General features: G+C 46.3%; 4 protein-coding genes and 1 pseudogene across 5 annotated transcripts; 3 read left to right on the top strand and 2 right to left on the bottom strand.

Annotated features, from left to right (window-relative positions):
• The first annotated feature begins 23,234 nt into the window (after nucleotides 1–23,234).
• On the top strand, nucleotides 23,235–25,350 carry LOC136494270 (cysteine-rich and transmembrane domain-containing protein WIH2-like). The gene is made up of 3 exons (XM_066490443.1): nucleotides 23,235–23,436; nucleotides 23,527–23,731; nucleotides 25,044–25,350. Exons 1-3 carry the CDS (start codon nucleotides 23,385–23,387, stop codon nucleotides 25,087–25,089), a joined length of 303 nt encoding a protein of 100 aa, XP_066346540.1. The 5' UTR covers nucleotides 23,235–23,384; the 3' UTR covers nucleotides 25,090–25,350.
• Nucleotides 25,351–30,861: 5,511 nt separating this feature from the next.
• Nucleotides 30,862–49,597, bottom strand: LOC136494260 (UDP-glucosyltransferase UGT13248-like). The gene is made up of 4 exons (XM_066490434.1): nucleotides 48,884–49,597; nucleotides 31,987–33,041; nucleotides 31,474–31,867; nucleotides 30,862–31,352 (listed from the first exon to the last, which is right to left on the bottom strand). The coding sequence occupies exons 2-4, from the start codon at nucleotides 32,686–32,688 to the stop codon at nucleotides 31,105–31,107; spliced, it is 1,344 nt and encodes a 447-aa protein (XP_066346531.1). The 5' UTR covers nucleotides 32,689–33,041; nucleotides 48,884–49,597; the 3' UTR covers nucleotides 30,862–31,104.
• LOC136463680 (uncharacterized) lies at nucleotides 33,389–46,979 on the top strand (annotated as a pseudogene).
• Nucleotides 49,598–49,896: 299 nt separating the features above from the next.
• On the top strand, nucleotides 49,897–51,880 carry LOC136541863 (UDP-glucosyltransferase UGT13248-like). The gene has a single exon (XM_066534029.1). The coding sequence runs from the start codon at nucleotides 50,022–50,024 to the stop codon at nucleotides 51,435–51,437; it is 1,416 nt and encodes a 471-aa protein (XP_066390126.1). The 5' UTR covers nucleotides 49,897–50,021; the 3' UTR covers nucleotides 51,438–51,880.
• Nucleotides 51,764–61,260, bottom strand: LOC136541852 (probable amino-acid acetyltransferase NAGS2, chloroplastic). Of its 2 annotated transcripts, XM_066534017.1 has the most exons (11): nucleotides 60,706–61,260; nucleotides 58,116–58,203; nucleotides 57,274–57,482; nucleotides 56,590–56,741; nucleotides 55,726–55,905; nucleotides 55,485–55,614; nucleotides 54,689–54,786; nucleotides 53,965–54,076; nucleotides 53,693–53,852; nucleotides 52,418–52,490; nucleotides 51,764–52,073 (listed from the first exon to the last, which is right to left on the bottom strand). In XM_066534017.1, exons 1-11 carry the CDS (start codon nucleotides 61,015–61,017, stop codon nucleotides 51,917–51,919), a joined length of 1,671 nt encoding a protein of 556 aa, XP_066390114.1. In that variant the 5' UTR covers nucleotides 61,018–61,260; the 3' UTR covers nucleotides 51,764–51,916. The 2 variants fall into 2 exon arrangements, with proteins under 2 accessions (XP_066390114.1, XP_066390109.1); XM_066534012.1 differs by having other exon boundaries at nucleotides 55,485–55,905.
• Between the last annotated feature and the right edge of the window lie 10,132 nt (nucleotides 61,261–71,392).

Below are 71,392 nucleotides of genomic sequence, written 5' to 3'. Positions count from 1 at the left end.
CCGTCCCCAACTATACATACCTCAAGCTAAAAATACCGAGACCCCGTGGGGTCATCACCGTCAGCATCTCCTTCCAGCACGCCTATGAGTGCGAGGTCGAGTGTTGCGGTCACACCACAGCAATCACCGCCGTCAAGGAGGAGGTCACCAAAGAAGTACTCGATGCTAAGAAGTCGACCGGGTCTTTTAAGCCTGCAGAGGGCTCTAAAGAAGTCCTTGTATACCTTAGGAGCACCGAGGGTAAAACGATGCATGTTGGGACCACGCTTTCCTCTGAATAGGAAGGCGCGCTCATTGGATTCCTCCACGCTAACAGAGACATCTTTGCGTGGAAACCCTCGAACATGCTAGGCATCTTGAGGAAAGTTGTTGAGCATACATTGAAGATCCAACCAGGCTCCAAGCCAGTGAAACAACGCCTACGCTGCTTCAACGAGGAGAAACACAGGGCCATCGGTGAGGAGATAGCGAAGCTCTCGGTGGCTGGATTCATCAAAGAAGTATACCACCCAGAGTGGTTAGCTCACCCCATCCTTGTATGAAAGAAGAGTGGAAAATGGAGGATGTGTGTTGACTATACGGGTCTCAACAAGGCATGCCCAAAGGATCCTTTTCCTTTGCCATGCATAGACCAAATAGTCGACTCTACCTCGGGGTGTGAAACCCTCTGGTTCCTTGATGCGTACTCTAGGTACCATCAAATCATGATGAAAGAGTCCAACTAGCTCACGACATCTTTCATCACCCCCTTCAGATCATTCTGCTACATCTCAATGCTATTCGGTCTGAAGAATGTCGGGGCTACATACCAGTGCTATATGCTCAAATGCTTCGGGGACCTTATCGGGTGGACCGTTGAGGCCTAGGTTGATGACATCGTGGTCAAGTCCAAATGGGCTTACCATCTCGTAGCTAATCTAGAGCAAACCTTTACAAAACTCTGAGCCAATGGCATCAAACTCAATCCTGAGAAGTGTGCTTTCGGGGTCCTAAGGGGTATGCTACTCGGCTTCATCATCTCTATGTGTGGCATTGAAGCCAACCCGAAGAAAATCTTAGCCATCACAAGGATGGGCCCGATTCAGAACATAAAGGGGGTTCAGTGAGTCATAGGGTGCCTCACCGCACTCAGCCGATTCATCTCATGCCTCGGCAAATGAGGCCTCCCCCTTTATCGACTCTTAAAGAAAGCCAACCACTTTGAATGGACATCCGAGGCCTAAGAGGCACTTGACATGGTCAAACTACTTCTAACAAAGGCCCTTATCTCGGTCCCTCCAACCGATAGAGAATCCCTTCTGCTATACATAGCGGCCACCATGCAAGTGGTTAGCGTCGTCTGGGTAGTGGAGCAGGAAGAAGAGGGGCACGCCCTTAAGGTGCAAAGCCCTGTGTACTTCATTAGCAAGGTACTGTCTGACTCTAAGACCCGCTACTCCCAAATGGAGAAGCTCCTATACACCGTCTCATCACCAAAAGGAAGCTATGCCACTACTTTGAGTCACACCAGGTGACGGTCATGACGTCGTTCCCCTTGGTGAGGTCGTCCAAAGCTAGGACGCCACTAGAAGAACCACAAAATGGGCACTTGAGTTGATGGATTAGGGCATTACGTATACCTCCCAAACAGCGATCAAGTCCCATGTGTTGGCGGACTTCGTTGCAAAATGGACCGAGGTCCAAATGCCCTAGTGGTCATTGACCAAGAGTACTGGACAATGTATTTCGATGGGTCACTGATGAAAAGGGGCGCTGGCGTGGGGCTAGTCTTCATATCGCCCCTTGGGGTACGCATGAGGTACATGGTTCATCTCCATTTCCCCTCATCCAATAATATGGCTAAGTATGAAGCACTCATCAATGGCCTATGCATTGCCATCGAGTTGGGCATCTGATGCCTCGATGTTCGAGACGACTCTTAGCTGGTCATCGACCAAGTCATGAAGGAGTCAAGCTATCATGACGCTAAGATGGCTACATACTACCGAGAAGTCCGATGGCTAGAGGACAAATTTGATGACCTTGAACTCAATCACATCTCGAGGCGCCTCAATGAGGTGGCCGACACGCTTGCGAAGGCGGCATCCGGCTGAGAGCCAGTGCTAACAGGAGTCTTCACTAGCGACCAACATAAGCCCATGGTATGCTACGAAGGGTTAGAATAGGCCAATGATGGTCCGCACAATCTAGCCTTGGGGGCTAACCGACCGATGGCTCTATCCGGCCCCAAGGTCATGGAGCTTGAATAAGATCCAGTAATAGAGGCTAACCCTCTAGTCGACTGGAGAACACTCTACCTCAACTACCTACTCCATAACGCGTTGCTGATAGATAAGGCGGAGGCTCGACGGCTCACACGCCACACCAAGTCCTTTGTTCTTATGGATGGTGAACTCTATAGACAAAGCCACACCAGGATCCTATAGTGCTACATCCCCATTGAGCAGGGGAAGCACTTGCTGAGCGATATCCACAATGGGGTTTGTAGTCACCATGCCATGCCTAGAACCTTGGTTGGAAATGCATTCTGACAGGGCTTCTACTGGCCCACTGCAGTAGCCGATGTCGAGCAGATCATGCGCACCTACGAAGGGTGTCAGTACTATGCTCGGCAAACTCACCTCCCAACCTTAGCACTCCAGATGATTCCCATCACGTGGCCCTTCATGGTCTGGGGGCTCGATCTAGTGGGACCTCTCAAGAAGGCTTCCGGAGGATACACCCACTTGCTTGTCACCATAGACAAGTTCACAAAATGGATAGAAGCTCAGCCGATCTCCACGATCAAGTCTGAGCAAGCCATGCTATTCTTCCTCGACATCATCCATCACTTTGGAGTACTGAACTCCATCAACATGGATAATGGCACATAGTTCACCGGCAAGAAGTTCCTTTGATTCTATGATGAATACCACATCCGGGTTGATTGGGCCACCGTTGCGCACCCCCAAACGAACATGCAGGTCGAGCGCACAAACGACATGCTCCTATAGGTCCTCAAACCTAGGATCTTCAACCAGCTGAACAAATATGGTGCATGCTGGGTCTCCAAGCTTCCTTTAGTACTGTGGAGCCTAAGAACAACCCCTAGTCGAGCCACTGGCTACACACCCATCTTCATGGTCTATGGATCCGAGGTTGTCCTCCCAACCGACCTCGACTATGGAGCACCAAGGATCAAGGCATACGACAAACAGGGAGCCAAGGCATCCCATGAGGATGCCATGGACTAGCTAGATGAAGCATGTGACAATGCCCTCCTCCGCTCGGCCAAGTACCAACAGGCGTTGCGATGGTACCACAGCCGATGGGTGTAGGGCCAAGCCTTCAACGTCAGGGACCTGGTCCTTCATCTTGTACAGAGTAAGAAGGATCGCCCCAAGCTCTCCCCACCCTGGGAGGGGCCGTACATCATCACGGAAATACTCTGGCCAGGTGCCTACAAGCTGAAAACCATCGATGGTGAGGTCTTCATCAACGCCTGGAACATCGAGCAGCTACGTCGCTTTTACCCCTAAATAAACGCATACTTTCTCTTATCAGTTTTGTTATCGAAATCCCTAATCTTTCATGACATCTGACCCCTACAAATGGCAGAGGGTCAGACCTTACTCAGGGGCTGGTATGAGTACATTTTATCTTATAAACATTCTATATGCTTTCCGTTTTTTCTCATAGTAAGTCCTAAGAGCTAGGACTTTGGGAATGATTCTTGAGTATAACTAGTAGGACTATGGGAAACCCATGCCCTGATGGCTACGGTCTCTTTGCTCACTAGCGTGATCACAATTGGCTCACCTGTACTTCGAGCTTTTGCGAACTTAACTATGGGAAGGGTCGGAAGGCACTAAACCTCTTTTGCAAAAAGAGGGAGAAGAGCTGAAAAGCTATTTGCTGTAATGAAATTTGAGAACCTGTTCGTTTTTGCACAAATTCATCACTTACAAAGTGATTTCATCACAAAAAGGGACTGATGTATTCATGAATACAAAAAAACTATTCACACAAGGGCTCCCCCACAACTTAAATGGTTATATTTGTTGACCACTTCTACTCTAAATACTACTGCGGTCGCCGCACCACGCTCTCCATTGGCAACGTCATACCGCTCTATGGGATCCCTGAGGGTGCCATTGTCTACAACATTAAGAACCACATCCGTGATCATGGTGTCTTCACTAGGGCGTCCAGGAACTACGCCGTTATGATCAGCTACAACCCTAACAACGGCACCTAGACAGGGGCGCTACCCGTCAAAGTATGGCTGCCATGGTTGATGGATGTCTCTAACATCTCATCAAACTTCATGAACAGGCTGACCTGAGCAGCTGCAAGGGTGAAGCCCCCCATCGGTGCAGTCCTAGGTGGCTTCCCCACTAACAAGGCTCGCCCAGAGAAGATTCACTAGAAGAAGTCTCCGTACGGCTCCATCCCGACAAAGGCCTCGTAGACAGTGACAAAGCCAGCAACATGCAGCACCTTCTAGTGTACCTCCTCCTTCGGTGGAAGTGGCCCCTTCTTGGCGAAGGCAGCTAGCACCATCTCATCTACATTGGATGACCTCTAGCTCAACATCGTGTTGCGAATTCACGAGCAGATCTGTGAGTTCTCCTCTCCCTCGCATTACCCTCTCTCACTTAGGAACCATCGCGATGCATGAACGCATTTGGCGAAAAGGAAGAAGGAGGAGAGGTGGTAGCTTAGGAATAGGTGGAGGAATGGGACGAGAACCCTCTCCCTTCCCCTATTTAAGGAGGAGACGCAGCAGTTGGAGAAAGGTGAAGGGATGGGGCAAAAAACCTTCTCCCTTCCCCTATTCAACGCAGATGGGAATTTGAGGGGACACGTCTTGACCAACGGGATGTGCCCTGCTCGATGAGATGGCATCTAGTCAAATGGGACATGGCCTAGGAATGGCCCACCACTACCGCACACTAGGAGTGAGAAACAAGGCGCAGCCGCATGTAGGCGGCTCTGTGCTTTCCTAGGCAGAACATGGAAGGGCCCAACAACAAAACCTCTAGCAAGGGGAGCCCAACGGGCCTTCTGAGTCGATCAGACGGCCTAGGTGAACACTGAGCAATGGGGTTGAGCAACCAAATGGCCATCAAAAGATAAGCACCCTTATTTACTTACTTTACGTATCAATTTCACTATCAAGCCTCCAACCCCAGCAACGGCAAGGGCACAGACATCGCTTGGGGGCTGCCAAGAGTGTCAACTCATTTAGACATTCTCTTCACCTGACCCCTCCTTACATTTAAAACCTAGAGACATGGTGTGTGGGTGTAAACTTTGAGTAAGATTGGTCGAACCGCTAGACCCTATGCCCCAGCGGCTGTGGCATTTTTGTTCACCGGCATGATCAAATTCTTTGTCCCTACACCCCAAGCTTTAGCATCTGCTTTCTCAAGAAGGGTTCGGAGGGGTCTACTAGTGGGATCTCCTTCAAGGAGAAGTAGTTAGGTCACCCAAGTCGATCGAATGGCTCGGATCGCTACCGAGAAGTAGAAACGAAAAATTGTGATGCTTGTGCAGGTTACGTCGGCCCCGTCGCAAGCATTGGACCGAACCCTGCATGGACATGTACGGTAAGAGCTTCTCGTCACTCATGCCACCAAGGTAACATCACCGACCCCTTCTTTCATTTCCATTATATCATACATTCATTCCATATATTCAAGCATTGCATATGCGTTTGCTTCATCTCAATGCTTTACGTCGCGTCACGAAGCGGTAGTCGCCTCATTCGATATGAGCGACAACTGACCGAGGTTCAAATGCCAGCCCATGAAGGGCTTGAGGCCACCTCCTGTCAAATAGAGCTAGGGGAGAAAAACCGAGATGAACCCTAGCGGCCTTGCCTGACCGCGCTTAGAAGCGGACAGGCACATCTCGACCTTTCTCGTTCGATTCTAACCCTAGGCCAAACCCATAGAATCTCTGTCGAGGAGAGGCCAACAGGCCACCTGAGCCTATTGAATGGCTCGATCATCTATCGGGAGGTGGGTTAAGAAGTAGTGGAATACCACATGAGGGCTCTACCGACCCCATCAGCAGATGATGGACCCGGATTCCACTCAAACATGCCCATTAGCGAGCTCATTGAGTGCAACACTCGAGCCATCAAGGCAAGTGTCGTTAGCTCAGCCCCTCTAGTTATGGAAATCGAGGATGGGGTGACACGTGAAACACGGCCGACCCCAATCAGACCCCAAGAAGCTCGGGGGCTCGAGCCGCTCGATCCAAGATCGAGAGACCGAGGTTCAAAGGCCGGCCCGCAAAGGGCCCAAGGCCGTCTCATGTCTAACAAGAGCCAGGGGAGAAAACATAGATGAGCCTCAGCGGCCTTCGCCCGACCTACATAGAAGCAGATAGGGTCATCTCAACCTTCTCGTTCGATCCAGCCTCTAGCTAAGCCCATAGAATCCCCATTGAGGGGGAATCTATTGGAAGGTGGGTTAAGGAGCAACGAAATACCACCCGAGGGCTTTGCCGACCCTGTCACTTGAGATGGGACCAGATCCCATTCAAACATCCCTGTTAGTGAGCTCATCAAGCGTGTCACTTGAGCCATTGAGGCAAGTGATGTCGCCTCAACCCCTCCGGTTGCGAAAACCGTGGACGGGGCAACAGTCACAAAAATGAGCCAACCCTTGATCGAATCCCCACCATGCGCAGGGCTCGAGGAAGGTTGGACTTGCAAGGAGTGACAAATGCACGATCGTAGAACGATAGCTAAAATTCTAAGGAAGGGGTACATGCAAATACAAAAGCAGTTTTGCTATCCTCTCTTTGGTCTCCAGTGACATTTGACCCCAGCAACCGCAAGGGGTTGGATCTCACTCGAGGGCTGGTAAAGGTATAAAACCCCATTTTTCAAAATAGTCATAGCGTTGGACCTCTTCCTCACGCTAAGGCTAGTGGCAAGGTTGGTGGGAACAAATAACCAAGCGTGCCTGGTCAGACTGCAAAAAACACATGCCCCGACGGCTACGGTAACTTTGCTCATCAACATAATCGAAGTTTTCCTCTCATACACCTTGGGCCCTATGGTCTTAACAAACAAAAGGGTTCAGATTGCATAAACCTTTTCTCTCAAATGCAAAAAGGGAAGAAAGCAAGTTCAATCAAACAAAACAAAATTGTGAATTTGTTTAACGAAATGAAGTTGTGAATCTATTTTCAAAATACAAAAGTGCCAACACTTCTCCACAGATTATAGATAAATGTCCATCAGACTCGTTTGACTAACTACCCCCTCTAGGGGAGAACCATGTCTTCAACTTTGCTCACCAAGGTTTCCATAAGAGGAGTCATCGCCGCTTCTATTTCATCTAGCTCGGAGGGTTCATAGCCAGGCGCGAAACCGAGGCTCATCGCCTCCAAGTCGATGTTGTCATCCTAATGCGAGTGGGTGATGGTGAAGGCTTGGGTGATCCCTGAGCGAAGAGCTTCCTTCTCTAGCTGGCGCACGTGCGCTAAGATATCTATGGCATGGGTCACGAGCGAGCTGGTCCCCTCCGCCTGCACCACCTACAGGTTGTCATAGACGACACCAAGGGAAACCTTTAGGACATCAAGCTCGTCATTCTCCACCTGAAGAAGACTCCTCGCCTTGGTGAGATCTGTGGCTAGTCTGGCAGCGGCACCCTCAGCCTCTAGCTTTTGGTCTTTCACAGTCTCCAGCTCAGCCTAGAGGGAGCTAATCCTCTGTTGCGCCTTGTCATGCTCTCAGATGGCCTAGTCGCGCTCCCCATGGGCCATGCCACGCTCTGAGTAGATCCTCTCCACAGTATGGCATAGCTCATCTTGCTCCTTACACAGCCAGGTGACCACCTCAGCATCTAGTTTTGCCCTCTGCACCAGGGTTGTGGACCTCTCCTCGGCTCCCAGCCTAAGATCCCGCTCCTTCTTGGCCTCGGCTAGGAGGTCAATGATCCGCTGGTGGGTCTCGGCATCCCGCTAGAGCATCTCATCCTGCTCCTTCTGTACTTTGGTGGCCTCCTCCTAATCCCATTGTGCCCTCTTCGATAGTTCATCAAAAGACTTCTCGGTGTCCTCCGCATCCTAGTGGGCCTTGGCCTCCCACCGTCGAAGATTGTCCGCCTCCATGGCAAAGGGAATCAACTCGGCCACCCTCTATCAGAGTTGGGCGATCATGTCCCTATGCAGCCATGCCTCATCAATGAGGTGGTCAAAATCCTCCTTGTGTTCATGAAGGAACTGGGATTTCTCCTGGCTGCGAGAAATAAAAGACTGAAAAAAGACGGCGGTCTTAAAACAAAAATAGATGAAGAAACAAGAGATTGAGATTCAAGACCAAGTGAATACCCAACCGGTGGGAATGATGATGTCTTGAAGGGTGCCCCTGGCCTAGTTTAGAGCTTCTAGGGTGGCCGTGATCCCCTTGTTGAGATTCTCCCACTCCATGCCCTTGGCGGCATCGTCGAGGGTGAAGGGTTCCAACGAAGGGTCCCATGGACTCACCCATCGGAGTAGGGGCTCATTCCGCATGGGTGGGTGGTGGCCCTCCAATGTTAGGACTAGGGACAACTCCCTACCAGTCCCTTTGGCAACTGTCGTGGTGTCCGAGGGGCCCTTGGCCATGACCCCCTCTATCCTGACCACGATAGGCGTCGTCTCGGGGGCCACCGGTAGCACGGGATGTGCCGCTGCCTCATGCACAACCACCACAACTTCTGGTTGTGACCCATCTATCATGACCACCATCATCTCTGCCTCCATTGGTGGGACTTCATCCTGTTGCACCACGCTCACCGTGGTCGACGCAACGGGTGCGGCCGATAGCTCCGTCCGCTCTGACATCGGTAGTAGAACCACTTCCATCATTGGTTGTGTGGCAACCTCCGAGGGCGCCCCTTGAGCCTCGCCAACCTCTTGACCCACCAAGGGCACAGGCACCACCGCGGGTGGCGCTAGACCGATCGATGAGGCTATGACACCGGCTCCACTCTCGCCCAAAATGGGAGTGATGTCAGGCAGTGGCCCCTGCCTTGCCTGAAAGGCAATGATTTTCTTAGGTGCCAGTGCTAAAGAAGTGCCCTGTCTGACCCATCTCCTAACGCTGTAGAAGAAACAAAAGGCATGAGTCACTATGAAAAATAGAGAAAAACAGAGATAACAGAGGAGTCAGCAACTTACGTTGGTGCTGTCAGGCGATGGAGATGTTTAGGGGACGAACCCCTAGTTCCCTGCTCCACCTCGTCGGGGCAGGACTATTTTGAGCCCATCCCCTGCTCCCTGGCTGAGGGTCTCACCTCCCTCATATCTGGGGGCATGGCAGTGGAGCCACTCCCCTCTCTTGGCACCTCGGGGGCATGGCGGTGGATCTACCTGTGCCCGTCAGCTCTTAGGGCATGGCAATGGGTCTGCCTGCTCCTGCTAGCACCTCGGGAGTGGCGGCAGATCCGCTTGTCCCCACTGATTCTTGAGGCACAATAGTGGGCCACTCCCCTCTACTAGCACCTTGGGCACAGCGGCAAATCCGCCCGCCCCTGATGGTTCTAAGGGCAGGCCAATGGTCCAGCCCGCCTCCTCTAGCCTCACGGCCACACCTTCCCTTGTGTGGAACGGGAAGGGTCCTTGCATTGATGAGTGGGTACCTATTAGCACGTCCTTGCTTCCTAGGTCACCCCACTCGATGTCTGTGACTACCTCATCATCATCATCGTTTCTTCATCATCACTATTTGTCTCCTCTCCTTGCTCCCGTGCCTACAGTTTCTTCTACTTCTTTTTCCTCTCGACCTCTTTCATCTTCTTCTGCCACTCAGCCGTGGTGTGATTCGCTGCTACAATGAGTGGGTCCTTCGACAGTGGAGCTAAGTGGTCCATAAAGATAAGTCTCTTCGACTGGTCCTGCTATCTCAATATCAGCATCAAGGGGTCAGGGTTCAATTAAAAAGGAGGCACAGGGAAAGAGAACTTACAAAGTCGATGTACCCAAGTTCCGACCACATTGGGGGTGCCCTAGCACCAGATACACAAAATCAAGAGCGATGTCAGCGTCATCCTGTGAAGGCTCCAACGCCTCCATGATGTGCTACGCCACTTCAGAGGGGGAGAGTGCTCCATCGGTGAGCGCCGTCCCATCAAGTGACACTCTGGGCACCATCAGGTACAGGGGAAGCGCGCGACTCATCAACGGCGCCACCCTTTATGTATGATAGGCACCGATGATCCCCGACCTCTTCATGCCCCTCTCCTTTAGAATTTAGATGGCGGTGAGATGGTCCTAGATTTTCTTCTTGTCTTTATCTAGGACCCCCCCACTTCCTCCATGATTTCGGGAACCCTTCGATGAGGCGCCCGGTGAACACTAGCAAGAGGGTGGCTGCGTCGTTCTTGACGTAGAACCAATGCGAATGCCACCCCTTGTTGGAGGTTGACAGACGCATCAATGGGTATTCATTGACCCGGTTGTTGCGGAGCTGAATGCGGGTGCATCCCATCAGCACGCACAGCTCCTGCCTCTTCTCCTGCTTCTTCAGGAGGGTGACGGTGAAGAAATGCCACCATAGGTCAAAGTGGGGACTAATCCCCAAGAACCCCTCACACAAGGTGATGAATGCTGCAATGTGCTAGATCCCATTAGGAGTGAGCTATTGCAGCTCCACATTGTAGTAATTCAGCAACCCCAAAGGAACTTGTGGGTGGGGTCATGAATCCCCGCTCGTGAAAGTGAGTGAATGACACAACATAGCCTTCGGGCGGTGACAACACATCCTCATTCCTGGGCAGTTGCCACTCCTTAGCAACGATCTGTGCGCAAAGAAGGTCATGGCGAATGAGGCCCTCCAGGCGCAGGAGGGTGACATCGAATCTGCACCACGGCTCCATTAGATGATTAGGGTGGATGGATGCGAGCTTGATGACAACTAGGATGCAGAAGTAGAGGAACTAGGCGATTGGCGGTGGATGTTGTAGATGCAAAGGCGAGGAGGCAAAGTACGAAACCCTGGGGGTGAACCCTTTGGTTTTATAGGGGTGATGGATGCAAGGAAGGCAACCGTCCACCTAGATCTCCATGCCTGCCACGATTCGCCACCATGTCACCATGCAGGATATGCGCCCCCCAATCCCTATCCTTTCCCACCAAAGTCGCGCTAGACGTTTTGCCTTCTCAGGCAAACCAGGTCTCTTTTCCCGCAGAAAGAATATGGGTCAAAAAGCATTTCTTTGGCCTACCTAGGCCTAGGAGTTCGAGGGCTGGTCTAATGGTTTCAGCAGCCATCCCAACAAAGGGTGGGCCCACAAGCGGCCAAAACTCAGGCGCACGAGCCTCAAGGGAGTCTCAATCCACGATCGAGTCTTAACCAGACTGACCCTGGATGAATCCCTACGAATGGGATACCAGGGTTCCCTTTAAACTATCCAGTTATGAAAATACCAAATCTCACAGCCATAGGGCTCGAGGGCTACTCCCGTTGGGTGTGCTCGCGCGCACCCTCTGGCAAGTCAAATCACCCCCTAGGCGATTCTATTTGAATCACCCAGGGGCTCGGGGGCTACTATTGGGGACCAAATACTGGGGTACCCAAAGAGGAGGAGCTAATAACCATCAAATATTGATGCTTCCAAACAGACAAGAATGCAACTACACTTCTTGCCCAAACGACCGAAGGTTGGCTCTGCCTCGCCTGACCCCTGAGGGCTAGACTTCGCATCGCCCGATGTCTGGGGGTATACTCCATCTCGCCTAATGATTGAGGGCTGGCTCTACCTCTCCCGACATCTGGGAGCAGGCTCCGCCTTGCCCGATGTTCGAGGGCTGGCTCTGCCTCGCCCGATGTCTATGGGCAGACTCCGCCTCGCTCGACATCTGAGGGCTGGCTCTACCTTGCCCAACATCTGGGAGCAGGCTTCGTCTCTTCCGATGTCCGAGGGCTGGCTCCACCTCGCCTGATGTCCAGGGGCTAGGCTCCGCCTCTCCTGACATTTAGGGGTAGACTCCTCCTCACCTGATGTCTTAGGGCAGACTCTGCATCGCCCAACGTCTGGGGGTGGACTCCGCCTCACCCAACGTCTAGGGGCAGACTCCGCCTCGCCATAATTACGCATGCAGATAAAGCAGGACACTTAAGTCAACCATAATACCAAGGACCATACCCTGCATGCCTATGGGAAAGTACCATCAAGATATGATGGGATGGGTGCTTTAAGCCCTCCTAGGCATGACAGAGCTCAAACAGTGTTGTAGGCACCAACTTTTGTCTTACAGTGTTGTGAGCACCGTCGTCAGCCCTCGGACGTAGATCCTGACATAAGCATACGACAACCACTACGATCCAGGAGGGAACTCACATCACCTATAGTAATGAACATGTGGTCACTACCCCATCTGCTCCCAGTAGGGTCACAGCTTGGCACCCTAGTGCGTCGCGTCACCCGCCAGGGCGGGATGGGATGTGACCACTTGCTAAATGAAGCCAGAGCATGACCCTATCAAGATCAGCGTACGTGCTATCTCTGGCACCATCTGCCATGTTAGCGGGGCAGGCTTAGAAGAAAAGGAAGACCCAACACATTCGAAGGACCTTCTTGGCATCTGGTTTTTCTTCTTTCTCCCATCTGTAACCCCTGCTCCCTCTTGATCTACAAAAGGGAAGGCAGGGCACCCCACTAGTATAAACTTTGTGTCTTTTAGCACACCATCTAGGCCCAACACGCAACAAATACAAATTTACTAGTTGGTGTTTACTTGAAACACCGACAGCTATGCATGAAGAATTGAATAACTTCACAAGAAATCAAGTATGTGAATTAGTAGAGAGACCAAAGGGACACAATGTGATTGGAACCAAATGGGTCTTTAGAAATAAGCAAGATCAAGATGGGATAGTAGTAAGAAACAAACCAAGATTGGTAGCACAAGGATATACACAAGTTGAAGGTCTTGACTTTGGAGAAACATATGCCCCGATTGCTAGATTGGAAGCAATTAGAATCTTGCTAGCCTATACTTGTGCCCACAACATCGAACTCTATCAAATGGATGTTAAGAGTGCATTTCTCAATGGTTACATAAATGAAGAAGTATATGTTGAGCAACCTCCCAATTTTGAAGATGAAGAGAAGCTCGACCATGTGTACAAGTTGAAGAAGGCATTGTATGGCTTGAAGCAAGCACCTAGAGCATGGTATGAGAGATTGAGGGACTTCCTACTCTCTAAAGGGTTCATGATGGGTAAGGTTGACACCACTCTTTTCATCAAGAAGATTGGCAAAGACTTATTTATGTTGCAAATCTATGTTGATGACATCATATTTGGATCAACCAATCAAGACTTTTGTGAAGAATTTGGAAAGATGATGGCTAATGAGTTTGAAATGTCCATGATTGGAGAGTTAAGTTACTTCCTTGGTCTTCAAATCAAGCAATTGAAGAATGGTACATTTGTGAGTCAAGGCAAGTATATCAAGGACATGATCAAGAAGTTTTGCATGAGTGATAGCAAAGCCATTAGTACACCAATGGGAATAAATAGCAACTTAGATAGTGATGCATGTGGCAATATGGTGTATCAAAAATTGTATCGGTCTATGATTGGAAGCCTACTCTATATGACCGCATCAAGGCCAGATGTTATGTTTAGTGTATGCATGTGTGCAAGATTTCAAGCCTCACCAAGAGAAAGTCATTTGAAGGCTACAAAGAGAATATTAAGGTACTTGAAGCATACACAAAATATTAGTTTGTGGTATCCCAAAGGAGCAAAGTTTGAGCTAGTTGGTTACTTTGACTCGGACTATGTGGGATGCAAGGTTGAAAGGAAGAGCACCTCAGGCATATGTCAATTGTTGGGAAGATCACTTGTCTTATGGTCATCAAAGAAGTAAAATAGTGTTGCATTATCAATTGCCGAAGCCAAATACATATCCGCCGGTAGTTGTTGTGCACAAATACTTTGGATGAAAGCCACTTTGAGTGACTTTGGAATCAAGTTCAAGAAAGTGCTATTGCTATGTGACAATGAGAGTGCAATCAAGTTAACCAACAATCTAGTTCAATATGCAAGAACAAAGCATATTGATGTCCGCCACCATTTCATAAGAGACCACCAACAAAAAGGGGACATTTGCATTGAGAGTGTAGGCACCGAAGATCAACTTGCCGATGTATTCACCAAGCCATTGGATGAGAAAAGGATTTGCAAGCTAAGGAATAAGTTGAACATATTGGATTTCTCAAATATGTGTTGATGCACCTCCCCACTTATATAACATGCCTCTCCTTCGAGCAATCCAAGGTAAAAGTTGATTGGCATGACATACATCTTTGCTAAGGATATGTTTAGTGCATCTAGTCATTTTTCACATATAATAGGCTCATTCATGAAAAACAAATGATTTTGAAGTTTGTATGGTACCACTATTGCTTCTATGCTTGACTTGATCTAGTGGTAGCATATGACATGTTTGTAGGCTTATAAACCTAGTGTTTGATCTAGAAAATGAGCTCTAAGTGTTTAACTCAACATGGTACAAGATAACCCTTATTTGGAGGTGTGAAGAAGCTTGTCCTTGGATCAAACCGAGTTAAATATCTTTGGCAAGTATTCTAGATTGGACCATATTTGAAAAAATGATCATCACCCCATTGATTGACATTGATAATCTCAACCTATCTATATTTTGAACCTTTGTGGTCATTGATGACAAAGGGGGAGAGATAGTGTACACAGATATAGTGAAAAGACAACAAGGGGAGAGAAACAAAGATGTAAGTGGTAGGGGAAGAATTTGACATAGGGGGAGAGATTTGGATCAATTAAAATTTTAAGCAAACAAGTAGGGGGAGCAAGCTCATAAACTTGTTGGATGCATTTGAATGTGCATTTCATATGTTTGCTCGCATGGCACAAGCTTTAAATTTCAATATCCATGCTTGTGTGGTGTACGCTAGTTGTAGGTTTGAATGATAAAATGAAAAACTAGCATGCATAGGTTAAGTAACTAGACTCATGCTCACATTATGAAAACTAGACCCTCACTTCTAATGTTGATCTCATAGGGTATTCTAGTTTTTGTGTATGACTAGTTACTAATGGTGCTAAGGATGGTATATTGGTGCGCTCCGATTGGTATCACGCTTCAAAGGTCCATCTTTTATACCTTAGCATCATTTGGTAGACATTGTCTCCTATATTTTCTATCTAAGCATATGTGCAAGCAACAATCCAAACTCTTAGCACATATGTAGGGAGAGCAATTGCTACCATTTGGAGTTCATGAAACTTGTCCATATCCTTTTACAAATGGTAAATATGCTTGGGCAAGCAACATGGATTCAATTAAAATTCAATTCATATCTTTGTGTAAGGGTTGTCATCAATTACTAAAAAGGGGGAGATTGAAAGCTCTAGTTTGGTTTTGGTGAATTGATGAAACCCTAAGTGCTAATCTAGTTTATCAAAGTGATTATGAGATAGGTAGCACTACTCCAAGTGACTAAGCAAATGAAGATCATGACATGATGATAGTGATGACATGGTGATGATTAATTGCTTGGACTTGGAAAAGAAGAAATAAAAACAAAAAGCTCAAGGCAAAGATGAAATTGATAGGAACTTTTTGGTTTAGTGATCAAGACACTTAGAGAGTGTGATCACATTTAGGATCGATAGCCGTACTATTAAGAGGGGTGAACCTCATATCAAAATGCGGTTATTAAAGTGCCACTAGATGCTCTAACTCATTGCATATGCATTTAGGATCTAGTGAAAAGCTAACACCCTTGAAAATATTTATGAAAATATGCTAACACATGTGCACAAGGTGATACACTTGGTGGTTGGCACATTTGAGCAAGGGTGGAGAAGTTGGTCAAATGAAGGAAGTGAAAGTCACTGAGATACAGTGACCGGACGCTGGTCACACAGTGACCGGACGCTGGTCACGCAGTGACCGGACTCTGACCCAGCATCTGGTCAGTGGCGCATAGTGAAGGATGCCCTCGGTCTCTTGACCGGACGCAGGCAACTAGACTCTGGCTGAACAATGTTCAGCACCGGGTCCTGCTGATGTGGCAGCGCATAGAGAAGACCATGAGTGACTAGACGCTAGGTGAGTCCGGTCGCCCCGTTTTTCAGTGGACTAAGGAGCCAACGGTTCTATTTCATGGGGGCTTCTATTTAAGCCCTATTGCCAGCTCTAGCTCACCCTCTTGGCCATTTGCATTGACATAGCAACCTGGTGAGCTTAGCCAAAGCTCTCCTACTCATCTCCATCATTGATTCATCATCTTTGTGAGATTGGGAGATAATCCAAGTGCATTGCTTGAGTGTTTGCATCTAGAGGCACTTGGTGTTTGTGTTTCGCTATGGGATTCGCTTGTTACTCTTGGTGGTTGTCGCCACATAGATGGCTTGGAGCAGCGAGGATCGTTAAGTGGAGGTTGGTGATTGTCTCTGGCTCCGATCGTGGTAATTGTGAGGGGTTCTTGACCTTTCCCTGGCGGAGAGCCAAAAGGTACTCTAGTAAATTGCTCGTGGCTTGTGTGATTGTCATCTTGTGTTGGTTGTGCGGCACCCTATTGAGGGTTTGGCATGTGATGTCAATTAGCGTGTGAACCTCCAAGTGAGTGAATTGCCACAACGAGGACTAGCTTGCCGGCAAGCAAGTGAACCTCGGTAAAAAATCATTGTGTCATCATTTGATTCTAAGGTGATTGGTATTCATTCTTGTCATTGATTGGTTCATTCCTTGACTTGGCGGTATAACCATCTTGCTCACTTTCTCTCTTTACATTACCGTAAACTAGTTGTCAAGCTCATGATGATTAAATGCTTGGACTTGGAAAAGAAGAAATAAAAACAAAAAGCTTAAGATAAAGGTGAAATTGATAGGAGCTTTTTGGTTTAGTGATCAAGACACTTAGAGAGTGTGATCACATTTAGGATCGATAGCCATACTATTAAGAGGGGTAAAACTGGTATCGAAATGAGGTTATCAAAGTGCCACTAGATGCTCTAACTCATTGCATATGCATTTAGGATCTAGTGGAAAGCTAACACCCTTGAAAATATTTATGAAAATATGCTAACACATGTGCACAAGGTGATACACTTGATGGTTGGCACATTTGAGCAAGGGTGGAGAAGTTGGTCAAATGAAGGAAGTGATAATCACTGAGATCAGTGACCGGACACTGGTCACGCAGTGATTGGACTCTGACCCAGCGTCTAGTCAGTGGCGCGCAGTGAAGGATGCCCTTGGTCTCTTGACCGGACGTAGGCGACCGGACTCTGGCTGAACAATGTTCAGCGTCCGGTCCTGCTGATGTGGCGGCGCATAGAGAAGATAGTGAGTGACCGGACGCTAGGTGAGTCCGGTCGGGCATGACCGAACGTGTCTGGTCCCAAATTTCCACCTCTAGAACCTTACTGGAACTGACCGGATGCTGGAGTCCTGCGTCCAGTCGTGATCAAACTGACGTGTCCGGTCGCGAGTGGAACCTTACTAGAAGTGACCAGACACTGGAGTTTTGTGTCCGGTCCTACACTATAGTGCGTCTGGTCATAACTTAAGTGTACTAATGACCGTTGAGATTGAGCAATCAGTATTTGAAGCAGATGCCACGTGGTGTGCATCACGCAACTGGATGCTGGGGTCCTGCGTCCGATCAATCCGACCGGCACGTCCGGTCGCCCTATTTTTCAGTGGACTGAGGAGTCAATAGTTCTATTTCATGGGGGCTTCTATTTAAGCCCCATTGACGGCTCTAGCTCACCCTCTTGGCTATTTGCATTGACATAGCAACCTGGTGAGCTTAGCCAAAGCCCTCCCACTCATCTCCATCATTGATTCATCATCTTTGTGAGATTGAGAGAGAATCCAAGTGCATTGCTTGAGTGTTTGCATCTAGAGGCACTTGGTGTTCATGTTTCGCTGTGGGATTCGCTTGTTACTCTTGGTGGTTGTCACCACCTAGACGGCTTGGAGCAGCGAGGATCATCGAGTAGAGGTTGGTGATTGTCTCTGGCTCCGATCGTGGTGATTGTGAGGGGTTCTTGACCTTTCCCCGGTGGAGAGCCAAAAGGTACTCTAGTAAATTACTCATGGCTTGTGTGATCCTCATCTTGTGTGATCCTCATCTTGTGTTGATTGTGCGGCACCCTATTGAGGGTTTGGCGTGTGATGTCAAATAGCGCGTGAACCTCCAAGTGAGTGAATTGTCACAACGAGGACTAGCTTATCGGCAAGCAAGTGAACCTCGGTAAAAAATCATTGTGTCATCATTTGATTCCGAGGTGATTGGTCTTCATTGGTATTTATTCTAGTGATTGATTGGTTCATTCCTCGACTCGACGGTATAACCATCTTGCTCACTCTCTCTCTTTACATTACCACAAACTAGTTGTCAATCTCTTTAGTGTAGCTAGTCGTGAGAGCTTGTTAGTTTGGTTAGTGTGTCTCTTTAGTTAGCCTTTGAGAGCACACTAACTTAGTGTAGTGACATAGCCATTGTGTGGATAGAGATTATATAAACTAGAATTGTGGTAGGTGGCTTGCATTTTTAGTATGCTAGCGCAACACTTGCTTCGCCTCATATTTGTCTAACCAGTTTGCTAAGTGTTGTTGTAGAAATTTTTAATAGGCTATTCACCCCCCTCTAGCTATTAGGACCTTTCACTGGCCCAGTCAATTCACTCGAGAAGCTACCAAATTGGCCCAATGCAATTTCCAGTGATGTTGGAGCCGATTTAGAAGATTGGAGGACTCCCTTGTTGAGACATTTACATGATCCTAATGCCAAAATTGATAAGAATGTTCGGCGGAGCGCTTTTAAATATGTGTTGCATAATGATGAGCTCTATCGAAGAACCACCGAAGACTTGTTACTTAAGTGCTTGGGATCAGATCAGGCAAGAGTGGCTATGGGAGAAGTCCATGAAGGTATTTGTGGTATGCATCAATCGGCCCCGAAGATGAAGTGGTTATTGCGTAGAGCCGATTTCTATTAGCCTACTATGATGGAAGATTGTTTTTGTTACTAGAAAGGTTGCGAGGAGTGCCAAAGGTTTGGGAATGTCTAGTTGGTGCCTGTTGCTATGCTTCATCCTATCATCAAACCATGGCCTTTTTGTGGTTGGGGGCTAGACTTCATTGGCCAAATACATCCCTCATCTTCGAAGGGACACCGATTTGTGTTAGTTGCTATGGATTACTTTACTAAGTGGACCATGTCAATTCCTTTGAAGAATATGACACACAAGGAGGTAATTGAGTTCATCACTGAGTATTATTCATAGATTTGGCATCCCTCAAACGCTGACTACAGATCAAGGGACATCATTTATGTCTAATGAGGTGAAAGAATTTGCCGAATTATATAAGATCAAGTTGCTCAATTCATCTCCATACTATGCTCAAGTCAATGGCCAAGCTAAGTCTAGTAATAAGACTTTGATCAAGCTCATCAAAAAGAAGATTGAGGAGAATCCAAGGAGGTGGCATGAAGTTTTGTCTAAGGCTCTATGGGCACATCACATTTCAAGGCATGGTGCTACAAAGGTTACTCCTTTTGAGTTAGTATATGGTCAAGAGGCCGTGTTGCCTGTCGAGGTGAATTTGGATGTATACATACTTGCTAAACAAAATGATCTATCAGTTGTTGTGTATCATGATTTGATGATGGATAACATTGATGAGGTAACTGATGTGAGATTAAAAGCTCTCAAGAAAATAGAGAAAGATAAAGCTCAAGTTGACAAAGCATACAACAAGAAAGTCAAAATTAAATCCTTTCAAGTGGGAGAATTAGTATGAAAAACCATACTACCAATTGGATCGAAAAGCAATCAGTTTGGCAAGTGGTCACCTAATTGGGATGGTCCTTACAAAGTGATCAAAGTCATATTCGGTAACTCTTATTTGCTAGAGATATTGCAAGGTGAATATCTCAATAGAGCATTCAACGGGAGGTACTTGAAAAAATATTTTCCAAGTATTTGGCAAGAAGCCTAAGTGCTCTCCAAGCAATGGCCGATACATGTATCGCCCTTAGAACAAAAATGGCCGATGTATACACCGCCCTTAGTCACTGAGTAGCCGATGAGATGGGTATCGTCGCTGTTTGGCTTTAATTTATTTGATTAAGTGTTTTTAGGTTTATGCATCATTCACCTAAAAATAGGGGGGCATATGTTGACAACCAAAATTGTCCATTTTGTGAAGTTGTCAAAATATGAAACAAACTTCACCATTGCGTTCCTCTCATCGAGACGGTAAAAAAAACATATATGAAACGTCTAATTTGGAGTCCGGATGAAGAAGTTATGCCCCCGAAAAGATGCTCCGTTATTGAGAGTTCCAACCCAAGTCGGGACTTCCGACTGTCGGAAGTTTCAACAGGTGTCAGGACTTCCGGGAAGCCTGAAGAAACATGCTCAGGTGTCTGGGGTTATCCCCATGTCGGGAGTTCCGACAAAGGTTGGAAGTTTCAACCCAAATCTGGACTTCTGACCGACCTAATTTAAAACCTAGTTCGGATCTGACCTTTTGGATTCCGATCCGAACTATTCTAAACTCATGGGAAACTTGAAAATTAAGTCTTGGAGATGTTTCCTACTGGGATAAGACCACTCCCTCTATATATTTGAGAGGATCATAGCCGATTGAGTTTCCATCTATCCAATCGTCAAAAACACAACATATCAATTCCTTTTACCCTAATTCTCTTTTCTTAACCCTTCCTGCTATTCATTGAGTTTCCCAGCGAGATTCAGCGGCATCCTAGGCGGCCTTGCTGGTCCTAGAAGATCCTCCACATGCTCCTCCCTGATGGGTCTTCCCGGGAGAAGTTCGGGAGCGTTTTTAGGCAAAAACAGGCTGTACATCGGCCTTATCGGTCTCTAGATCGGTTTGGTCGATTACGTTGTGTTCTTGCTGCATTGCATGTTGATCTACAACCTCTTTAAGTGTCCAAGACCCTGCTGGTGTATTGGCTTGGAGTCATCTTCAACATCAACAGGCTTGTTTGGTTCATGGCCTGAACCAAAGTTGCCTGGGTCAACAGCTGCCTATGCTGCATTTAGATGGAGCCCTAGATAGCTGACTGGGCGAGGTAGGGGTAGCCTGAGCCAAGCGATCTTGAAAATGAGTGCCTGGTGCAGCGCACGATGTCTTGCCTAGGTTAGTGATGTCCTGTCGGTAGTTCTCTGCTATAGCTCTTCGAGGAAATGAGTACTCTTGTTCCTATTTTCCATTAAGCATCGGTAATAGTTGTGGCCGAAATACATTTAATATATTTTATTACATTCATTTCTTTATTATAAATATTAACATTATTTGTATCATATAATATTAATTTATTAAAGATTTTATTTATATTGCTCTAACGATGTTAAAGTTAAAGTTATATACACAAGAAAACATATATCCTCTCTCTATTAAACTTCTTAGGCATAGGTTCATGGGCTTCAACTGGTTCCTGGTAGAGTAGCAGAGTAGGAGCCTCATAAGCCTTACCAAATAAGGCCAATTACAACTCGACGAGAGGGGGAGAGAGAGCAGAATTACAGCGCTTAACACTTAACAAACACAACAAACACAACCTGATACAGCTACCAGCTTTGCCTACAGACCGAAGCGATTGCAAGCCCTACTTGCTAACTCGTGCCACCACCAATGACATGTTCTAAAGAACTCTAGTCCACATGCAGCTGTAAGGTATTGAGTTGGATCTCACATACGACAACTAGAAAGCTATGAGGCATTGAGTCAGAGCCAACGACGGCAGCCATGAATAGCATCGTCTATGAGCGCATCTGGGCTCCAACCGACGCTCACCAGCGCCATTTAGGGGAAGGAAGCCTCAAAGGGGAGGACCGCCAAGAGGAGAACGAGGAGATCCAGAGAAGAGATCAAGGTCCCCGCAACCCAGCATATGATGAGGCGGAGCACTCAAGTGATCTAGAGGATAACAGAGCAAGTCATTGATCAGACCTCCAATTGACTGCTGCAAACATGGGCGGATCCTGTATAGATGCCCGAGTATTCCTTGGAATACCCAACAAATTTACCAAGCCATTATGTATATATCAAGTATACAAATAATATGTTAGTTGCATTTCATTTTTCATCATTTTCTTGTATTCACATATAAAAAGTGTAGCTTATTGGCCTAATCTCAGCATACTACACCAACACTTAAGCTCATATAAATTGCCATTCGCCAATCTATCAACTAGGATCTTTCTCCATCTCTCAACCACACATGGGTGCATGCATGGGCATCGTGTGTATCTACCACCCCTTACCTACACCTAATCATCAAGTGGCATCCAAATCTTAAGTCCCACTTGAACATAAGGCTAACAACCATAATGACATGATATGTGTAGGAACACAGACGCGATGGAGTGGCGTGACATGCAGCCGGTGATATTCAGTTACGGTTGGGAATACCCAACTTTAAAATCCTAGATCTAATAAGTAGCAGCTGGCATGCATGTAAGCTCATGACACACGCTAGAGGAGAGAAAAGAGCTGCTTTTTAGCTTATCTATTGTGATGCAGGTCCCACTCATCGATTTAGCATAAAATGGTCGAACCTCTAGCCATGGTATCCAATTGTATTAGTCTGATTCGATCCTCACACTAGAGTTGTCCTTAGGGTATCGATGATTTTTTTTTTGCGAGGAGGGTAGCGAGTAGAGCTTAAAACCCGCTCTCACATGGGTGGGTGCTGGTAGTTGAAGTTGAAAATATTAGTTTCTCCTAGCCTTTCTCTGCTATTAACCATGAGAAGCTGTTTTACCAAATATATATTTTTTTCAAAACAACTTCAGCTCTACTAATGAAGTTGTTCATGGAGCCAGAAAAAAATACTCCACGATGGCAGAGCTATTTAATTGGCAAAGTAAATTTGTTTAGTTTACATTGGAGGTACTAGGGTCTTATTTGGATGTTTCATGATTCTCCGTGCATATAATAAGCACCCTAATATAACACGCTGAATCCGCCTTTTTTTTTTTTTTTTGAGGGAAGTCTGTGTCCATTTGGCTGACACTTGGGTCGTCGTAGGCCAAACGTACATCGCAGCAGCAGGGCTGGGCCCCATGGCGGACCCAGGCCCATGCAAGCCAAGCCCACGCGGTTGCGACGCGCTCCTGGTCCTACCGGCACCGGCTAGCTGCTGCAGGTGCAGGAGCAGGCAGCGCCGGGGTCCAACTGCCCGCTCCCGGCTTTGGCGTGCACCCTCCCCCTCTTACCAAATAAATATCTCCTCTCCTCAGCTCCGCCCGCCTGTCTAGAGCCCTGTCTGTCTATATAATTTACCGCCGGTCCGCGCCGCGCCCGCCCACCGTCCCCGTCCCCGTCCCCGTCTAAGCACGCGGATCCTCTGCCGCCGCCGCGATGAGCTACTACGGCCAGCAGCAGCCGCCCGTCGGCGTGCCGCCGCCGCAAGGTACGTCTGGCCAGTTCTCGTGCACCCTCCCTGTTTCCGCGATCGATGGCGCCTCGTCCCTCTGACGTAGATCCGTCGTGCCCACTGCAGGTTATCCCGGGAAGGACGCGTACCCGCCGCCGGGCTACCCGCCCGCGGGATACCCTCCGCCGGCGCAGGGCTACCCACCGCAGGGGTACCCGCCGCAGGGCTACCCTCCGCAGCAGGGGTACCCGCAGCAGGGCTACCCGCCGCCGTACGCGCAGCCGCCGCCCCGCCCGCAGCAGAGCAGCGGGCCCTCCTTCATGGAGGGATGGTACGTGCTCTCCTCGCCCCGCCCCCTCCCACCCCCGATTCCACGCGGTTCCAGATCTTGGAGTCGCCGATTCGTTTTCATTTTGGCTCGCCGGAGACGACCGACCTGTGCGGGGGCGCTAGTGGCCTAGTGGGCGTGCCGCTGCCAGGTGCCAGCGCCAATTGGCGAGCGGTTGGGTGGGTCGCGGTCGCGGCGGGTCCAGTCCGGCCGTGTATGCTCCGCCCTAAGCGTGGTCCCCACCACGCCCACGACGTTTGTATATTTGCTCGGCCGTCTGAGCATCCAGAGTGGCAGGCATCCCAACATCTCGTCTCGTTGGATGAAGTTGACATTGCATCTCGTCTGACGCATCTTGTCACCAGTAGTATACTCGTACAGTAGTAGTACATTTCTAGGTTCCGATCTGCTGATTGGACCTGCTGTTTTGCATCCTACTGTAGCAGCTAGAAATTAGCTCTAATTCATTCAAATAAGAGAGCTAATGAAACTATTTTTTAGCTAAGCCCTTATCTGATGTTAGTCCATTAATCAAACAATTAACAAAAGCTAATAATTTATTGCTACCGATGCATGTACAATTAATCAGGATTCCAACATGCACCGGATAATTTTGTTTTTTTTTTCCAAATACTTCTATCATTCCAAATTATAAGATGTTTTGTCTTTTTTAGAATCATAGCTTTTGCTGTACATTTAGATATATAATTATGTATAGATGCATAGTAAGAATAATATATGTAGAAAAACCAAAATATTTTATAATTTTGAATGGAGAGAGTAGGCCATTAGTCCTTTGGTCTTACTTGATTGGTAGCAGTATTGATTATGTGTAAAAGGACTGTATAAGTTTTGACGAATCTATTTTTTATTTACAGCTGCAATTTCAAAACATTTGCTGCAATTTTTTTTATTCTGGGAAAGCTACCGGCACGTCGCTGTTTAGTTAGGGATGGTGATTGCGTCCAGGCTTGTATTCCGTGTTGTCTATTGCTTTCGTGCCTTGCCTTTGTGGCTCGAGGCTAACCGCTCTCGGAAAAGCCAATGGAATCAAGGGATTATGCTTCACTGTCTTCGATTTCTTTTTCTTGTCTGACCTGTTCTGCCAACCGAGACATCTTTGGGTGATACACCGTGGGAGGGACTCATGATCAGTGCTGCGCTGTTACTACACTTGCCAAGGCCGCTGGATTATGCTAATGAATACTGATCGGCTCTATTCTAGATTTCTTTTTGTAGCAACAAATGAAAATAATTACTGTTTAAATGAGCATGAGTACCATTTCCTGACGGAATTATTTCTCTGTTTGCACAGCTTAGCCGCCCTTTGCTGTTGCTGCCTATTGGAAGCCTGCTTCTGAGATCGAAGCTGCGCACAACCTGTTCCGGAGACCGCTTCGCACAGTTGATATAACTGGGATTGGCTTGTTAGTGAAAAACCCAAGATACCATGAGTTCTTATGCAAATCACATCTCTCCATCACCCATCGTTCTGTTTGTCCGTTGAGATGTTTGATGTACCTAGCAGTATTGTTTATTTTAATGGAATTCATGGAATCCTTGGTCTAGCTAACATTGTGAGATGTCAATTTTCTTGTTCTGTGTAGTCATTGCATTTTGCTCCTTGGCGTTGTCTTCTGTGGTATGTGTCTATAATCTTTTCAGGCCTATAAAAGCCTGTTTGGTTGATGCCTAAGCTTGCTACACCTAATCTTAGGCAAACTATGGTTGCTGTAGGAAAGTGTGGTGAAAAAAATTGAAGCCACGCTTGTGACAAAGTTTAGTAAGAAAATAAATTTATAGCATAGGGGTAGGCTGCTAAGAAAGTGTAACGTTGTATAGTTTCGGTAGTGAATCAAACAATTGCCTAAGGAACTGGTAATGTTAGGCAAGCATCTAGGCTAACATTTGGCTATCCCATAAATCTCCGGGATGGAAATTATTTGTCCATCCATTTCACACTTAAGCATTTTATTATTACCCTCTCCTCCACACACACAAATTTTAAACCATTGAGTCTTCATTAGTGATTCAAAATTCAGATGCTATCCTATTGTTCTCTTCGGTCTCTTACCTCCACATAACATGCCGTACTCATCTCTTCTCTTGGGCATCCCATCGGCCTTTCAGCCTGTTTGTTTGGCTGTGGCTTGTCGTAAACGGTCATAAATTTTCAGTCGGAATAGTATTTTTCTCTCACACAAATCAGCCAGCAGTACTTCTTTACGAACCAGCAACGATACGAATCAGCCAACCGAACAAGCTGAAATTGTTGCTAGGCGAACCTTTCTCTGCCAGTCCTTTCTTTACAAGGCCAAACACTAACATCGAGTAATGGACCCCATGACATCCCTGAATACTAAACCTAGTCTTGTTGGAGAAGCCTAATCTCGCTAGAGTTGGAGAGGAGGGTGAAGATTAAGGCCCTATTTAGATCCCACCTAAAATCCAAAATTTTTTAAAATTTTCCGTCACATCAAATCTTGCGGCACATACATGGAGCATTAAATGTAGGTAAAAAGAATAACTAATTGCACAGTTTACCCGTAATTGGCGAGACGAATCTTTTAAGCATAAATAGTCCATAATTGGACAATTTTTACCAAATACAATCAAAAGTGCTACAGTAGCCAAAAAAATCCGCATCTAAACGGGGCCTAACTGGAAGTGAAATTCAAGTGTAGGGACTACTAGTAGGGAGGAAAGAAACACTCAAGCGTCATATAGTAGTTCCTCTTTTTTTACCAACACAACCTAAAATAAAAATAATAAGCACATGTCCATGTCCATCTGGTGAAATTCATGGGAAATAGGGAATGACACTTGCTGATAGTTGTTTAAATATCGATTCTTTGTGATATTATTTATTGATTTTACAACTTTAGGATAAGCATTAAATAACTTGATTATGAGATTCTAGTCAATAAAAACTATATTTCCATAATTTTATATTTAAGATCATGTGACTGCGACCAATGTGAATACCTCCAATCTAGAATATGCGGTCTTGACAACCTTGCTCTTGCTTCTACTGGTGGTTGATGGGGCCTCTAATCCACGACCCAACCGAGCCCCAACGTTCCCATCCAAGCATGAACTCAACTGTTTCATGAGAAGTCGTCGCGGAATTTCCCTGAAATTTCAGGGCACGTTCGGCTGATATTAAAATCGACTGATAAGCTGGTTGAAGCTATTTAGTTGCGAGAGAAAAATACTGTAGATTCTAACTAATAAGTCGACTTATAAGTTCAAGCCAACATGTCGTCGGTATTCCTTGGAGACCTCTCTACAGATCCAAGTTACTCCAGCGTCTTTATTTCTGCAGAAACTAATGCAGTGGACTCTGCCCTTTACTCTGTTCTAGATGAATTTAAAGCACACATGATCAGCGCCTAGTTGCCATAATGATGACTGCCTTTGTTGTCACGCTGGACCTACCGATCACACGGTTTCACAGCATCACTGTGGACGTGGAAATGACAAAGCAAGTGCCTAGCAACTTGCGATGGTAGCGACAGCAACGAAAGCATGGTCATTCAAAAAAGCATGGGCATTAAACATGTTACAGACGACTTGACTTTCAGTCTAGCGAGGCCTAGTTATTTCAAATATACAACAAACACATTTTAAAGATGTGGTGGTTCAAATATACAACAAACGTAGCACCTTCGGGTTAACCCTTTTACACGAAGCGAGGACGAAAGTATAAGAGAGGTGTTACGTGTATGCAGGTCCGTTCCACGTGCGAAGCTGGGCCACATAAGCAGTTTTAGACGGGGGCGCGGCTGAGAAGCTAGCGGTGGTCGGGGTCAGGCGGGGAGAGATTGTTGGCGATCTGCTACAACATATTTCCCAATAAACCAAAAAGGTCGGGGTCGGGCGGGGAGAAGAAGATGTCGAGAGGGAAAATGAAAGAAAAAAAATGTGATGTGCCATGTGGGCCCCTTGTTTTGGGAGAGGTTGTTGGAGATCTGTTGCATCATTTTTTCCAATAAACCAAAACAACATTCAATACAATCATATTGGTGATGAGTTATTGGGGAGCTGCCGGAGATTCTCTTACCACCGCTTCCACTTGCTCTCCAATTTCCGTGTTGTACATCGGTCTCCACCTCCTCAAAGTCTTGCCGATCCCTATCAGCACTTCCCGCTCTCCAGTCCAACAAGCTCCCTGAAAACACAATTTATTTCGACATTTCCACAAGATCCACGAAGTAGCAGAGCTTACTATATTATTAACAACATGCTTTTTATTTGCAATCCATCGAGACACTAGTCTCATAATCCCAAACACCCTGCAGTCATGTAATATCTGATATCAGAGACTAAATTCTGGTTAATTGATACACAGCATTCAAAAAACAAATGCAAAATGGTTTCCTGCTATGCCCAGAACAGACAGGTTAGATCATCGGCCGTGTTCGCTTGACTGATAAGCCATGGCTGAAAATACTATTGGTTGATTTGTTGTGAGAGAAAAATATTATTTGTTGGCTGAAAAAGTACGACTTATAAGCCAAGCGAACAGGGCGGTACCAAGCGTCTGGTGGTTCGCATATGGAGAACAGCAGGGGCATGAACTAGGCCCTAGGAGAATAAACCCAGCCCAGCCGAAAAGCCCAAATATAGGGTCTGTTTGGTTTCTACAGGAGCTCCTAAAATTTCTGTCACATCGAATGTTTGGACATATGCATGGAGTATTAAATATAGACTAATTACGAAACTAATTACACAACTTGCGACTAATTTGCGAGATAGATCTTTTCAGCCTAATTAGTCCATGATCTGACAACGTGGTGCTACAGTAAGCATGTGCTAATGATGAATTAATTAGGCTTAAAAAATTCATCTCGCAAATTAGCCCCCATCTTTGTAATTGGTTTTATAATTAATCTATATTTAATGCTCCTTATTAGTATCTAAACATTCGATGTAACATAAATTTTAGGAGCGACTAAAGAACCAAACACCCCAATAGTTATACGGTAATGCTACGGAACATACGTCCGCAATCTTAAAAAAAATCAGATGCTCTGCTTCGTGCTCGCTCTAGCACAGCAACCGGCCCAACAGGTCCATCTTCGCTCTCTCCTCTATCTACTCCATTTACACTGCAACAGCCGACAGAAATCCCCAACTCCTTACTTCCATCACCACGGCTCACCGCGTCGTCCGTCCGCCCCAAGCTGCCTCATGGCGGCGTCCCCATCCCGCATCGAGTCGTGCCACGTCTGCCGTCGCGCCGTGCTCCATCCCCCGCCATGCCCACTCCGCCTCATCCCTCGCCGCGTCGAGGTGCTGCCGATGTCGCCGTTCCCCACCAAGAGGTCGTGGCCGCTGTCGACGCTGGCGCCGCGTGGCCCTCGACCTCAGCTCGCGACATCATAAGATCCGGAGTGGCCAGACCCGAAGCGGGCTTCTCCGGCTGCACCTCGGGCTCTCTTCCTTCCTCGGATGTTGCAAGCGCCTGTTGCAAGTGTATATTTCAAGTGGTTCATATGCATGTTGCGAAGTGTTTTATGTGGATGTTGCAAAAGTAGATCGGGATGTTGCACATGTTGCAATAGCTTACACATATGTTGCAAGCGTCTGTTCCAAATGTTTCGGACAGATGTTGCACGTGTTTTATCAGGGTGTTGCATATGTTTCACACTTATGTTGCAAGTATTTTATCTGGGTGTTTCATATGTTTCACACTTATGTTGCAAAGTGTTTCATCTGGATATTGCATATGTTTTTAACACGTACGTATGTCGCAAGTGCTTCAACTGTTTTGGGACGTATGTTGTAAATGTTTTCTCAAGATGTTGCAAAAGTAGATCTGGTGTTGCACATGTTGCAGTGGACCCCATCTGTAGCAACCACATGTTGCAGCTGCTCGGCCCGCCTGCATACGTGTGGGTGTGGAGGGGGCACGAGCGGCGGGCGCGGGAAACCGTGCAGGCACAAAATTGAGACGGAGCGGGCATGGGACAAGGAGCGGCGCAAAGACCCCACGTGAAGCAGACGTGCGGCGCGGGCGTTCAGACGCTGTCCTCCGTCCGGACGTCCGGGCGCTAGCGTTTCCCATGGTTCTATGGGTAGGTTGGACCCGGGCTCCATTACTCAGCAAACATGATGGATCACTCAAACATTTCTGTCGATACTTAGCTAAATTATATAGTCATAATTTAATCTCGTTAACCCAAAATTAGTGGTGTAAACTTTTAAGTTCCCTCCAATTAACTAACTTTTATCTTGTCCCACACACGTTGTTATAAAATATCAGTAATCAACAGTCCAAGATTAGAGCAGGATAATTCTTTTAATGATACAAATCAAATTCCAATCCATAAATTGAAACCGAAACACAAAGGCACCTCAATCTCCTCCTGAAGCTCCCTTCCCTATCCACCGTGTACAACTCTGTTGGCTTGTCTTATAATCCGTACTTTTCAGCTTATTTTTTAGCTAAAATAGTGTTTTTCTCTCACAACAAATCAGCTGGAACAATGTTTCGGCTTATTTTTTCAGCGAACGGGCCGTGGGGAAATGGTACATAGGCAAAGTAGCTGGAGACACCAGGAAGCCTGCCTCTTCCACACCAAGGTTCTATTGCCCAAACAATTTATGTTTTTGCTTGCGTGAGTGTGAATATGTCATTTGTGGTTATTGATGAACTCATGATGTCTTCATGTACATGTACTAGAATACGCTACCTATGTATTCTGTAATCTGCTCTTTCTTGATTTGGGCTCTAGTTTTGCACTGCGGCTGGGTGTTGCCTGCTATTGCCGCCTCGCGCTTGCCGGGTAGGTCACAAATCGTACCCTGCAGTCGGCCCAACCCATGCAAAAAAAAAAGTTTGATCCGTCCTTTCATTAAGCTTCGGTGTCATCGTGGTTTTGGCCCATCTAAGACATGTTATTGGGCTTATTTACACTTATCCTGTCATCTGTGTCTGCCAGTTAGTGAAATCCTTTATTTTCACCTTGCAATCATATGCCTTGTTTTGGTACAAAAACTTGTGAAAGTTAAATATGGCATACAATACAAACCGTAAATGGAATTCATTACATGTATAACAGTGTTTAGTAACACTCATCTCAAGCAATATTAGAGAAAATGTAAGATAATAAAGTGGTACTTAACGAGAGTCAACACACTTTCAGCCACAAATCCATCTCTTCTGAACAGATCAAGTCTTCCCTACGTAATTTACAGAGCCTCAGTTTTCAGTGAGGTTACAAAAGCTATCTTAAACAGAGTAATTTATAGAGCCGCAAAACCACCAGCCGCGAGAACATAATGGGAAACTACTTTGATAAATACTTTGCTGCGAATTCAGCAATGTTCTTGTCAGAGCTCCCTCCTTCCTGCATCGCCTCCTTAGCCTTCTACATCCATTTCGCCGCATTCTGCCTGAACTCTGCTTTCCTCTCCCCTTCCATCACCTCCCTTATGCACCTCGCCACCTCCTCCCTCCTCGCCAAGCCCTTTCGCATCCGCACTCCGATCCCCCACGCGCTCTCCACATACTTGGCCGTCGTCGGCTGGTCCGCCCACTGCGGCATGGCCACCATTGGAACACCACTAGCGATGGATTCAATCGTCGAGTTCCACCCACAATGCGTCAAGAAGCAACCTACATACATTTGGGCAAAAAATGTTTACACTCTTCTCTTCTAAAACAAATTTCTTATCGTCGTCGTGGTTGACAATATAGGAGTACATCACAAGCTGAGTTTGGATCATCTCGTACGTACCTGTGGCCTTGTGTGCCAGCACCTCAAGCTGAGGACAGAAGGGGACAACGAGGCCCCTCTCCTTGCACTTGTCACCGAACTGCCGAGACAGCTTCTCTGCCTCGTTGGACCTCAGCACCCAGACGAAAGGCTTGCCGGAATCGCACAGTCCGTTGCCCAGCTCCTCTAGCTGCGCCGTGTCGAGTTTGGCGACGGTCCCGTACGACGCGAGCACGACGGAGCAGGGCTCCTGCTTGTCCAGCCACGCCATGCACGATGCCTCAGAGTCAGTGCCCGAGAAGAGGTCCACGCCGTACGTCTTGTTGCATGGCAGACGGCCGTCGTCGAGGTAGAACGACGGCAGTGTCGGGCCGATGGTCTTCGCGCGCCACGTCGATTCCAGGTAATCTGCCTCCTGCGAGGTCAATCAGCGTGAAGATTTGAATTTCCTCTGTTTCTCCAGCTTTGAGTTGAAAAAAAAAATCAACAGGCATGGTGTGCTCAGTGGTCAGTCAGTGCTCACTCACGACTCACCCTTGGCTCCAGGTCACGGAACGAGTTGACGAGCACGTCGTCGGCGAGCTCCAGCCCGTCGAACTGGCTGAGCGCGGACTCCGTGAACGCCGGGTACCACTGGGGCGCCGCCACGAACGGCGGCACGTCGTCGGGGCCCAGCTCCACGGTGAGCCTCCCACTCCGGCGCAGCTCCCCGCCGTCCGCCAGCGGCAGGGCCACGCTCCCGGCCCACGCCTCGCCGTAGACGAGGTCCACCGCGCACATCTGCGTCAGGAACGCGGCGGCGGCCACGCCGGCGGCCCGCGCCACGCGGCGCGCCCACGGCAGGTGCGAGTCGTACACCAGCACCCGGACGCGCCGCCCCGCGCGGGTCTCGGCGTCCAGGAGCCCCGCCAGCGTGTCCGACCCCGCGGCCTCCATCCGCCGCACGTACTCCGCGACGTCCGGGCACGACGAGATCCCGCCGGCGTCGAAGCCGTCCGAGATGGCGGCCACGGGGAACGGGCACGACGACGTGGAGGCGGAGGTGGAGGTGGTGGATAGGACGTGGCGGGAGACCACCAGGGTCGGGCGCAGGCCGTGGAAGGCCAGCCGCCGGCCCAGCTGGATCATCGGGTTCGCGTGGCCCTGCATCCCAGGGAACGGTAGGAGCAGGACGTGCGCGCCGCAGCCGTCGCCTTCGCCGCCTTGGACGAACGTGGTGGCTGCGCCGTCGTCCATGGCTCCGTATTCGTGGCGTTGCAACGGCTACATGGCTTGTCACTCGCTGATCTGACTGCATTAGTAATGGTGCAGTGGAGTGGCGCGCAAGCTTCTTGATTGGGAATGCAGGTAGACTCTGGGAGAGCTAGAAGACGTGCATCAGCTCAGCTCGTAGTCGCCGTTGTGAGGGAGAAAGAACAAGTTGGAATTCGCCTGCATTATTTTAGCAGAAAAATAGTGTGCGCACGTGACGGGGTCATGGCATCGTTCCATTGCTTCCGAGAACCGAGCAGGCATGTTCCTGCCCTGCGGATAATCACCAACGATGAGAGATCACACCTTGCCAATCCTACGCACATCAAGGATTCATGCTAAGGCCAGTCTCAATGGAATATCATACACATTAATTAAGGTGACACATCAGCATGGAAACATTTTTTTGCATGAAATGGTGAGGAGTGAGAACAAGTTCGTTTCATGGCCACGACACTTGCCAGCTCTGTTTCCAAGCTCTCGGTAACCCCACGACACCCACATTGAGAGGGGAGAGTTTCATCCCACCGATCCCGTGCTCCAGGCGAGAAGATCCAATCCTTCCCGCCCCATTCCCCGCCGCGCGCGCGATTCCTCCCGCCTCGCGCACGATTTCTTCTTCCTCCTTCCCCGTGCACGCCTTCTTCTCCTTCCCCATCCCGCCCTGGCTGCTAGATTTAGCGCCATGGATGTTGGCCGTAGCTCCGGGCAGCGAGACAAAGGAGGGAAAGGGCGCGGAGGCAGCCGCCTTGGAATGAAGATGACGTTCTCTCCTACGCCGACAGCCCCTCCGGCCCCTGCTTTGCCGTCTTTCATCCCCACTGTAAGTAGCAGGAGTATCGCCGGCCGCTGCGCCACCACCGTCCGCTCCAGCGCCGCCACCGGGTCCGCCAGCACCATCCGCCCTAGAGCCGCCACCGGGTCGAGCACCGACATCTGCCCCTGCTGTGCCTTCTTCCTTCCCTGGTGTGCCTTCTTCCAAGCCGTGGCCACCACAAGGAGCAGGATGGGGAGCCATGCCCCCAAATTTTTCATCTCAACATGGAAACCAGCAAGCCCCAGATCCACGGTAATCAGTTAATTTCGATGTGTAGAGATGTATAGATTTATGCCTGCAATTAGTATTTTTTGTTTTGATGAATATACCTGCAATTAGTTGATTTCAGTGTGTAGAGATGTATAGATTGATGCCTGCAATTAGTATTTTTTGTTTTAATGAATATGCCTGCAATTAGTTGATTTTAGTGTGTAGAGATGTATAGATTGATGCCTGCAATTAGTATTTCTGGTTTTTTAATTGTGTGAAAACTTCCGGGTCTATCCACCTGGAGGTTTTGTAAATTTCCTTCAACAACCACACTATCCGCCGCACCCACACATGCCAGGAGAAAATTTTTATTTTGTTGGTCAGACTATGAACGTGAACCCAATATCTCCACCACCACCACCAAGTGCCTATTGAACAGTAACACCCCAAGCTGTGAAACAAGGCACTTCAACAAACGAGATGGTGAATATTGACATTGAGGAAGGAGAGAATAGTGAGGCAAATATGGCAGTAAAGAAAAGATATTGGACTCATGACGAAGAAACGAGGCTGGTAACTGATCAGTTTTTTATTTTCCTTTTTGTAGGCCAGTGTTGACACAAAATGTGACGCACTGTGCCTCACACATAGCAAGCCGAAAAGCGTAGCTTCAATCGGGTTCCCGGGTGTTTCGTGATCCGGACGCGTGCCAGTCAGTTTGACCTGAAAACTAACAAGAGATAAAACAATTAAATGTCAAACCGGAACATGTCGGGTAATACCGGACAGTTCCACATATACGGCCCTGAAGCCACTTACAACGACATACGGCTATAGAGAGCTGTCTGCCAACAAGTTCATAAATCATTCGGCTAACCGTAAGGTGAATGCACGTAAAGACCTAATTGCCGAATGCATGTGCATGGGAAGACATGTTTGAACAAGTGAAATTAATTATGAGTTAATGCATAACCAAGCTCGGCAATCCAGCCGAATTGGGGTCCACGAAGAAGGAACGTACAAATAAAAACGATTAAACTAAACCAAAACCTGCATCTGCCGCACAACACCTAGTTTCGTTAGAGCTTGAACGTGATTAACATGCATGAACCCGCAACATGTAACAATCTAGATTAAAGCAATTCAGCCATTATGAGCATGTTATCTATTTAGCAATGATCGTTGAAGCACGAATAAAACCACGAAAGAGATAAGGCCGAACAATATCAATCTAGATTGGACAGAAGTGTGTTACAAATATATGAAAGGTTTAAAACATGCAACACTGGATAACTTAATGAATCTATTTAGATTTGCCATATCTAATATAGAGCCGATAACTATCTCGCTTTCACTAAGCATATTGAGCAAACGCCTGCCGCACGGTATTTACTCATAAACAAAGCATAAGCGAAGACTTCTTGATTGTCAAGCAAAGATCTGCCGCACGACCATTGAAAACAAACAAGACTACTTGCATCACGTCTAAATCCACCGCATGATACTAAACATGATAACAAGGTTGTCGGAACTTACGGAGGTCGACGGATCGATGATTCCTCTCGAAGAACTCGACGACACGACAAAAGGACTCGAAAGTTGGCACGGGGCCGGTTGTATTGATTTGGTTGTGTACCCTTATTACAATGGTCGAGGGTCAATATTTATACCCTAGACAAAATGTGAGTCCTAAAGGACTACGATTTACAAAGGAACTTCTAAACAAACTTGGAAACTTACGATTCCTTACCCTAAACTTATAGATTCCTTTATTAATACAACTCTCATCTTTCCGATCGGTCTTGCCTGCCATCTTCTGTTTTCCCGAATGGAGTTACCGCCTTCCAGAGTAACCGACCGCACAAGCATTTAGCCGACCGCTTGTGTTGTTTGCCGAACACCCTTCTTCCCGCATGTGGGTCTACCTGTCATCTTCCAGAATCGACCAAAATCCAGTGTTAACAGCCAGTGTTTGGTACAGTACTTGAATTGTTCATATTTTTTTATTTCGTATTTTGTAGGCCAGTGCTTGGTTGAATGTTTCAAAAGACCCAGTTAGGGGTAATGACAAGAAATTTGATACATTTTGGAAGAAAATCACTGAGGAGTTTAACAGGAAAGGGAATGGGAAGCGTAGAAGGGAAATAAACGAATTGAAGGTTCACTGGTCACACCTGAAGTCATCGATCACTGATGAAAGAGCCAGACCACAAGCATACAAGAGCCAGATTTTGATCCCCTATGCTGCCAACCCCGACTCCTATTTCCTCGGCCCAATGGGAAATCCTGACGCTTCTGAAATTATTGAGAAGGAAACCCAAAGAATTCCTTTCAAGTCTGGGATTACCTCGTCAAACCGATGGCCAAACACGTTCAAAAATTGGCCATTTTCCCCAATCACCGGATGGCGTAACTGGTACAGGAGAATGCTGGAAAAAAGCAGCAGCCACTGGGAAAGTCAGGACATCAGTCATTGTCTGGAATTATCTTTAGCAGAGATATCCAGGAATGACTCCCTTCTGATAGCAGCTTCTCATTTTTGGTCTGACGCCATCAATGCCTTTATCTTTGGTCATGGTATTATGACCATCACTCTAGCCGACGTATTCATGATGACTGGCTTGAATGTGTCATTGCCAGTATATCCCTACAAATACAAGAGCAAAAGTAACCAAAGAGCCGTCAGCTCTGGATGTGGATGGGTCAGACATATTCAGAACTACATGAATGCATCTGGCGCCGTCTCTGACAAAGAGTTGAAAGCCTTCATGAATATGTGGCTATGCAGATTCATCTTCTGTGGAAAATCCAATGAACCAACCCTGAATCACATGGTAATGGCTGAAGACTTAGCTGCAGGCACTCAGATCCCACTAGGCAAATATCTCTTAGGGTCTGCTTATCATATGATGCATCAGATCACCCTTCAGATGCGCCAAGGTGGAGAAATTTCTTATGTGAATGGTCCCTGGTGGCTAATTCAAATGTGGCTCCAACTATATATGCATCAGATAACCCCTGTGAGCCTCTTCAACCTAAGTTTCCCCTCAGTTAACTATGCTAAAGGCAGCACAGCAAAGGTTAAGGCTTGTCAGACTTACGGGGAAGCAGCAGCATCTATAAGCATTGATATAGACATTGGTCATTTCTTCAAGCTATTTTTCAAAGGATTCGGCAATGTGCTCTGGTTTCCTTACAGAGAAAATGAAGATCTGACTTTGCCCTGCAAGTTTAGCTATGAAATTGGTTGTTCAGGCCAAGAATCCACAGAGATTTTCAACTCCTTTATCAAACCTTACACTTTGCCAGCCGAATTTCATCATGGGAGATTAGTATAATCCACCTATGAATTCTATTATCCAAACATGGTGGCCAGACAATTAGGATGTGGCTAACTGCCTCCAAAATTCCTCTTCTCAACAATCATAAAGTCAAGGGAAGTAATAACAGAAGGAATGGAAGCCAAGAAGGTCTTTGAATTAGGATGGGAATTGCCAATATACGAACCATCTCCATTTAGGCTAATAGATGTTGCTCATCCCTTCTTTGTTTCTTGATGGCAAGAATGGCATGCTCATATCTTCAATATATCAGTTCATTCTTTATGCAAAAACTTGCAACCCGATTTTGCTTCTGACAGTGAGGTAATTTCATTATGCCCATCATTTCTTGTTCTTGAATTCACTTCTCATTTTAACATCTGGTCATGCACAGGATCTTGAGTTTACTCCCCCAACCAAAGCAATCCAGTACTATTCGGCTGGTCCCAAGCCTGCCCTGGGGTTTGATGCTCCAAACTTAAAGGAATTCATGAAAACTTCTGCAACTTTAGATTTAGCACCTCTAAAGGCACTCATGAGAACTCCTGCTACTTCAGTTGCTGCATCTTCAAGAGGAAAAAGCAAAAGGAAAACACCTGAAAGTTTTCTCTTACCCAAAAAACCAAGGACCAAGAAAGCCAGATTATCCCTTAAGGCATGAATCTTTTATTTTCTTATCAGGTCAATAATCTCACTTAGCAGTAAGCCTGACTACCTCTATATTCACTACTTCCATTGCAGCCACAAGTCGAAATTCCCACACTGGGCAATACCTCAGCGTCTGCAGAACTAACCCCTAAAGTTCCTACTGAAGATGAAGAAATTCATGATAGCGAAATTTTAGAGACTCATGAAGCTGAAGGTTCAAAGGCTCATAAACCTGATGAGACTATAGGTAACATTGTTCAACCAATTCTCCTTTTCTTTCTTTTTAATAACATCTACTCTCTTATGCTCATTATCATTTACTTCACTGAAAATAGATGAAATCTTAGATGAACTGGCAAGGGAAACCTCTCCTGATCAAGCTCCAAACCTGTCCCCTCTGAATCTTCAGCCAAGTTCCCCAGCAAGCCAGGGTATAACCCATCCTGATGATCAATCATCTCAGCAGGTAATCCTTTGTTTTACACTATATTTTAGCAAAATTATCCAATCGGCTAACACCTTCTTTCTTTTCTTTTCTTTAGAAGAACATCGCTAAACCGACCACCAGTTACTCCTTCTCTATTGAGGATTACATCATTGAGAAAGGTGAAGAGATTACTTCCCATCAATCCTTATCGCCGGAAAATCAGTCCCGGCTAAAAGAGGTGATCATTCTGCTAAACAAGGATATCATCAGTCTGGTTCAGGATGCAGACCAGATAAAAGACCTCCTTGAACTTATTGATCAAGATATCCCATCTGCTCTCAAGGTTCCCCTAGAATCTGCAGCCCATCTTGACGACCATTTTGCTATGGTGAGAAGGGCAACCAAAAATATATCTTCGAGGACCGTTCTGCAGAAGGATAGATCTCTGAAAAAGCTAGAGATTAAAGATCTTCACTCTTATATCCAGACTACGAGAAATTCCTTGGCAACCTTGGAGCCTGAACTGAAAGCCATGGAGGATGAAAAAAGCAGACTAGAAGCTCAACTAGCCGAACTGAATGCCAAAATTCAGTCTCACAGGGCCCATATAACTAACTTGCCGAAGAACATAGAAGCAGCTTCACTAAAGATAGCTTCGACCATCAAAGAAGATCAGCAGATCAAGACTAAGCTATCCAGCATCCAGAGTTCTGAAGATGAAGATCAAAAAGTGCTAGATAATGTTAGCCGAATCAGGACTGAGGCTATAGAGGCAATTAATCATCTTCTGAACCAGTAGACATTGGATTTGTAATAAACTTAAGTGTGATATCTTCTTCCCCTTGATTAACCAGCTTTATGTTCATTTATTTTTATTCATTTGAAAGCAATCGGCCCCTTTCCCTTAAATTACTCGATTAGAATGTAGCCGATTGTCTCCATTCTTCTGATAGCCGAATGAATCCAATTCAAATATTGTGAGGGTATAACCGAACAATGTTGGCTCCAACAAACCAGGGAGATATTCAAGCGACGTTCGACTTAAACCATGCCTGGCCTAGTCCAGTAACGGCCCAACCGAAAGGGAAAAAACCTACTCCGCCGTTCGGGATTCTCGCCCCACAACCCCGTGGAATTCGCCACGATCCTTCGCTTCGGCTTATAAATAGACCCTTCCGTTAGCCTTCATCGCTATCTTCGCCTCAGCGCTCTCACATCCGTCTCCTCCACTTCCTTCGTTCGATTCATTCCAGAAGAAAACCCTAACCTCCATCAAAGCAAATGACGAACAGTGGCAACCGTGGCAAGCGTCCTGCCGACGGAGAGGCTGAAGGAAGCAGAGCATCGCGCTGCCGGCGTCGTGGGTATGATTTGGCTCTTTGCCCCCTTTGCAATTTCCTTGTTCATCTCTTAATTTCGATTTTTCTTTCCTCATTCATCAGGATAAGGGTCATCAGCTCTAGCCAATACCATCTCCTTCCTCCGGTGACGGCAGCTCAACCGGGAACTCCATCATCCGGCTCCTCCGGGTCTTCCAGCTCTTCAAGCTCTTACCATTCCAATCCTTGGGGTTCAGCAGAACCAGCAGATGCACACCATCCATACTCTCACGAGGAGGCGCTCAAGTTTCGCCAGGAAAGAGACGAAGCCCGAGAGGAGCTAGGCGACGTCTCCAAGAAGTTCGGCATCGATCAAGCCGAATGGGAGGACCAGCGGAAGCAATTCTGCGACGCCATCACCGATTTGATATCCTCATTTAGTTTTATCATCCTGGCTTCCTTTGCTTGCCAACCCATTTCTTCTTTTCTGTCCAGCTCTTTCCGCGGAGAATGACCGCTTGAAGGCTGCGGCAAACAAGATCACCGACAAGGTGAATGCCTAGGGGGAGACATCCGAAGCATGCCTTGATGCTGTGGACGACCGCATTGATCAGGCCGTCATCCAAGGTGTGCACCTCGGCGCTTCTCTCGGGCTGGCGGCAATGACCTCCCAAACCAACGAGGACTACTCCTCCTAGCCAGTTGGCTTCGTTGGAGGATGCCCGGACGAGATCGACGACATTAATGAACGTCTGGAGGCCTACGATGATCATGCCGCTGCCCTTGCTGAAATCACAAACCCCCAGTCCATCCTCAACAAGTTATTTGAGGAGTAGTTTATATTAGGATGAACTTTTATAAATAATCTCGTCCTTTGGAATAATATTTACTTCTTTGACTCTTTCTTTTCCTTCAAACTCTTGCATAAGGGCCGATCCTATCGTTAGGCTATCGGCCGCCACATACAACTTAAAAGGCTTGTCAAGTTGTGGAGGTACCAGCACAGGTGGTGCCTTCATATATTGCTTGATCTCATCAAAAGCCTTTTGTTGCACGTCACCCCATATAAATTTTTGATCCTTCTTGAGCTTTAATAACGGAGAAAAAGGTAAAACTCTCTCTGATAGATTGGATATGAATCTTCTTACAAAGTTGATTTTGCCTAACAATGATTGTAATTCTGTGAGATTAGTTGGCGGCACAACTTTGTCTATTGCTTCCATGCTCTTTTTCCCAACTTCAATTCCCCCTTTATGAACTAAAAATCCCAAAAACTCACCAGCCGAAACTCCAAAGGCACATTTGTTTGGATTCATCTTCAAACCATGCTTTCTTGTGCACTCTAGAGTTTTTCTTAAATCGGCTAAATGTCTTTCATGATTTCTAGACTTGACTACTACATCATCGATGTATATTTCTACAATCTTGTCGATCAGCTCATGAAAAATATAATTCATAGCTCTTTGATAAGTTGCACCGGCATTCTTTAATCCAAACGTCATGACTATCCATTCAAACAAACCAATATGACCAGGACATCTGAAAGCTATTTTTGAAATATCTTCTATTGCCATAAAAATTTGATTATAGCCAGCATTACCATCCATAAAACTAATGACTTCATATCCTGCCGATGCATCTACTAGTAAATCGGCAACTGGCATTGGGTAACCATCCATGGGAGTTGCCTTATTAAGATTTCTGAAATCTATACAAACTCTCATTTTTCCATTTTTCTTGTATACCGGTACTATATTTGAAATCCACTCTACATACTTGCATGGCCGAATAAAGTTTGCTTCTATTAATCTTTCAACTTCCTTCTTTACATCGGCCAATACCTCCTCTTTGTATATCTTCCGTGGAGGTTGTTTGTAAGGACGAAATCCAGGTTTAATGGGTAATCGATGCTCAACAATGGAACGATCCAATCCAGGCATTTCTGTGTAATCCCAAGCAAAACAATCTTTAAACTCCTTCAACAGATTTATCAACTTTGATTTATATTCTAGGTCTAACTTCGCACTAATATACATCGGCCTTGGCTTAGAATCATCACCAACATCAATTTCTTCCAATTTATCAGCCGACATAAAACCACGTCCCAACTTTCCTTTGTTGCCATCGACAGGATTTCCCATTAAAAATTACTATGAGAGCCGACTGCTTGGATCGGCTGTTGGCCTTCGCTGAAAACATTTACAGGACCTTCTTTCCATACTTTTCCAGAGAAACAATCAACGCCTTCATATTCCCAGTAGGTAGACTCTGTGGCAGCAACACTTACCGAATCATCAGCATGTACAATTTCAACATCATCTTCAATCCATTGAATGAGAATTTGATGCATGGTTGAAGGAATGCAGCAATTAGCATGGATCCAATCTCTGCCCAAGAGTAGACTATATGCCCCCTTGCCATCAATGACAAAAAAGGTAGTAATCAGAGTTTTTGATCCAATAGTCAGCTCGACATGGATAGCACCTCGGGTATCGGAAGGATTGCCAGCAAAGTCCCTAAGCACCATGTCAGTTTTCAACAATTCTTCATTAGTCATCCCAAGTTTCCTAAAGGTAGTATAAGGCATGATATTGATAGCAGCCCCTCCATCAACAAACATCTTGGTCAAAGGCTTGCCATTGACATATCCTTTTAAATAGAGTGGTCTCAAGTGACGATTCTTGATTGGTTTGTCAAAAACAGCTTACTGTGTTAATACAAGCTGGGCCATCAAATCCTGACATTCACTTTCATCAAAATCAGAGTACACCTCTTCTTGGACATCTTGGCTTTCGGGAGCTATAAACTCTGATGAGAGGAAGAAAGCCATGCAAGCATTAGCCGAAGGACCACATCCATCAGGCTTCTTTTTAGGACGCCATATCTGCTTTGTTTCGGTAACTTCCAATTCCAACTCCCTATTCCTCAACCGTTGCACTCTTCTTTTCTGACTTTTCCTCAGGCCTGGAGGACACCACTGTCCTTTTTGCCATACGTATTTATAGAAGTCAGCTTCTTCACCATGCACTCTATCATGCATCCAACCTGAACCTGCAACTCTTTTCCTTTGCTGATTCTCAAAGTCATCTATTTTTAAGCGCCGATCATCTTCAGGAACCTTCATTCCAAGTCTTTCATAGACGGGACGGTGGTTGACTCGAGATTGCCTATACTCGGAGTACTGAGCACTACACTCCGGACAATTATTTCTTGCAGGCAACCTCAAGCCTTCATTCCAACAATGCCTAAAGAACGAACAACCCCAATGAGACTGCTCCTGTTCTATCATGTATTCTTCTTGCTCCCTTCGGTATACTTTTTCCTCATACCTCCGGCATTCTTCCATAAACCATTGCTTCTTACAGTATTCCTTCTCTTGTTCCCTCTGCCACTTGTTTAGTAAAATACGTGATGTAACTCTGGGTTTAGAAGTTTGACCTTTCTCGGTTCGGCTATTCTGAAACCGAACTCGTTGCTGCAGCTCTCTACTAGTGACTTGCCGATCCGGGTCAACAGCACCACTTTCCTTTGCTCTATCAGAAGTCAACACCTTCACCTTGCCTTTACCTTTGAGATCATTGGCAGAGACCATATTCACAGAGAAAGAAATCATCTTTTGTGGAAAAGGCTGATCATCAATTTTCATCTTGCCATCAAACCTCAAATGTCCCTCTTGGATAGCTTTCTGGATTCATATCCTGAACACTCGGCAATCATTGATAGAGTGAGAATTAGTGTTATGGAAACCACAATACTTTTTGTCTTTCACTCCTTCAGGACATAGCATAGGATGTCCTTCTGGCAGCTTGATGCGTCCTTCCTTTATCAACAATGCAAAAAGTCTGTCTGCTTTAGTAACATCAAAATCATAGGTTCCCTTTTGTTGTTTCAACCAACGTTGACTAACTTGAGTGGGTTCCTTTGCCCAATTTAACTCAGCTGCAGCTATTTCATCTTCATCAATATACTCAGTCGCTTCATCCAAAAAGCCTTGATACACCTCATTAGTGGCATTGTTTTTCTGAAAGCGATTATCTCTCCTGAATCCTTGGGCTTGATTACTCATAGCTGCTAAACGCTGTGCAAGTTGGCCAAGATCATCAAACTCTAAACCGAACAACTTCTCCCTGATATTCGGCAACATTCCTGCTATAGCTATTCCAGGTAGTTGATCATCTGGTAAATTTAGAGAATAACACATATTCTTGGTCTCCCTAAATCTGCGAAGATACTCCAATGGTGTCTCATTTGTTTTCATCCTTAGACTCATGAGATCAACCAACTTCTTCTCATTGGTACCCGTATAGAAATATGAATGAAACTTCTGCTCTAGTTCTGCCCACGTACCAATGGAATGAGCTGGTAGAGACATGAACCATGTGAAAGCTGGTCCTGTAAGAGACAAAGGAAAATATCGAATCCTCCAAGCTTCATCTGAAGCAGCTTCTCCAAGCTGCATTAAGTACCGACTGACGTGCTCTATGGTACTAGTATCATCTTGACCAGAAAACTTGGTCAAATTTGTTGGAGGCTTCACCCTTGGAGGCAATGCCACTCTGTTGTACCATTCTGGATAAGGAGACTTGTATGAATAGGATTGATTCTTTGGCTTCAAGCCGAACTGATTTTGCATCATATCAGCCATCCTGTGCATCAAAACATCAATGCCTGGATCCTGATTTCCTTGTACTTGCATTCCAGAAGGCAATCCTGAAACACTTCTATACCCTGGATTTGGCACAGCATTGATAGCACTGTAATCAGTAAATTCTTGATATCCATCTCCATACATATTCTTCTGCAATCTGTTTGATGCTGGAGAAACTCTATAAGCTGAAGGTGGCACTTCTCCTGTGGTACCAAATGTCACCTGACCATAGGTGGGATGTGATTGCTTTTCAGTGTGAGTCAATCCACCTATATTTGAAGGCGATGCTACTTCTTTTCCAACAGGCTTCTCTTGATGCTTTGGAACATTGAAAAGCATCGGCCCACTGAGTGGTCCAACATTTTCTTCGAAATATTTATCAACCATTGGACCAAAAGTACTGATCATGATTGCTCGAAAGGTATTCAGGAAAGCTGTGTGATGGTTTGTCATGGTTTCTCCCATAGCTTTATAAACTAGGGCTGCCATCTTCTGAGCATCCTCCTCTTCAGTGTAATCAGTTTGATGCGGAAGAAGAACCCTTGGCATTGACTGCTTTTGAAACACTTTATTGCTCTTGTTTTTGGAAAAAGACATCAAGCATTTCCGTTGGTATTGCTCACATGCTTGTAGCACTAAATCCTTGTAATTATCTGGTAATTCTGCCATGCTTACATCCAGAACATGATCATTGTTGATCTCAGACGCCATCTTGAACTAACAGGTTGTCCCACCGAGCGTGCCAAAAAGTGTGTTGACACAAAATGTGACGCACTGTGCCTCACACACAGCAAGCCGAAAAGCGTAGCTTCAATCAGGTTCCCGGGTGTTTCGTGATCTGGAAGCGTGCCAGTCAGTTTGACCTGAAAACTAACAAGGGATAAAACAATTAAATGTCAAACCGGAACATGTCGGGTAATACCGGACAGTTCCACATATACGGCCCTGAAGCCACTTACAACGACATATGGCTATAGAGAGCTGTCTGCCAACAAGTTCATAAACCATTCGGCTAACCGTAAGGTGAATGCACGTAAAGACCTAATTGCCGAATGCATGTGCATGGGAAGACATATTTGAACAAGTGAAATTAATTATGAGTTAATGCATAACCAAGCTCGGCAATCCAGCCGAATTGGGGTCCACGAAGAAGGAACGTACAAATAAAAACGATTAAACTAAACCAAAACCTGCATCTGCCGCACGACACCTAGTTTCGTTAGAGCTTGAACATGATTAACATGCATGAACCCGCAACATGTAACAATGTAGATTAAAGCAATTCAGCCATTATGAGCATGTTATCTATTTAGCAATGATCGTTGAAGCACGAATAAAACCACGAAAGAGATAAGGCCGAACAATATCAATCTAGATTGGACAGAAGTGTGTTACAAATATATGAAAGGTTTAAAACATGCAACACTGGATAACTTAATGAATCTATTTAGATTTGCCATATCTAATATAGAGCCGATAACTATCTCGCTTTCACTAAGCATATTGAGCAAACGCCTGCCGCACGGTATTTACTCATAAACAAAGCATAAGTGAAGACTTCTTGATTGTCAAGCAAAGATCCGCCGCACGACCATTGAAAACAAACAAGACTACTTGCATCACGTCTAAATCCACCGCATGATACTAAACATGATAACAAGGTTGTCGGAACTTACGGAGGTCGACGGATCGATGATTCCTCTCGAAGAACTCGACGACACGACAAAAGGACTCGAAAGTTGGCACGGGGCCGGTTGTATTGATTTGGTTGTGTACCCTTATTACAATGGTCGAGGGTCAATATTTATACCCTAGACAAAATGTGAGTCCTAAAGGACTACGATTTACAAAGGAACTTCTAAACAAACTTGGAAACTTACGATTCCTTACCCTAAACTTATAGATTCCTTTATTAATACAACTCTCATCTTTCCGATCGGTCTTGCCTACCATCTTCTGTTTTCCCGAATGGAGTTACCGCCTTCCAGAGTAACCGACCGCACAAGCATTTAGCCGACCGCTTGTGTTGTTTGCCGAACACCCTTCTTCCCGCATGTGGGTCTACCTGTCATCTTCCAGAATCGACCAAAATCCAGTGTTAACAGCCAGTGTTTGGTACAGTACTTGAATTGTTCATATTTTTTTATTTCGTATTTTGTAGGCCAGTGCTTGGTTGAATGTTTCAAAAGACCCAGTTAGGGGTAATGACAAGAAATTTGATACATTTTGGAAGAAAATCACTGAGGAGTTTAACAGGAAAGGGAATGGGAAGCGTAGAAGGGAAATAAACGAATTGAAGGTTCACTGGTCACACCTGAAGTCATCGATCACTGATTTCAATGACGCTTGGACTAAGGTAACTCAAATGCATACAAGCGGATACTCCAACGACATGCTAGAGGAAGAGGCACAGAAGATATATGAAAGCAGGCTTGGAAAGCGTTTTTCGTTGGTGCATTGGTGGAAGATATTAAAAGAGGAACCCAAATGGTGTGCACAGTTTGAGGAAAAAGAGAAAGATAAGACTGAGATAGTTGATGTTCTAGAAGAACAGTCACATCCCATTGGTAGAGAAGCAGCAAAGGCTGAGCGTAGTGGAAAGCACAAGAAGGATAATGTTATGGAAGGAATTGTCATCCTTGGGAACAATATTGAGAAAATTATCAAGGTGCATCAAGATCGGAAGGTGGAGTGCGAAAAGGTTACGGAAGCACAAATTCAGATATCAAACGCAAATTTGAAGGCAGTAAAGGAGCAAAAGGAAGCAAGGATGTTTGAGGTCTACAATTCCTTGCTCAATCAAGATACAAGTCACATGTCTGGAGATCAAAAGGCTAACCGAGAGAAGGCATTACGTAAGCTTGAGGAAAAGTTATTTGCTGACTAAGGTTAGTTCTCAGTCTTAATGCTGCACTATATATTTGTGTGAATGTAGCACTATATATGTGTGAATGCAGCACTTTATTTTAAGACTTAATGCTGCACTATATAGCCAGTGAATGTAGCACTATATATATGTGAATGCAGCACTTTATTTTATGACTTAATGCTGCACTATATATTTTATGACTTAATGCTGCACTATATATGTGTGAATGCAGCCCTTTATATGTGTACTCCCGTAGCCCTATATATGTGTGAATGCTGCACTTGACTGGCAGTTTCACATCTAGTGCACGCATGGCAATGGTCCGATTACTTTACTCAAAGGGTTGATGTTGTTAATCGACAAGGGCTCAGTCCACTACAGAAGTGTACTGCAGCTATTTGCCAATTGGCTGCTGGCAGTTCTACAGATGAACTAGATGAATACTTGAAGATAGGAGAGACTACCCCAATGGAGACGATGAAGAATTTTGTCAAATGGGTTAGAGATGTATTTGGTGAGAGATATTTGAGGCGCCCCACTATGGAAGATACTGAACGTCTACTCAAACTTGGTGAAAGACGAGGTTTTCCTGGTATGTTCGACAGCATTGACTGCATGCATTGGCAATGGGAAAGATGCCCAAATGCATGAAAGGGTCAGTTCACTCGTGGTGATCAGAAAGTGCCGACGCTGATTCTTGAGGCTATGGCATCACGTGATCTTTGGATTTGGCATGCATTCTTTGGAGTAGCGGGTTCTAACAATGATATTAATGTTTTGAACCAATCTACTGTATTTATCAATGAGCTAAAAGGACAAGCTCCTAGAGTTCAGTACATGGTAAATGGGAATCAATACAACACTGGCTATTTTCTTGCTGATGAAATATACCCTGAATGGGCAGTATTCATTAAGTCAATACGACTCCCTATCACTGAGAAGGAGAAGTTGTATGCACAGGAACAAGAAGGGGCAAGAAAGGATATCGAGAGAGCCTTTGGTGTATTGCAGCGTCGATTTTGCATCTTAAAATGACCAGCTCGTCTATATGACCGAGGTGTACTCCATGATGTTGTGCTAGCTTGCATCGTACTTCACAATATGATAGTTGAAGATGAGAAGGAAAAGGACATTATTGAAGAAAATCCAGATCTAAATGTGCCTCCTAGTTCATCAACCGTTCAAGAACCGAAATTCTCTCCTGATCAGAATGTTCCGTTAGAGAGAGTTTTAGAAAAAGATACTTCTATTCGAGATCAATCGGCTCATCGCCGACTTAAGAATGATTTGGTGGAACATATTTGGAATAAGTTTGGTGGTCGTGCACATATATCTGGTACTTGTGACTATCTTTTGCATTATTGGTTATCTACTGTAGTTAGTTATCTATCTTAAGAATTAACTGCACTGATCTGTATTAACTGAACTGTTTTTTTGTTTCTGCAGGATGAAAGCAAGGCTGAAGGTTATCTGAAAGCAAGGCTAAAGGCTGAAGGCTATCTGATACTGCACTACTGAAGGCTATCTGATCCTACACTACTAAAGATTATCTGTCTTGTGAGAAGAACCAGTGAGAGGCCGTGTGCAAGGCTCTAGGCTATCTGAACTATTTTTTATCTATCTTAGTTTACTATCTTAGTTCCCATGAATGCTGAACAGCTCTATGCAAATGCTGAAGGCTACCTGAACTCTGAACAATCGTATGTAGTTCCATTTTATCGTACTTCTGTATGTGGATGGCTACATAATCAATCGATGCATATGATCCCATCATTGTACAACAATTAAATGCTTTACTTAGTTTTGGAATTGATAAAATGAAATGCTGCATTGTGAAGGCTAGTTTCATTCATTGTTTCATTCCGCTCAAGTTGATGTGGCGTTTTGGAAATCGTGTAGTAAAACTAAGCATTGAGACTGGCCTAATAGAACCTTCATCAATGGTCCAACAGATATTCAGCCTGTTCGTTTCGGCTTATTCGCTCGTATCTGGCTTATAATCCACGGCTTAAACAGTATTTTTCTCTCACACCAAACCAGGCAACAGTACTTTCAGCCATGACTTATAAGTCAATTCAGCCGAAACGAACACGCCGATTTTCTCCTCAAGACCGTTCCATTAACTGCACTTCTCTTCATCTCTCTCCCATCTCTTTTGGCCCGGCGCCTCGGACAGAGAAATCACCTATGTCTGCTTGGACAGCTATTGTAGCTATCCTGTTCTGATGAGCATATATTAAGCCTATTCGCTTGTTGATTTCAGCTAGGGCTTATCAGCCAGTCAACAGTGTTTTTCTTTCACGACAAATCAGCATCAGCCATACTTATCAGCCTAGAAAACCAACCAACGAACAGACCGATTTATGAGTCATTTTGACTCTATCTTCTTAGCTAAGCTACAAGTCTATCTTGGGAACGGAATTCTCAATAAAACTTTCTTTTACGGTGGCAAGTGGCTCTCGCGCTATCGTTATCCTAGAATTGCAGTCAAAGAATGTTCAAAGCAAACTCGTCGTGCCATTGGATGTCAGGAACCTTCCTCAAAACTTGTCACTGCTCCATCGTAGCGTGGCATTTACATATTTATCATTATTATAGATGACATATTATACTGTGTCACTAATATATAAATTATTAATATGGTATTTTTTATACCACTCACATCGTAATGACAGTAAATATATAAATAGGTCATGTTTAGATTGTAAAAAATTGCAACCCAATGAATAGTAGCGCTTTCATCTTATTTGGTAAATATTATACAATCGTGGACCAACTAAGCTCAAAAGATTCATCTCGTGATTTACAACTAAACTGTGCAATTAGTTATTTTTTTATCTACATTTAATACTCCATGCAAACGGCTAAAAATTGATGTGATGGAGAGAGAGTGAAAAAACTTGGAATTTGAAGATATCTAAACAAGGCCATAATCCTCATGGCGGGAGCAGCAGCCAGCAGCTGTTATAAAAATATGCAGCCCAAGTAGTACAAGGGATCACACTCACAGCCATATAGCAGTAGTATAGCTTATCCACCCCAAGCACCGCAACCACAATAATGGAGAGCTCGAGCGCAGCAACGACGACGACAGGCTCCTGTTACTGCCGAGAGCCCAGCGGCGTCCACGTCCTGCTGGTGCCCCTGCCGGCGCAGGGCCATATGAACCCGATGATCCAGTTCGGCCGCCGCCTCGCCTACCACGGCCTGGCTCCCACGCTGGTAACCACCCGGTACGTGCTGTCCACCTCTCCTGCCGCCGGCGCGCCCTTCCCCGTAGCGGCCATCTCCGACGGGTTCGATGAGGGCGGCATGGCGTCGTGCTCGGACCCCGTGGAGTACTGCCGCCGGCTGGAGGCCGTGGGGTCGGAGACGCTGGCGCGGGCCATCGACGCCGAGGCCCGGGCGGGGAGGGCCCCGGCCGTGATGGTGTACGACCCGCACATGCCGTGGGCACAGCGGGTGGCGAGCGCCGCGGGCGTCCCGACCGCGGCGTTCCTGTCGCAGTCCTGCGCCGTGGACCTCATCTACGGGGAGGCGTGGGCGGGGCGCGCGCCGCTGCCGATGGCGGACGGGCGCGCGCTCCGGCGGCGGGAGGTGGTCGAAGTGGACCTTGCAGCGGAGGACCTGCCGCCCTTCGTGGTGGCGCCGGAGCTCTACCCCCAGTACCTCAAGGTGTCCGTCAGCCAGTTCGAGTTCCTCGCGGACGCCGACGACGTGTTCATCAACTCGTGCCGAGACCTTGAGCCACTGGAAGCGGAGTACATGGAGACGACGTGGCGCGCGAAGACGGTCGGCCCAGCCCTGCCGTCTTTCTACCTCGACGACGGCCGGCTGCCGTCCAACAAGACCTCCGGCGTCAGCTTCTTCAGCAGCAGCGCGCCGACGATGGAGTGGCTGGACAGGCAGCCCGCTTGCTCTGTCGTCCTTGCTTCCTACGGGACCGTCTACAGCCTGGACGCCGACGAGCTCCACGAGCTCGGCAACGGGCTGTGCGATTCCGGCAGGCCGTTCATCTGGGTCGTGAGGTCCGACGAGGCGCAGAAGCTATCCCAGGATCTCGGCGACAGGTGCAGGGAGAAGGGCCTCGTCGTGCCCTGGTGCCCTCAGCTAGAGGTCTTGTCGCATAAGGCCACAGGCTGTTTCATCACGCACTGCGGATGGAACTCGGCAACGGAGGCGATCGTCGCCGGCGTGCCCATGGTGGGCTTGCCACGGTCGGCGGACCAGCCAACCACGGCGAAGTATGTGGAGAGCGCGTGGGGGATCGGTCTGCGGATGCAGCTTGACGAGAAGGGCTTGCTGAAGAGGGAGGAGGTGGAGAGGTGCATCCGAGAAGTGATGGAAGGGGAGAGGAAAACAGAGTTCAGGCAGAATGCGGGGAAATGGATGAAGAAGGCCAAGGAGGCGATGCAGGAAGGAGGGAGCTCTGACAAGAACATTGCTGAATTTGCAGCAAAGTATTTGTCAGTTTAAAAGCGCAGTTGTGCAGACTTCGTCAGCAGTGTGCAGATCAACAACTCTTTTCAGCACTGCTATGCGCAGGAGGAAATCAAGGCCTCGTTTAGATTGCGAAAAAATTTCAACCCGATGAATAGTACCACTTTCGTCTTATTTGACAAATATTGTCCAATCGTGGACCAACTAGGCTCAAAAGATTCATCTCGTGATTTTCAACTAAACTGTGTAATTAGTTATTTTTTTACCTACATTTAATACTCCATGCAAGCGGCTAAAAATTGATGTGATGGAGAGAGAGTGAAAAAACTTGGAATTTGGATGGCATCTAAACAAGGCCCAACTCAAGAAACATCACAGCCACATCTTCGATTATTGACTGATTATTTACCTGCACAATAAATACATATTTCTAGAATGTACAAGCAACTGCAGAGGTCATCAAAGAAACCTCATGTCCATCAACTAGACTCAGACATGCTTGTTTGCAGCACTCATTATCTCATGGCAAAACCGTTGACAGCCATAAGCCCAATCTCTGCTGCCTGGAGCCGCTTCATGTAGTACTTTGACCCGCGCGAAAGGTCTATACGTTTTCTCCTCACCAAAGGCAGGGACTCGATCGAGCACTCCTTGAAGCCACGACGAACAAACCTGCACGATATTCAAACAAAATAAGCAACATCCTTTTCTCCTTTTGTGATCAGATCAGCAACGATTTCAATTGGCATGTGGCCAGGTAGTTGTGGATGGATGTTTTTCTGAACACTGGATGCCTAATGTCCTGGCAAGCAACGAATTTGGCTAATAGTGGTTCCCACTTCCTAGTAATGTACTGAGATTGACTAGGTTTCAGTATTGAAATAAAGCATGCCAGATCAAGATCAGCTGCCTAAACAATAATTCTTACTATCTGGTAACAGAAATTCTTAAAAAGAAATTGCCCAAGCATATAAAACATTCTCATCAATCATCACTACTAGAACACTAATGCATACCAATCCGCTGTCCGTGTGGTAAGCAAGAATATTTTCTCAAGTCCAAGGGATAAAGCCTTCTTCTCAACGTAATCTGAAAAACAATATCACCATGATAAGTATTTGAATATTTAATAAATTGTAGTTCACTGCTCCACAAACTAAACAGTCATAGATTTTAACATTGCAAATTAGAACTAGTGCAAATGCAACCACGCAAACAGAAAAGGTGGCCAAATTAGTTAAATTTCAAATCCATGTTCTTGGTTAAAATCTCCAAAATAAAAACAAAATAAAGATAAAAATTGACCAGCCAGTGAAAAACCTCCTCGGGCACTGCATGTAGGTAGAAACCTCAACAAAGTCCTGAACCCTGGCTGTTCATCGAAACTGGGCCAGCACCATAGCCAGCAAAGCACTCGGCCGGCGCAAGAGGCACCACAGGGAGCCAAGACTTCCAGGCTAAATGAGGGATCTTTTTTTTTTGTGTGTGTGAACCGGGAGTCAAACTCCTGACCAGCAGCTTGCAGCCACGCGTCGCTACTGTGCGCTACATGGGCCTCCACTCTTGGTTAAAATCTCGATAGCTCATGAAACCAGGATGGATGCTTTAGTTTCCTTTTAATGCATCTTTGGAAAGGAATTAAAAATAATGAGTTTATACTGTACAGAATATATACCAACCAGCAGGACAGAAATGCAAAATGAACATGAGCGGCTGCAGGCTTTTAGTTCATGTAACAGTACATATCGCAGCCAAAATAACTACAAGCAGCTGCAGCTTAAAGCCGCAGCGAACAGGCCTGAAAAAGCACTTGAGAAACTTTCTCCAAGTTTGCAGTGAAAGGATAAAAATAAATAAATACTATACCAAAGTTCCAAAGATACAATCAGACCCCCTGGCTTTCATTTTTTTTGGGTACATTCTAGATCCTTGTTGGTTCTGAAATTACCGACCTGCTTTCAGTACTTTTTTTTAGGGAAACAATTAGGAAATAGGGAAAGATCCCTTGTTTCAGGTTTTTTTGCAGTTGATCCTTTGGCTTCTTGAATTTTTTTTCTTTTTTTTTACTTAGAAATAAATTCTTGCAATATGAAATAAAAATGTTACACAAATTCCAAGACAAAAAAGAGAAAAGTCATCCTAATCACCTATTGACACAGGCAATCTACATTGGTTCTCGTTGAAGTAAACCAATTTCTAAAACCCTAGTACAAACACTTATCTACCCTGGACCGAGTAAGTTATGTTAATTCATACAAAGCAATTAGAATATGCTAAAAATGCAATCATACCAAGTAATTTGTCTCCTTGACCTTGACCTCGACATTCTTCAGATACAGCAATAGCAGCAACTTCCCCAGATTTATCCTCAAGAAAAGGGAAGAGGGCAGCACACGCTATGATTGAGCCATCTCTTTCCACGACAATAAATGATGGCAATGCTTCAAGAAGCTAATGAAACAAAAGAATTCTCTGTTCAGTTGCATAAATGACTAGACAGAAACAAACACACAGAACTCCTGAATCCATCAATGTTTTGTTCAGAAGATGAGAAAATAATGACCTCTTTATCTGTTCGGCGCACCAGGACACCAGATTCTTCTAGAGGACGAATGATCTTTCTAATACCAGAAAGATCTTCCTCTCTGGCCATTCTTGTTCCTTCATACAAATCCCTACAAAAATACGAGGAAAAACATCAATGCCCACATTCTCCTTGTTAAACATACAAGGATATGAGCATTCAAGAAGTCCTACACTAGATCACATGCTAAAGCATTCTTTAATTGAATGTCATATTCCATTTTTCTTGCCCTTACATATTATGATGATAGATAACTGGGAACTCCCACAGACATGTAAAACAATAAACTTGATAAAAAATGTCTTTCTAGCCAATATGCCATTTACAACCATTATAATAGCAAAACCAGAAAGGGGTCATTATTTTTATCTTATTTTATACAGTGGTATATAGTCAAATATCCACCAGTGAATCCGTTAAGAGAATCGTCCTGTCATCTAACATATATTTTGACAAGGAATTGAAGCATTCCATTTCAAGAAGATAGGAAAATTAAGTAAAAGACGAACACGGATTCCATGCATTGAATTATTTTTAACAGGGTTCAGGGAGCAGACTTCTTGTAAGCTAAGAGAAACATGTAAAAAACACTTGCTCAATATACATCTATGTACATCACAGATATTAAGGCCAATAGGGGCTTACAAACCCAAGCTGCTATGTTCATTGGCAGCTAACATGGAAAAAAACAGTTCTATTATACCTAGCTATCATCGTTCCAACACCATCTCTAGTGAATAGTTCTAGCAACAATGATCCACCAACAGTACCATCTACGATATGCACTCTTTGGACACCACCCTGACATGAGAAGAATAAGGAAACTATAATTAGGACAAAAGAAAACAAGCAAAACAACATATATAATGTATGTCACATATTGCTGCATCATATCATAAAAAAAATAATAACCCACGGATTATAGCCATCAGATTCCATTCACTGATGCATATCCAAGAACAGTTTAGACTTTAGACAAGGGAAATGGTAGACATACTTAAATTTTGCTAGAATTGTTCTACAACAATGACATGGCAGTCTGAATAAATTTTGATTTGCCTTACCTTTCCCTTTAGGCTTTAACAGATCTAACAATTGAGAGTATCATTTGTAATGCTTCAGAATGACTGTTTTTGTATGTGTACCAATGAACTTAGATAATTGGACAAAAGAACAATTATTCAACAGGAGAAAGGTGCCTTGTGCAAGATAGTGATTTTCTACAAAAAATAATTATACACGACAGTACACGCAAATGAGTGCAGTTAGATGTCACCCAAAGTAGAAACATGCACAGATTTAATAGCACTTTTGAAAATATGGGCATCCTGCATACAGTGATATTATTGAACATTGCTGGAAACCTACAAAGCAAGCAGGAGTAACAAGTTGCAGGAAAACCAAATTGAGAACATAATAGACTTTGTACCATGATAAAAATTTAGGAATTAATAAATCATGCAAAATTGTTCAAACACATGTAGAAGCTCAATACTTACATGGCATACGTATGCTGCTGCTGCTAACTCTGAAAGGTAGCCATTTGACCTGCTCAAGCGCTCCTCCCCACCAATAGCAAACCCTTGCTCACCAGGCAGACCATTTCCATTGTTGAAACCCACACCATTCCGAAAAGATGCAGTATACCCATTAATATGGTCCCTTCCATTCAAACCATGTTCTGTATCATGTTTCATTGGGAGGTAGCGGACATGATTGATGTCCTCCTCATCAACAACCTTCACATAATTTGCAGCAATTTCACTCTGCTTAGCACGTGTTCTGATCAACATATCTGCTTCTTCAATAGACATAAAACGATTGACTCGACCATGCTCATCAAATATTTGGCCATCAACAATGCAAATAAGCTTGTCTGCCTCTATGGATAAAGCACATGCTGTAGCAACTTCATAGGTACTGAAAATAAGCCAAAATAAGTTTGTTAGACCCTATAAATATGAACTAGTGCTGTGGTGTTATTGCGAACACTGCATCTTTTTTTTCACAGAGCTTTACCACGAAGATTTGTAGCATCATTCAAGTAAATACAAATTGAGATCGTAGAAACATGAGCTTGTGATATAGCTACACCTAATTCCAGACCAGTTAATGCTAGAAATATAAATAAGGGACCAAGATCTCCTATGAAATAGAAAATATTATTCAGAAATAGCATAGTCCAAGCAAACCCACTTAAAATCTTTACTGAACTATGACCGGCCATCATATTAGCAAATAAACGTATTCCTGAGCTTAATGCACGAAAACAATGAGAGATTAGCTCAAGGAGTACTAAAAAAGGTGCTAATGGCAGTGGGACTCCCGCTGGTAATAAGAAGCTAAAAAAATGAAGCCCATGTCTTTGAAATCCAACGATCGTAATGCCTATAAAAATGGAAAATGAAAGAGCCAAAGTAATGAGAAAATGACTTGTCACTGTGAAGCTAAAGGGTATCATACCGAGTAAAGACACATGAAACTTTTTATGGTAAATTGTAGTTTCACTTGGATGTGACCACATATTATTTGAGAACATGACAAAGAGTCGGTGATCTAAAGTTAATAACAAAGCTACAGAAATGAATGGAGTAAGTGGCATACTTGCAATTTAAGACCTCTCCTGCGCTGGAGTACCCCATGTTGCTCACAACAACTATACTATCTCTATCAAGCCTTTCTCTTATCTGTGAAACATCTATTTTTTTAACTTCACCAGTGAATCCATAATCAATGCCACCAACAACCCCTCGCCTCTGCCAAAAGAAGAGAGAGGTAAATCAATTCAGCATCTTAGGATAAGGTCCAAGTCATTGGAGATGCACGCAAACATAAGTTTTCCTTCATCTATTTCACTGAAAGGGTGGTGCCATGAAGGGAACAGTATAGCACCAACATGAAGGGTGGTGCCATGGCGCGGTTGCCAAAAAAACACATTATTAAGTAGGTACACTACACCTCGTTTTTTTTTCAGGATGTGGCAGAGTTAGACCCAAAACTGATCCACACGGCACCCCAAGCATTCCTCCCCACCTTTTTCTTTTCTTATCTTATTTTTTGGAAGGTCTCCCCACCTTATACCTCTTCTTGTCCACACCCGATGCCTCATCAATGCAGCTAGTAGCAATATTGTTAAGAAACACTACTCTTGATATAGTGATACCCAAATATTTGTGTTTACACTTTCTTTCCATTAGCTATTCACACAATGCGATACGCTGATGCAATTTGCATCTACATATAAATGAACGAGAATATGTAGTAAAGAACCAGCATGATTGTACTAACCTTAGCACCAAGGAAATTTCCACTTGCAACATTATCAGAGATTTCGTGCCAACGGCCATTAACACCATGCCGACGGAGATTTAACATTGGTGGTCCAGGAGACAGCTTTGCTTCTATAGTTAGCCGTATTCGGCCAGCTGCCTCCATTGCAGCATCTAATGAATCTGAATCGGTAATACGGTAGCGACCAGCATACTTAGCCTTCTTCCCTGTGAAATTCACAAAACTAAGCTTATGGGCCACCACAAACACATCGCCGTAGTGAAATAAAGAAAACAAAGTAAACATTTGACACTTGGGAAATAGAAGAAAATTAGTTAAGAGTGCAAACAGCAAAGCATGAACCGCGACAGTTTTAACAACTTAAGTCACTACTTGTAATTTTGGTGCATCACCAATAAATATATGAACACCTAAGAATATGCTAATTTTGGTGCTACACCAACAAGTTTAGAGATGATGTGATAGAATTGTTACAATTGCCTTTCATATTTCCCTTTCTTTAATAATGAGACTATGCTAATAAATTGGACCACATGCACTGGAGGATGCAAAAGGCAGGAACTCGCTTTCCATCATCTAAAAAAGTATTCCATTAAGCAATTTGAAAGTTGGGCCCAAGACAATGAAGTTATTTATCTTCCATGATGCTCAGGTGTCCATATCATATGGTGTTGAATAAAAAAGAAAGAAAACGAGGATAGGGATAGAATGTTTTTCTGGGACAAAGAAAAAGTGCTATTGAGCAACGCAGAAATGGGAACAGAGGCTGAGAACACAAAATATTAAAGTGGTTAAAGCATATCAGGATACAAGAGTAAGGATGCAAAGCTGTAGCTAACCTCTCTCAGCCAAAAGCTTATCAATCTGGACATGTGTTCCAGGAACAAGAACAAATTTGATCCCAAGACCATGAAGAAGGGATATATCCTGTACACAAAAGTAAATATTATGAAGCAGGACAACAAAGTAGGCATGCCATGCACCACAGCAACCTGCTTATTATATAATAACAAGTAGTACAATACTCTGCCACAGATGACAAAACTTTAGCAAATTTGCATTTCATACAGCCGTAGTATATAATAATAGGCTTAATAGGACAAATTGCTCGAATGAAAGAAAACAAGTAGCATGGGGACACGGTAAGAAATCAGAGAATAGTCAGATAACAAAAAAATTTAGGGAAAATTGGTTGTGTAGCATCGAAAGATCACAATCTCCGTAAAATACCATCGAAAGTTTGCGTCCTTGTAAAATACCACCAAAAGATTGAACCGTGAACTGAAAATAGCATTCCGTTAAAATAAAGCGACAGAAGTGACGGAACTAAAAGTAGCCTCCGTCACGCCCTTACGTGTTGTTCTCGTGGACGCTCGCCGCAAACAGGAACGGCTCCTGCGGCACCACGTGCCACAGCGCCGGTGCTTGCGCACATCCTTGCCGTCCCGGCTCTCGCCCCGCCCGGTCCTGCCCCACGCCGACGCCTCTCCCTGATCCCGATCTGTGCGCCTGTAACCTGCGTGGGATGGAGGAGGAGGAGGGCCCCTGCAGCGGGACGTCCTCAACCGTATCGGCGACATCAAGGCGCTCGGCAGCTGCGCCCTCGTCTCGCGCCACTTCCACGCGCTCGTGCTACTCATCGACTCCGTCTTCGTCCGCGTCGACTGTGTCATCCCTCCTCCTCCTCCTCCGCTGTACCGGGCTCCCCGCCGCACCAGGCGCTAGCTGCGGCCGCGGCGCGTTCGTGCACATCGCACGCGTCCTGGTCGGCGGCATCACCACGCACTCGGCCAGATCCTGTCCCCCGCCGCGGCGGGCGTCTCCTGGTGCTCCAAGCCACTGCCCGCGCCCGTCGCGGACGTCTCCCACCAGTCCACCACTCGCGCTCAGAGGTGCTCCGCTCAGCTGCGGCGCCTCCACATCGAGCTGGCACTGGCACCCTCGGCAGTTGCGTCATCCTTGGTGCCTCATCGGTCTCGTCCAAGCCGCCGACAGGGCCATGGTCCGGCGGTGGCGAAGGCGATGCGCTGCTTCTGGCCGGCGGAACCTGCTGCTGGACGTGTGCTTCTTCAACTCGGCAAGGACGCATGCTTCTGGCCGCTGGAACCTGCTAGCGCTGGTTCAGCGGTTCTACGAGCCCACCTCCTGGCGCGTGCTCCTATAGTCCTATCTGGCAAGGACGTGCGCAAGCACAACCTGCGGGCGCTGCATGTGGTGGCGGGGTGCCGCAGGAGCCGTTCCTGTTCGCGGCGAGCATCCGCGACAACATCACGTACGGGCGCGACTGAGGCTTCCGTCACTCCCGTGACTTCCTTTTAACAGAATGCTACTCTCAGTTCACGGTTCAATCTTTCAGTGGTATTTTACGGAGCGCCAAACTTTCGGTTGTATTTTACGGAGATCACGATCTTTAGATGCTACACAACCAATTTTCCAAAAAATTTAAGGTGGCAGTGAGTAGAAATCGAACATCACAGCTGATGGTACAGAATAACTAGGTGTATCATAGTAATTAGCAGTGTTTTTGTCCTGACTCTGTAGCTGGCAGCCAATGGTCACTAGAGCAACTCCACCAGATATTATCCTATCATACATCTCCTTCCATGATGCTCAGTTACAATACTATTACTAGATTAAGTTAATTGTAAATAAGTTTTAGCTAATAAAGTTACTCACCTGCCTAATCATATATATTACTCAGAACATCTCTCTCACTGGATAGAGAATGAAATGAAGCCCATTGGGAAGAAGCATAAATGCTTCAGAAAAAACTCCAATCCTACTTATTTTTCTGAAAGAAAATTGTCCTTTCCTCGGCCAGCGAAGCAAAAGGAGCAGGTCAGGCTATCCAAGATTTTGTGAAATAATATTTTCGGAGGAAGACTGGGAGAGAAGGACAGAAACAGATAACGAGACTATCTTGGAAAGTTGGAATACACGTGCAACTGGCTGGGTAGGTGAGTCAAAGAAGGCCCGAAAAATCATAAATCCACCTGACCGGAATGGGAAACTTTCACGAATCATCGTGACCTCGTCTCGCTGAAGCTCAATTGATAACCAACTCAATCAATAGGTGAACTAAAATCAGGCTTGAAAAGGGTTGAAACACCGCTCAAGACCAGCACTGTAACACCATGAAGCTTATGAAAAAGGATAGATTCCCCAAATTCAGTGAAGATGATGAAAGGAAGTAGTTTCAGTTCTGATACTTCAATAAAGACATTTTTTTTCCAACATCATCCAAAAGTCGATCGTTTTTCATAAACAGCCCCCTCCAAATAGGCATCAAATCCAAATCAGCAAAAACCGCTTGAGTTTGCGTGGAACAGAGCCATCAGCATCACAGAAACCATCTCGTCTCACACTCTCACTGCCTTAAATAACCAAAGCAACGCCGGAGGCCAGAAACACTGTGCGCGAGAGTGATACCTGCAGAATGCCGTCGAGGTGCGGGCCGGCGACTACCTCCCCTGAGATGACGACGACGAAGGTGCTGCCCCGATGGCCCCGGATGTACGGCCACGCCTCCCGGAACCAGCCGACGAAGCGGCCCCCTTCCTCCGCCTCCGCCGCCGCCCCCGCGGGCAAACCCCCACCTGCGCACCGAACGACCGTGGCGAGGCGCCGGCGCCGCCCGGCGCAGGGGAAGCTCGCCGCAAGCCTCCCAGAGCAGGGCCGCACCGACCCCGGCACCTCGCCGCCGGCGGCGAGGCGCGCGGCGGCGGCGAGGGACGCCGCCATCGGCGGGAGCCCGGCCGCCGTTTCTGCGGAGGAGGACGCCTAGTGCTAGTAGCCTCGGGATCGGGGGGACGGTGGGGTTAGGTGGCGCGAACGGGGTTGGGCGTGCCGCGTGCGTTCGTACGGTACGCGGCGAGAAGGGAGCGAGAGGAGCAGGCTGCAGGAGCGAGAACGGCGGGCGAATTGGCGCGCAGCCAGTCCGGGTCCGTGGCTGGGGTTGGCCGCCTGGGGTTGGGGGGAAGTGGAGACTGGGGCAGGGCCGGAGGAGGGGCTTTTATAGACGCACGCCATGGTGGCGCGTCCGGCGTCCGGCGTCCGCCCCCGTCCTGGTCGTCGTCCGTTGGACTTTTCCGATTCGCATTTTTGCCCTCTCGCTCGTTCGCTCAGATCTATGAGGCTTTTTACACGTATGTCGTTAAAAAAAAGTTTGTAATTATTCATAAGTCATTAAAAAAATTGACCGTGCACGAGTGCCATCGTTCTAAACTTCTTTGCTTTTCAAATCATTTCGTCGGTGTTCTGTTCGTTTTTCACCGTTTGGGAGTCCTGACAAGTAGGTTAGGTCCATCAAAACGTCCATAATACCCCTCTTATCTCTATCCTCTCTCTCTTCTCGTGTGTGCGGGCGCGGAGCTCGTCCGCGCCCGCGCCCGTGGTGGCTCGCCGGGGCCGAGCTCGCCCGCGCACGCCCGCGACGGCAGGGGCGGAGCTCGCCCGCGCCCGCGCCCGCACTCACGGCGGCCAAGCTAGGTTGGGCGGCCGCGTGGAGCAGCGGCGCCGAGGCGGTCACCACGGCCGCGAGCTCGCGCGCGTTAACCTGGATGAGGTGGCGCTGTGGTCGGAGTGGAGCTGCCCCCCACGCGGCTGCCCCCCGAACACAGCGACGACGCCGACGGTGGCGGGCACCTTGAGGATGGCCGTGGCCAGAGCGGCCACCATCAGCAGCACCAACATCTCCTTCTTCTTAGCCGCGGCGGCGCGGGAGGCGCGCCTGCACGTCGCCCCGGTGCGGAGCACGCGGCGGCACAGCACGGTGGGCACACCCATGGCCGCGAGCTCGAGCGCGAGCTCCGCCGAGCGAGGCTCTGCCGCCCGCAAGCGCGAGGGGAAGCCAGGCGTGGACGAGGACGCCGCTGCCGGAGGGGATGGCGGCCGCGAGCGCGAGGCCGGGCGTGGACGACGCTGCCGCTGCCGCAGGGGATAGGCGGCCGCGAGCGCGAGCGCGAGGCTAGGCGTGGACGCCGCCGCCGCTGACGGAGGGGATGGCGGCCGCGAGCTCCGCCAGCCGTGGACGCGAGCACGGGAGCGAGCTCCGTCGAGCGGGGCTCTACCGGTTGCAAGGGCGAGCGTGAGCTCCGCCGGGCGCGGACGCGAGCGCGAGCGCAAGTGTGAGCTCCGCCGCCCTCGGACGCGAGCGCGAGCGGTGTGGACTAAAAAAGCAAGAGGATAGGACGAGAGAAGGGCATTTTTGGACCTTTATACTGACCGGGCCCATATGTAACGGTGAAAAACGAATAGAATACAGACGGAATGGCTTGGAGAACAAAGAAGTTCAGAACGATGGTATTCATGTACGATCAATTTTTTTAATAACTTGTGTATAATTATAATTTTTTTTAATACCATACATGTAAAAGCCTCTTATTTTAGGGTGAGCGCCGAGAGGCCGAGACGGCGACGGCGACGCCGATGCGGCCGTTAGTGTGGTGGCCGGCGCTTGGCGGCCTCTGCGTACGTCGAAAGGCGAGAAGCTACAGACTACAGAGCGCGAGGCTCACTACCGCATGGACTTTGTTTGTTTGTTCGATGATGCAGATTTTTCAATTCTGCAATCCCCACAAGAGCGATATTCGTCGTACTCGTACTACCGGATTAATAATATGTGGTGGAAACATAAAAATCAATTTTAAAATGTATTTTAGTCGTTTAAATATTGGCAAAATTTGCTACAGGACATGCCAAGTGACCCCTCTTTGCTAGCGGACATGCAAAATTTGGCGATTTACTCGTGGACACTCTAGTTCTTTACAAATTTGCTGATGGACACCGGATCGAATAAAATATTTATTTTTTGGCTTTCGAGGAGAGAGAAGCACGGGAAATGTCCTTTCTGCCCCTGGCTGTTTCTTCTACCTTGGTCTCCTTCCTCTGGCCACGGCGGCGCGGGCCCACGCATGGTAAAACTGTGATCACTGGGCTTGACTTCAGCTGATGTGGCATTTGACGGCTACGTGGCGCGATAGGATTGGCTCATATAGGTGATGTGGCCTCACCTTTGACTGGTTGACCAGTGGTCAACATAGGATCTGAACTGCCCATCTCAGATCGGACGGTCGTGGTTCGCTGCCTTTGTGTCCAGGAAGACAGAAGCAACGGCGATGGCTCGGCTTGGAGCTCCGGCGAGGACAGGGGACGGTGCTGTGGCTTTGAATCGAGCCCTTTGAGGGATTGGGCGGACGTGCCATGCCACTGCGGTTCCAATGGAGTTAACGGGGTGGCGAAAGGAGGTGTGCACGGGGAGATCGATGATCTCGAGCTGTGGTCGGCCATGGCTGCGGCGGCGATTCGAGGCACTGGAGCAAGAGAGGAGGCTCGAGGAGGGGAGGCGTGGTGGCGGCGTGCGATCGCGGTGCCGGTGCTTCCCTTAAATAGGGCGGGGAGGGGAAGGATGGCCTGGTCGCGGAACTTAAAAGCCAGTCGTCAATGGCGGCCGCGGTGGCAAGTGTGGTCGCTGCGGTGCGGGAGGGAGCTCGGGAGGGCGAGGCAGACGCGGCGAGCAGAGAGGAGTCCGAGGGCGCTCTTTATAGGGGCGGAGGAGAGGAGGAGAGAGCCGGGTCGCGAGCTTCACGTGCATGCCATCAATGGCGCCTCAACTTTGACACGGCGCGTGCGGGATGAACAGATCGAGCGAGGGCGGGTGCGGCTGGCGGGTGTAGGCTCGGTCCACACGGGTGCGGTGGACATGGGGAGGAAGCCTGGGTGGCCGCGCCGCCCCAGCAGCAGCAGCCACGGTGGCCATGCCGGTGGTGGCCCTGCTTGGCCACGGTGTTGCTTGGAGGGGGAGGGAGGAGGGAGGACGCGTTGCGGCTCGGAGGAGGGGCGCAGCCGCCGTCGACGGTGGCGCTGTGGGGCTGAGGTGCTGCTCGAAGAGGGAGAAGGGAGGACGCGGTGCAGCTCGGAGCAGATGGGGAAGAAGAAAGAGGTGTAGAAGAAAGGGCAGGGACAAATTGGACATTTTACCGCCCTTCTCTCTCCACAGCATCTAGAAATTAATATTTTATTGGATGGGGTGTCCACCAGCAAATTTGTAAGGAACCAGAGTGCCCACCAACAAATCGTCAAATTTTGCATGTCCGCTAGCAAAGAGGGGTCACTTGGCATGTCCTGTAGCAAATTTTGTCTTAAATATTTTTGAAACTGAACACATTCATAGTACATACTAATACATACACACATGCAAAAATCAAAATTCAAACTCGAATTTGAAAAATTCATACGAAAATGTTAAATTTTAGGTTTCATCTTTTAGTCCACATGAACCTCAGATTTGTCATTGTTGTATATGATTTTTCTAGTTTGATTTTGCATCTCAATTTTTTCGTGAGAGTGCATATTTATATACATTATGTATGTGCGAAGTTTTAATATTTTTTGAACGATAAAAATACGCTTTTTAAAATCAAATTTTAGGTTTCCATTTAGCAGGTGGTTTCCATGGTATATTTTGCCTCGTACTACCTTCAAATCAAATGCGGTCAGCTCAGGCAGGTTCATGTCATAACCGTCCGCAAGAGCCTGAGAAAATCTATAAAAAAAAGAAAAAAAAGAGCCTGAGAAATTCATGCAGTTAATCCGGCTGCAGTGCACCGATGGGCGATGGGCGATGGGCGATGGGCGATGGGCGATGGGCGATGGCAGGATTGCTCACCGGATTCACTATCAGTCACTGTTGCTTGATTAATTGGGTTGGGTCCGAGTCCGACCTCCGACGCCGGCGTGTAGTTATTTGTATGGGCTTTTGATCTTGCCCTGTGCGATATTTGTGCTTATCCTCACAGTATTTTTCACGGCAGGGAAACACATCAGTCACAGACGTCAAAAAGAAGAGCTAGCGATCGCCAGCCCACCAATTTCTTTTGTTCAAAAAAAAAGTACAAAATACTGACGGCCATTGAGAGCATCGAATCTTTCACCTGTCGCCATTCGGCAAGTTGCAAATTCACAAGCCAGAATAACAGAAAAAAAAAATCCCTTTAGTCATAGTGTTGAATAGCGGGGCAGCGGCCGCTAGAGCCATAGGGGCCTCTATGCTACCACCATAGTAAGATAGTAGATTAAAGATTGTATAGCGGGTGCTATAGCATTTAGCGTCTGTTATTACAAGCCGTTATTATTGTTGTTATTATACCACTATTTACTATGTATATGTTTCAAGTGATGGATGGTTCCGATTATAATAAAAACGTTAAGATGGTGATTTAAACCATCATAAAGAATGATGGGATGATTAATGATACCATTTTAAATTGATATAAAAACTTAATAATGACGACAATGCTTCCTGTAGGCCGTCCATTCGTCCAAATGACTCGCCCCGCCCGCCCAGAAGATTCAGCCCGCCCGAATAAAGGGAAAGAAAAAAAAGAAAACGAAAGGAGGCCGGAGAGACAGACACGAGCCAAATTTACCTCTCTTGCCACTCCGTCTTTCTCCAACCAGCTTCCCCGACAGCCGGCGCCGCCCCCACCCCGCCTCCGTCGCCGCGCCCGCCGCTCCTCCCCTTGACCCCGTCCGCTCTCTTCGCATGGGCGGGACTCAGGATCCGGGATGAGCGGCTGAGGACGATGATGGCACGCAGAGCCACGCCGTAGGAGGCCACGTCAACGACGTCCGCCTCAAATACTACAAGCAGCGGGGCGCGCCCGACCCCTGGCTCATTGAGCTCGACGATGGGGAGCACCACTACGCCGCCCGCTCGCCTGGACTCGTCTAAGCAATAAAAATAGATGTTACTATTCAAACCTATTATTAATTAGGGTTTAATCAAGTGTTGCTTTATGTGTGATTAACAAATTAGTGAAGCTTTGGTGTATCTTTAAAGCATTTAATAAAATGGTTTGACTTAGCATATTAGTAGTAGAAGAGAATGTAGTAGATGACATGTGCTTGTAGTATATGTTCTTGGATGATGTTGACTACCTTGCATTCAAGCATATCCATTGTATTCATCTCATCCGATGCACCAATTGCATAAGCACTTACGCACATTGCATCATACAGGATCGCAAACTGAGAACCCAGTCGTCATACCTGAGGAGCCCGAGGAGCAGCTCGAGGTGCAGCCGCAGGAAGTGCCCGAAGCCGACGAGGAGGACGTTGAGGAACTTCCGGAGTGCCCCAATCACCGCCCGAGCTCCTTCGAGAGAGGCAAGCCCCGGAGCATTTTCTCCCGGTTTGCAATTATTAATTAAATGCTTTACTTTAATTGATGCATTACGTTCAGGAGTTGTTTGCAACCGTTGCTGCATTATACCTTTGTCTACCCTTGTTATACTATATCCTTGTTACCCTGGTATCCGCAGTCGAGTCAATGCTTAGCTGGCTTAGACCGGTAGAAGTTAGGTGATTTCCTGTCACCTGCGAGCTATAGGTGGTTACCTGGATCTGCTTAGATAACTATGTAGTCATGGTATAACTAAGTGTTAAATGAAGTTGAGACCGGACGAAGACTTACAGAGTTTTGAACTGTAGTGCTTTCCGTCTGTGTCGATTAAGGACCGACCGTTGTTGGGCCTCGAGTCATGTTGAACGCATGCCTTACATTTAGCTGGCTGGATAAAGTACCTTCCGACCGCGAAGCTGGGAGATTATTCGGGCCGAGTAGATTGCCCGCAGCGCACTGTGCCGGAGCAGGTGTGGTAGGACACGGGGGCGAGATGATAAGACCAAAGTGCAGTCGATCGGCCCCCGGGTACATGTGGTTCCTAGCAAACTCGAGATACCTGGATAGTTGACTCGGTGATCGATACCTCACTTTAGCGGGTGAGTGAGGTTTGTGTAAGGAATAAATCACCAGCTAGTTAGGAATCGATTCGAATCGTCATCGCTCTTGGATAGTGAGCACTTGACTTGAGTTACTTCATCGTAGTAATGTTAATGGAACACTTGGATAGTTATAATGAATATAACAATATGGAAGTTGTTAATGATCATTGGTTATCATTATTGGCTTAATCACATGTTTGCTCTAGTATAGGTGCAAATCTAGTCGACAGGTTAATAACAATTAACTTGACAATAATGCTTTTGGAAAGGTTCTTGAAATGCTAAAAATGCTTCTTTTTGCAAATGAGTTAGCTACCCTACTATAAAGCCCTTCATAATCCTTGGTGTCACTTATTTTCGGTTATGTCGGGTAAGTCTAGCTGAGTACCTTCTCGTACTCAGGGTTTTATTCCCACTTGTTGCAGATGGGCAGATGTATTACAGCTACTGTATCAACTGCCTTTATCCTGCGATGGGTGATGCTTAGGACCATGGGCATGGTCATTCCTTACGTCTCGTCTGATGCTTTTGTTGGAGATGATCATTAGCTGGCACTGTATTTGAACTCCGTGTGAGTGTGTGTGGTCTGAACAAATGGCTTCCGCTACTTTTATTTGAAACTCGTTTTGTAATAACTATGTTTAAACTCTGATGTATCTGAGATGCGAAGTTTTATGTAATATGTGATGGTGACCGCTAAACTTATTATGATATTGGCTGGAATGGAAGTTGGTTTGAAATCCTTCGTGATTTCACGGACTATCGGGTTATACGGGCTTAAGTTTGTTAAATCGTCTGCTCTGGCGGATGATTTTCATACTTAATCTCGTATAATTGGTCGGTTCTGTTACAATTACCATCCCAGCTAGTTCTTGGGTTAGTGTTATCTCCTGTTAGCTACCAGTTTCATTACACATAAAAGTAAAGCTAATCATAGTATCTCGACCTAGCATCTACCCATTCCAAGGACGTGGCTATTCAAATAGATTTAAGTGACTCTACAGAGGTGTACACATTTGCCCACATGATAGGCACTATAACTTCCATGATCAGTGGTTGAAATAGACCTAACAAGACTCCGTACCTGCTTGGGTGCTACCCTAGACTTCCATATAACCCTACTATGGCTTCTTAGGGGTTGAAAAACAAAAAACCAAGATGACACCTAATCACCCCAACACGATGATACCAAATCACCACAAAATCAATAATAGTCATGGGCTCGAACGCGTCCAAAATCAAGGGGCTTAATATAGAAGATTACCTAGCATCCACGCCAACCGGACCATGGAAGATCACATAGCATCCATGTCTGATCCTGATATTCCGTTGCCTACACCGGTCTCCTAGTAGGTATTATACTTTCGTCCAACGGGGTGTGAGATCCAATCTACCCATATAGACATGTGGTTGTATGTAACATCTCACTAGACGAGAGGGACTACAAACCGGTCCTTATGTGACCAAGACGAGCATCTCCCCGGGAACCCTATCTAGGCATTCCCGCCAAGATAACTTATCCCGCATAAGCTATCCCCGCTTGCCCCCCGTCGGTGTTTAGTGTTTAGGCTTACCAAGTTTTAAGTTCTAGTTATTTTTATCCTTAAATTCTTCAGTGTAATGGAGCTCATAAAATAACTAGATAAACATTTATCTTATTCCAACATTTCTCACTATTCGAGCTTATATTTCATGATAGCAAGTTATTAATTAATGGTTAAGCAAGATGATAGAGGGAGAGGGGAGCTAGGACTTGCCTTCGCTGTTGACTTCTTCCGGCACGATCTCGTAGTGAGGGTCTTCGCTTTCCCGGTAGTCGCCGTCTATCGCATAAGACTACTGCCAACGCAAAAGAAAGGGGAAAAGCAAACATAGAACAATATGGTGGTACTAGGGTGGATGCATAGAGCTAGATTTTGGGTGGATTTTAGAAGTGGTTTCACCTAAAATGGAGTTAGGATGAAAAAAAGATATGCATTTTATAAGTTTATTTCATAGCTAATTATCTAGATGGAATTTTATATGTATTTTCTGGTGCATGAAAATGTGTGCAAACTATATGGTTAAATTCCTTAATACATCTAGTTTATTTACAAATTTTCTGAAATTTTTTATAAGCTAGGAAAGTGGTTTTATAGCCTTCTGTGTACACTAACCGGGTGAACCTAGCATTTTCTTAACTGTACCCAGCTCTGTGTGCATGTGACGTGTGTGCGCGTGTATGACAGGTGGGCCAGGCCGCCATGTCAGCGGTGACGGCGCCAGCGGCGTTACGACCGTGGGCCCACGTGACAGAGGGAGGGAGAAAGAGAAAACGGGACGAGACGGTGACAGCAGCGCCGTTGCCGTCCGGCCCCATGATACAGCGAGAAAGGGAAGGCGTGAGGGGAGACAACGATGGCCGGGATGGCCATGCCGGTGACGGAAGAGGGGAGGGAGGCGCCGAGCTCGCCAGAGTTGGTTACGCCGTTGCTTGATTATTTGGGTTGGGTCCGAGTCCGACCTCCGACGCCGACGTGTAGTTATTTGTATGGGCTTTTGATCTTGCCCTGTGCGATATTTGTGCTTATCCTCACAGTATTTTTCACGCCAGGGAAACACATCAGTCACAGACGTCAAAAAGAAGAGCTAGCGATCGCCAGCCCACCAATTTCTTTTGTTCAAAAAAGTACAAAATACTGACGGCCATTTAGAGCATCGAATTTTTCACCTGTCGCCATTCGGCAAGTTGCAAATTCACAAGCCATAACAACAGAAACGAAGGTCCGTTCGCTTCGCTGAAAAAACAAGTCAAAACATTCTTCTGGCTGATTTATTATGAGAGAAAAATATTATTCCGACTGAAAAAACAAACTGAATACCACCATTGTCATATTGTTGAATAGCGGGGCTGCGGCCGCTAGAGCGATAGGGGCCTCTATGCTACCACCATAGTAAGATAGTAGATTAAAGATTGTATAGCGGGTGCTATAGCATTTAGCATCCGTTATTACAAGCCGTTATTTTTGTTGATATTATACCACTATTTACTATGTATATGTTTCAAGTGATGGATGGTTCCGCTTATAATAAAAATATTAAGATGGTGACTTAAACCATCATAAAGAATGATGGGATGATTAATGATATCATTTTTAATTGATATAAAAACTTAATAATGATGATAATGCTTCCTGTAGGCCGTCCATTCGTCCAAATGACTCGCCCCGCCCGCCTAGAAGATTCGGCCCGCCCGAATAAAGGGAAAAAAAGAAAACGAAAGGAGGTCGGAGATCGAGACACGAGCCAAATTTTCCTCTCTTGCCACTCCGTCTTTCTCCAACTAGCTTTCCCGACGGTCGATTTTTTTTATTTTTAACATTTTTTTAAACTATTTTTTAAAATGATATTTTTTTTAAACTAACATTTTTGGAAGTGCCAACTGACATGGCTCGGCCAAACCACTCTACCGCACCATGCATGGAGGCACGGCTAGGCTGCCACCATGGCAGCGATCGGTGACGTGGCCTAGCTCTGCCGCGCCATAGATCACGGCGCGGCAGGCCTGTCGCGCCATAGATTACGGTGCAACACCGACGCGCCATCGCGCGTGGCGCGGCAGGCCCTAGTAAAGGCCCGCGACACGGATCTCTCTCCATTCCTTTCTTTCCCTTTCACGTGCCCGCCGACACCAGACACCTGCGCCCTTCGCCCACGCCCACGCCCGCCGCCGGCAACCGCTGGTCACACCCTCCCTTGTCGGCCCCCTCCCAACCTTCCTCGAAGCTCCTCCTCGGTCTTGTCAAGGTAATGAAGCTCCTCCTCAGCCTCAACGGTGGATCGAGGGATTTGAATGAGTAGTTAGGGTATGGAGAAAAATATGAGTTCGTTAGAACGTTGGATTTAAGGATTTGGATTGCCAATGTTAAAGTTAATGGGTTAATTAGAATTATGATTACCATATATTTTAAGGTCAATTTTATAAGAATTTTGCTTGTTTGAGTTTGCATCTCAACTTTTATATGTGAATAAATATATGGACATACTGTTGATGTACCAAATTTTATTTTTTACTGACCAAAGTATAGTTTTTATATAGTTTTCATGTTTGCATCTAAGATAGAGTTTGCACCAAAGTGTAGGTTATATTTTATTTGTTGTAATGCAAATGGTTCTCATTGACATTAATGTGTGATGTTTTGATTTTTGTTTGTTAAATTACAACCATTTTGTTAGATGCAAGAAATGTATCGGGAGGAGTTTTGGCGAAAACAGGGTCGTCATCGAGAATTATACCCCGACGCGTCAAGCAAAAATACCCTCGTCCCTCCTGACCTCCCTGTCCCTAACTGTG

Source organism: Miscanthus floridulus, chromosome 1, assembly GCF_019320115.1.
Source record: "Miscanthus floridulus cultivar M001 chromosome 1, ASM1932011v1, whole genome shotgun sequence".
NCBI lineage: Eukaryota > Viridiplantae > Streptophyta > Magnoliopsida > Poales > Poaceae > Miscanthus > Miscanthus floridulus.
Note: the sequence above shows the minus strand (reverse complement) of the source record. Positions and strands in the feature narration are given on the sequence as shown.

Coding starts and splice junctions, on each gene's coding strand:
- LOC136541852 (XM_066534012.1), bottom strand. CDS start 61,017: ATGGCGGCGTCCCTCGCCGCCGCCGCGCGCCTCGCCGCCGGCGGCGAG. Junction 53,853..53,964: donor TGCGCCGAACAGATAAAGAG/GTCATTATTTTC, acceptor TTGTTTCATTAG/CTTCTTGAAGCATTGCCATC. Junction 52,074..52,417: donor ACCACACGGACAGCGGATTG/GTATGCATTAGT, acceptor AATATCGTGCAG/GTTTGTTCGTCGTGGCTTCA.
- LOC136541863 (XM_066534029.1), top strand. CDS start 50,022: ATGGAGAGCTCGAGCGCAGCAACGACGACGACAGGCTCCTGTTACTGC.
- LOC136494260 (XM_066490434.1), bottom strand. CDS start 32,688: ATGGACGACGGCGCAGCCACCACGTTCGTCCAAGGCGGCGAAGGCGAC. Junction 31,868..31,986: donor TCCGTGACCTGGAGCCAAGG/GTGAGTCGTGAG, acceptor TTGACCTCGCAG/GAGGCAGATTACCTGGAATC. Junction 31,353..31,473: donor GCTGGCACACAAGGCCACAG/GTACGTACGAGA, acceptor AAATGTATGTAG/GTTGCTTCTTGACGCATTGT.
- LOC136494270 (XM_066490443.1), top strand. CDS start 23,385: ATGAGCTACTACGGCCAGCAGCAGCCGCCCGTCGGCGTGCCGCCGCCG. Junction 23,437..23,526: donor CGGCGTGCCGCCGCCGCAAG/GTACGTCTGGCC, acceptor TGCCCACTGCAG/GTTATCCCGGGAAGGACGCG. Junction 23,732..25,043: donor CCCTCCTTCATGGAGGGATG/GTACGTGCTCTC, acceptor CTGTTTGCACAG/CTTAGCCGCCCTTTGCTGTT.